Raw genomic sequence first — 72,089 nt, forward strand, 5'->3', positions numbered from 1 at the left:
CTCGAGGTAAGTCTTTTTCCCCTCATCTGTCTCTCCCACGTACCCACATAACACGCAAACACGCGGGCGCTTATCTCCTGGATGCACGTTACAACTTTGGCTTGGTATCTACAAGGGAAATACATCTGCACCGTACATCTCTCTACTGTGGTTTGATATTTACAAAGATTAGATTACTGAATCTTCAGCAACTTCTCATTGAATAATTGGTTGAAATGTCACATGGTTTCTTCTTTGCATGTTAGGGTTAAGGTTTCATACTCTTTAATCAGTCATTCTTTCAAAATCAATGAAGATAAATGTTTTTTGTGTTTTCCCCTTTTTTATCTAGATTGTAAGACATTATTCATATCCTGGTAAGGAGGTTAGACACGAGTTCAGGTATAGTTTTAGGAAACTAGCACACTAGGATAAGCACACTTCTGTCTACAAAAAATATCTGAACATTAGCATTCGCTAGTAGAGGCACTTCAGGCAATTGGCAATAAACCAACCTCTTCTCAGAAAGAAATTAAAGCTGAGAGGGTGTGCCACAATCATAGATAAAGATTTATATTCTCTTGTGAAGAGATGTCCCTGCAAAGTGATTTGGCTACACACTGACCAATCAGCTTGCAGGGCGCATTTATTTCATTTGTCTTTTGAAAAACTACTTCAGCCCCTTCAGGACTGAAAGTCGGTTAGAAGAGAACCTTGGAAGCAATAAGAAAATGATGTCTCCTTGCTTTCTCTCCTGTCCCTCTCCACTAAACACTCAAGTATCGACTATCTTCGCACAAAAGAAAATTGCTGACAGACTTTCTGAGGCCCCAAAGAATTTTCTACCTTTCCTTTTATCTTTGCTTGAACACTGTCCAACTTTCTTCCGCCTATACCGAAAAGTGTAGGTAATTAAATAAGTCATTTTGTTGTTGTTATAAAGGAGGCTTTTTTTTCCCCCCTTTTCACACGATGGTTTTCGTTACACATTACTAATACATAGAATGCGTCTCATTTCTAAAGGTGAACATCCTAAAACTGAAGTTAACAGCAGTCCAACATCAACAAAGCTACTGGTGGCTTGATTTGCACGAGGCGTAGATAGCAATGTAAGTGTAGATATCATACCAAAAGAGATCTGTAGTATGTTTTTTTTTCTTTTTAAGAAAGAAGTCACCTCTTAAGAAAGGTGGGCTCTCTCTACCGTGCTAGAAAACTACTAACACCCGACAGTATCCTGTACCTCTATAAGGCCACCATTCGCCCATGTATGGTGTATTGCTGCCACATCTGGGCTGGTGCATCTGCTACTAGTCTCTCGCTCCTTGACAAGGTTCAAAAGAGAGTCGCAAACCTGATAGGCCCTGAACTGGCATCTAAGCTTCAGCCTCTGTCCCATCGACGAAATGTTGCATCCCTCTGCCTTTTCTACAAGTATTTTAGTGGTGAATGCTCTGACGAACTGCAATCACTTGTGCCTCCACGACGTGAGCACCCTCGACAAACCCGATAGGCTGCTAAATCCCACCCCCACACTGTAGAGATCCCTAGATGTAAAAGATCTTTTTACTCCAATAGTTTCTTCCCCAGAACCGCTAGACTCTGGAATTCTATTCCAGGTCCCTGCTCCCCAACAGTACTGAGGTGCAGAAGTTCAAGTGTAACGTGAACCGACATCTTGCTGCCCAAATCCCCACATAGTACCCCAGTAGTTGTTGCCCCTGATAGTAGCCCCCTACACCAAAGTGGCAATTTGCCTTGTTTGGGGTGAAAATGTAAAAAAAAAAAAAAAAAGGCCTGGAGGCCACTTGAGGATAAGGGTTAATGAGTGTATGGTAGTCATTAGGACAATAGTGTAGTGATCGTTAATAATGAAAATTTGGTTTGGATTACTTAAGAGGATGGCTCATCAAGAACTTGTTTACATTAAACTTGAATACGACCATATTGCATTCAGCTGGAAAGTAGGCAAACTGAGCAGAGTTCCACAAGTAGGCAGTTCTAAGAAAGAACATTTGTTCATGGAATCTACTGTGGAAGTCTCTTCCATTTACCTGCTTTCTAGCTGACTACGATATGGTCGTCTTCAAGTCCAATGTAAACAAGTTCTTGATGAGCCGTTCCCCTTAAGTAATCCAATTTACCAAATTTACACTTCTAATGATTACTATGATATTGTCCCTTTGACTACTGTATACTCATTGACCCTTATCCTCGAGTGGCCTCTGAGCCTTGATAAGTGGTGATTCCTTTTATAAAAAAAAAAACAGTGGTAACACTCTGCTGTCTTAATAGACTCCATCCACTCCTAACTCTTGAAATCATACTTACACCAGGCCCTCTCTGTGCTCCAAGTAACAAGATAAACAAAAGGAACAGATTTTGGTCAATATTGGTTTGACCTTGACCTTCGCACACACATACACATGCACATGGCCTCTGCAAACAAATATAAAACAACCAACTGTAGAGACATGTTGTTGTGAATATACTATGCAGCCTTATTTCACATGCCCAACGCTTTCAGTTTGAGATGCACATGTTATCACCCCTTATTTCCAGCAGTTGCATATTTCAACCCATAGATGGCGATATCAACTTCTTCCATCTCTCTCTCTCGCTCTCTCTTTTCCCCGTTGCCAATCCAGCCTAACAGAGGTAAGCTGAACTTTGCAAAATCATGAACAAAATCTTAATCCATGAATTAACTCTGTAAGAATATTAAACAAAACATGTTAATCTCAGTCCACTCATGACCGCAGATCAACAAAAGCGCACGTAAATAAAACAACTCAGTATCTATTTTCATTAACTTATGTTGTTGAACGCACGAATGCTACTGTAACATGAGTTGTTTGAATTCCACAGATTAACAAAACTTCCTAACAACCTCAAAAGTTTTGTCTACATCTGAATTCTCATCTGTATTCATTGTTTTACATTTCTTCCACACAAATTATATATTGTGTCTTGTAATTCCACTGCACTTGTGTGTTCAATGCTTATACATACTATAAATAATTCAGTTGCTCCCAGTTGCTTGACTCAGTTTATGGAAAGTTGCTTGGCTCAGTTTATGGAAATAAACTGATGGCTCAGTTTATGAAAATAAACTGAGCCAAGCGACTTTCCTCTTTCTTGCGGCTTTCCAACACTACAACTAGTGATCATCACTTTATGTCATAAATAAGAAAAAAATGGGATTTTAAAAAATTTATTTATAAGTAAAGTAAAAACAAAGAGTTCGTTTGGAGGATCATTATGACACCACGTGGTCCCTGCCTGACATTGTCACAGACTTCACCGTTGTATGCTGTTGATTCATCTTTTTTTTTTATGATCACGTTATTGTCTCTCACATTGGTCGATGTCGAGGGGTCTATACGGGATCACAAGTATAAAAATGAAATAAAACAACTCCAAAACTTTCTGTAAATATTAGTTGTTTGCTGGGTGTGTGTGTGTGACACCTTTTAGACGCTAACGTCTATATCTTAGGTTTTATGTCGAGGTCAAGTTCGTTCGTGAATGTCAGCTCATCTCAATCTTCCAAATCTCTCTCAACCTGGTCCAAGCCACGATCTGCCTTTGAGTATGTCCATCTTGCAACTGTTCGATCTCTCTCGGGGAACTGGCAACTATCATGAAACCCAGTTGCTCCTAAAACTAATCCTAAAAATATATCAGTTTTTTATTCCCGTCATTTGCCACATCTTGATTACAGCACCACCTCAGCTCCCCTTTGTGTGTATTGGTGAACAAATTACTATCCATTGTTTTTCTACTAACCCCATTTTCAACACTTTTATTTTTCCATAAACCTATTTCCTCTTCTTTTGTTATATTTCTCTTTTCTTTTTTCCCCTACTTCCTACCACTTTGGTGTGTGTGTGGGGGGGGGAGGGGGCATACACAATTTTGTATGTTAGTTGGGTTCATATATGCTTTCTGCAGATAGTCGCATCTTTGTGTGCTTTGCAGACTCATGTGACTTATTTTTTGCCATTCCTTCTAATCCAGGGCAAGTTGGTTGATGGACGCCCAACTGTTGAGAGATGTCCAATCAAAAACATTTTCTCTCTCTGCCTCTTTTGCCTTCTAACATATCCTCAAAGCATAACTTTGACAGGCCAGTAGTTGATTGTTTGACATAACCAAAATGTTTAAGGGTTTTACTTTTGAATTTATCAAATAGAGAGAGTAGGGAAGTAGTTTGACGGAGGGTGGATATTTTTTTTTTTTCAATCAGGTGAAGTCCCATAATGAAATGCATCATGTGATTGTGAAATACCTCAATGTGATTGGCTAGTTGTTTAGTCCATGCGATACAATCAAGGTCATATAAAACTACTGGGAGGACATAAATTAAATAAACTTTTACTTTAAGAGTTACCGGCACCCTTTTTGATTTTAGGATGGTGCTGTGTAGTAGCCTACAATGCGTAAATATTTAGCTAAGAGAAAAAAAACATCTTTGAAATAGTAAAGTCTAGATTCCATGCTTATGAGCCATTTGAGATTGTGCAAAAGTAATGTTTATAATTTGATGGGCCACATGCACAGCCAATTTTATGTCCATAGATTAACAGCGGATAAATCTCAAGTTGTTTTATGGTGTGATTCAAGTGATATTCATATATATATATATATATATATATATATATATATATATATATATATATAATATGGTAGGATGATCAAAAGACGGGGAGTAGTCGGTTCGGTCTTAAAAATAGATGAGTTTGTGAGTCTTAAGTTAAGATAGACTGTATTTATTTGAAAGATGTGTTTGTTTTGATTTGCAAGCCTGTTATTCAGTAAAAGTGTGTATGAGCTTTTCTTGTTTTCGTAGTCTCCTGCTTCTTCCCCCTCTCCTTCTTCTGAAACAAACGATATGCATGAATCTGTCTGACTGTGAAACAAACGACTGCTTATGCATGAAAATTCACCATCTTTTATGCTACCTAAGGCTTACATGCATGCAAATTGAATAAGAGCCTCGCTTTCGGTCCAGTCACGCAAGCGCAGTGTAATATCTGGATTGGCGGCATGACATTCACCTCGTCACACATTGTCTACTATTGTAATTTCTTAAAATGAAACATCACTTGTTTTAAATTGGAGTTGTTGTTTTGAGTGAGATGTTAACTTTTGCTGTCTGCATGTTTAGTGGGATGCATAGCTGCATGCTATGTATGGAAAACTTACAATGGAAGAAATGACACACTGACCAATTAGCTGGCAAGGCGCCTGATTCATCTGTCCCCTAAGGAACTTCTTTAACCCATTTTGAGAAGGGTGGTCAGCTAGCAAAGAGAAGTTAACCAGCAGCGAATTAAGACATCTCTCTCCTTTCTCTCTCGTCCTTGTCCACGTGAGATCACAGCAGTGATGGTTTTCACAGAAGACAACTGCTACGAACCCGGAACTCCACAGAGAACAGCTTCCTAACTGATACAACCAAAGAACTTCCTTCCTTTTTTTCTCCAACCTGAATACTGTCCAACTTTCTGCTGTTTAAATAAATGCTTCTGTTATTTTGCTGTTAAAATAGTTTTGTTATTCCTTCTGTCCTCTGTGTTCGAAAACTACTGATTATTTTAATTAGCAGTAAAAATCAACAACCAATACCCCTAAAAAATGGTGACCCCCCCCCCTGCGCCCGACGAGATAGATGAATAAATAGAATATTTATTGAATAAAAATTAAGGGAAAACCGAAACGAGTTTTTAAAATTTCTATTTATAAAATCTTGTCACCATGACTAGCTTTTTTCATTTAAGCTGCAATTTTGAATGAGACTTTCAATAAATGTTTCATCTCTTTATTAGTAAAACTGTTAAAATTTTTTTCGTATACTTGTATGTTTCTCGTCTATATGTAACACTGAATTTTTTTTTAATTCGCCATTGTACTGACCAAAGATTTAGGCCACACATGCAAAATTAATACTACCATTCCCTTTTGCATTATATTAAACCTTCCTTTCCCTACAATGAAAAAGAGACACTTCTGATTCTTTGGCCTTCCTCTCGCCGGGTGGTCCTGCTTGCTGACTCGTCCCCCACCGCCTGATATCGTCCAGAGAGACGAGGGTAGGTGTGGGTATCCTTTATAACTACTACAGTCAGAGAGTTCATGCGACTAAGTCCAGTACGCACGCGTTTATAAAAACTGCTACAAAATGTATCTTACCAATGTTTCGCAGTGTTAACTGAAAAATAAAATAATCATTCAAGTTAGTATTTGTGTTGTGTCTTATTCATATGAGATAACAGCAACTATTTACACCATTAATTGCACAGTTAATAAAATAAAATAAATGCAGTAATAGAAAACTAAAACAAACATTTAAAAATTTTGTATAATAGGACATTTAGAATTATATATTGGCCTTTTATTAAGCGATATGTCTCTACAAACAATATCGAGTAAATATAGCGAACAGATGAATAAAACGGAAACAACTTTCTTAAAAATAAAATAAAAATAGACAATATCGTAGTAACATTATATTGGAAGAATGCCAAGCGTCTAATGAGATGAACATACAAATTGTAAAGAGAATGTGGGTGTACTCGAGCTAAACGTTTGTTTTGAGAAAATAAAATTGTAGATTGTTAGAGAGAAGAAATATTGTGAAGAAAACAGAGAAAACATTCAAAGTCCTTAACTGAGGAGAAGAAAACTGCCATTCTGACAGAAATATCTTCTTAGCTTTAGTTATGGCAGCAAAACCCTTTTAAACCTATTAAGTCAGTATTTATTATATATATATATATATATATATATATATATATATATATATATATATATATATATATCACTGTCTGTCTGACGTAATGAACATTTAAATTAAAATGTTTAAAATTCAACGCTATTTCACACGGTCAATGGTAGTCGAATGGATACGGCCTCCGCTAATCGAGCCAGAGATGTCTCGTGTCGCGGGGTTCGAATCGTTCGACTGGTAGTAATCGTGACACCCTGCACTGAAGAATCCCGAAAGGATGAAACACTAGTGTCTGTAGGTATTTAATTATTATAGTAAAAAAATAATTATATATATATATATATATATATATATATATATATATATAATATAAAGCTGAATGTGTGTTTATGTGTGTGTGTGTGTGTGTGTGTGTGTGTGTGGCTAGTCACGAATAGGCTCCTATATGGTTGACTATTTTAAAAAACTGTTTACATATAATGATAGAAGATGTATCGAGACACAGGAATGGGTATGTTTGATCTAGCAAAACGATGGTTCATTAAAATTGTGGGGTCTGCGTTCGCGCCTGGTCCACAAAGTATGGAAATAAAAAATTTAAACATTAAAAAAAAAAAAAACGTTTACAAGTGTTTTTGATATAGATGTACATAATAATACTTTGATAAGTATGTCTTAACTTAAATAGGGATGGTGTAATAAAATTGTGGGTTCTGCGTTCGCGCCTGGCCTCCATTGAATGGAAATAGGCACAAACTTTAATAAAGACTTTTCATATCTATCTGCGTAAGTATACTTTGATAATTATGTTTCAGTTTGAAGAAAAATGGTATAATAAAATTATGGAGTGTTCGTTCGCACCTGACTTCCATAGAATGGAAATATGTCACAAAGTTTAACAAGGTTTTTTAATATAGATCCACAGAATATTGTGATAAGTGTTTCAGTGTGAACAGGTATGGTATAATAGATTATGGTGTTTATGTATTTTATTTTTACTTTCATCATATTTTGCTTTGGGTTTGATACCCCCAAATTCGAAGCTATCTCTTTACAACCCTTTCTTTTCATAACTTATCATACTTTCATAAAACAGAGTTCATTTTTTGTAGGCTGTTTTTGAACCCAGTCAACGACGGGTACTTTTGCTAGTATATATATATATATATATATATATATATATATATATATATATATATATATATATATATATATATAAGGGAAAAGAAATTAAAACTGCAAGGTTGAAATTTACAATCAAATTTATTGTTCGACTAAATACTCCAAAAAACAATTTACAAAGTCCTTATTCTGCGGAGTTTCCAAGAATGCTATTCTTGCTATTATTTTCATCAAAGGACAGACAGAAATCAGCAATACTAGAATTTGCTGGTTACGGCATTAAATAAAACTGCAATTTATTATAGTCATAAATTATATATATATATATATATATATATATATATATATATATATATATATATATATATACTAGCATGGAGACCCAACGTTGCCCGGGATTGAACGATGATCAATGAATATTTCACACTCCTATATTTTTTATTGTCATTGAAATCTGTAAAATCGCCTGGAAGGAAGCTTCACGTGTCTCCATGCAATAACTTAGTCAAAAATATGTGTTATTGTACATTGCACTCTAGAGAACCTACTGTTTCGTTTATAAAATTATTTCATATAAACTTTTTTCCAGTTAACCAAAAAAAAAAACATTAAGAAATTTATGTGCTGTGTTTGAACCTACAGACCACGTCATGCAAAAAAAAATAAAAAAAACATTATGTATATATCTTCTCTTCTCTATATGAATAAAATGAATTAATTTTTTCCTGTGTGAGTTTGACCTTAATAGGATTAAAAATCATGACGTTACATTCAAATGTAATGTCCCAGTACAGGATCTGAGGTGTGCTATAGGCCTACTACCCTTACAGTTCCATGATATTCGTACATTTCTATATTTTTTTTTCTGGTGAGAGTTCACTGCCACAATCGGTTAGAATCAATAGAAGTTGTAAAATCTTTTCTCTCTATTCGATTCATACTCCGCCCGCGACCACTTAACACCGCTGCGGATACGTCCACAGGGGAATATACGTTGAACACCGGTTTCAGTTCTTAGTTGCTTAAAATATATGAATTGGCATTTTTCCGTCAGGGGAAACTCGACTTTATATTCCAGTTATTCTGTGGGTTACTTGTGCCATTTTATAAATTTCTTCTTCTTTTTTTCCCTCCCTTTATATTTTTTCTCTTTTTGTAGGGGGTTGGGGGTTGCAATTCGAAGGATTACTTAAACGAAACGAACTAACATTAGATTCCAGTTTTTACAAGAAACTTTAACAGTCAGCCGCCATCGTTCTTCAAATCTTGTACTGATTAGTCGCTTTAATATTTTATTTACTGTCATTATACTTCTATTATGTTTGCACTGATTTCATACTAGGGGGAGAGCTGACTTCTTATTTTCGGATTAGTTACTTATTCATTATTTATTTCTATACATTGCATTTCTGAGAGTTTCATTAGCACAATTGCTACTACGCTATCGATATTGGAATCAGACGACATTCAAATTGGCTAACAGCGACAACAAAGCAAACAATATGAAAAAAGAAACCAAAAGAAACCAACATTACAAAAAAATAAAAAATACGGTCAGTTTTTTGGTTTTATTTATTAATTTTTTTGTTTCTTTTTCATTGAAACAAAGAAAAATAAATAAATAAAATCTAATAAACATATTTTCATCATACACGGTAAGTTTTATTTTTTATAATGTTGTTTTTCCATTAAAAAAAACAAAAATATTAGATTTAAATAAACATATTTGCATTTTACGCAGTAACTTTTGGAGGTTTTTCATTTTTTTTTCTTTTGTATTCTTTCACGTTCATTTTGTTTTTCATTCTTTTCAATTTTACGCGTCATATATAAACTAGGGCAGGGGGCATCTATAAATATAAAAGCTAATGTGTGTGTGTGTGTGCATGTGCGTGTGTTCCTTTACCCTAAACTCGGCTTCCTTCTGCTACTACGACAATGACGTCATGCTTGACCTAGAAAACGTTGACGTTAGTTTCAACCACCTGCAAGTGTTTTTAAAGGGTTAATTTTATCTGTTCTCAATTGTGTGTCTCTTTGGCGTAGAGGTAACATGTCAGGCATTTTTTTCCCGCCTTAGCCCTGATGCTTCGGGTTCGGGCCTGTCTTCCTACCTAAACCTTTTTAATCATTTAATTTCAACCATTTTCAATTCCGCTGTCCTCATAGCATTGCGGTAAGTTATCAGACTATTCGCTTCAAGGATTTGGGTTCAAGCCTACCTTCCTACCAAAACTTTCTTTTTCTTTTATGCCTCCAAACACCCGGGTAACGCTGGGCACCCACACTAGTGAAATATAAAAAGGTATTCTTATGTAAAATTTACCGGGAATGACAGTGGAAGTGTTCTCTAAAATTTAAGTTAAAAACATACTTATCAAAGTATTATTATGTACATCTATATCAAAAACATTTGTAAACGTTTTTTTTTTAATTTTTTAATTTTTTATTTCCATACTTTGTGGACCAGGCGTGTACCCAGACCCCACAATTTTAATGAACCACCGTTCTGCCAGATCAAACATACCCATTCCTGTGTCTCGATACATCTTCTATCATTATATGTAATCAGTTTTTTAAAATAGTCAACCATATAGGAGCCTATTCGTGACCAGACACGGTATTTATTTGCTCCCCCACCGAGCAAATTAGGCACAAGGCCGATTTTTAATGTGAGGAGTGAAGGGGAAATGGGGACCAGCTCCCCGGGGAGTAGGGGAGCTGGATAGTGACAATTGGTATAAAGGGTTGCCCCTACATTGACCAAGGTCTTATATGTGGGGTTGCCCCCACATATGGTCTTTGCTAGCAGTATCTGCCGGAACAGATACTACACTTTGATCTTGGCCCGAAGGCCACGGAGGTGGTCTATTCGTGACCAGACACACGCACACACACACACAGCTTTATATATATATATATATATATATATATATATATATATATATATATACACACACACAACTCTAAAAAATACCCCCCAAAAGGAGGCTATAAAGTGGGTGCTCATTTTACATTAAATTAATACAGCAAAATAATCCCCCCCTTTTTAAAACTATAATTTCTTCATATCTTGGAAACTATTCGTTTCCTGGGATTTTAACTGTTATTTTCACTTTCCACGCCTCCGAAAAAGTAGTAGTTTTAAAAGATATTTTGCATGTAGAAAGATACTGCATCTTTACCAATGTTTCAATCATAGTCATTTGTTTTCCTAGTTTTATGAAGAACAAAATATCTATTTCCCCAAAACCTCTGGCCTTGATGGAGAGGAGACTAAAATTTGCTGCTCTGGTTTCAAATGATCTGAAATAACATATACAGAATCAGCATAAATTAAAATATCATGTTTAAGCGTATTTTACAATCGGGCGTCCATTCTAGTTCGTATTATTTAGATTATTTGGGCTACTGTTCTCAGGTTGAGTTTTATTTGCATAACGTTTTGGCGAATGTAACTTCCAAAATTCATGTTAGAATTGTCTGCAAGAACATCTGGCATAACAGATAAACTACACTTAAATCGTGGAAAAAAGTTAATATAATGTTTCAGAATTTTGCTTTAATTGTTATTTAAATTATTCAAATTACTTGTTACGTGTTATTTTCACAACGAGCTTCTTCAGGTATATATTATCGAAATTGGAAATGATGATGATGATGATGATGATGATGATGATGATGTCGATGATGTTGTTGATGATAATGTTTATGTTGATCATGATGTTGTTGATGATAATGCTGTTTATGTTGATCATGATGATGTTGTTTTTGATGATGATGTTGATGATCATGATGTAGATGATAAAAAGGAGCATCATTCATTCATTTCATTTAAATCATTTTATTGTTTGCGCAGTATTTCGAAGTAAGCACCCATGGCATAACGGATACAGTAATAAGCAAAATTCAGTTGTAAGTGGTTGGTACAGTACACATCTAGAGGTTAAAGGTTCAATCCTCAGTGTGGACGATACTAAGAACACAAGTGTGAATTACTTAAGACGTCTACCCGATCATGGCTGGCTGAACAAGAGCATGCTACCCTCGTGAACTAAATATAGGGTTCTGTTCAAAATTCTGTGCAGAGTCTTGAGTTTTACAGAAAGATTCCCGAGTTCAGCAAGATACACTTGAAGAAGGTCGGAGATCACATTGTTGTGAGAATAACACTCGATATGAGGGCAGTAGTCGGAATTTTCCGTTCAGTCGCATATTTTTGATAGCATATATGACGAACGAAACTTGTATTATCCTGTCCCCCCCCCAAGGAGGAGTTAATGCCTTGGGGAATGGTCTGAACGGAACAGATACTACACTATCTCCCATCCAAAAAAAAAGAAAAGGGAATCTCTTGGAGCATGATCTTATAACTGCAGAACAAATACTACACTCCCCTTCCTCTAAAAAAAAAAAAAAAAAAAAAAGGAGAGGGTAATATTTGGGAGGGTAATATCATGTTAAGAGGAAAGATGTAACATTCTTTCACCTCGAATTAATTAGTAAAAGAGCTTCGGCTTCAGACAGATACCAAATTCTCATTCATAGTAGCACAGGAAAATCTTATTTAAGGAAAAAGTCATTTTCAACAACTACCAAAATATTTTTTCTCCTCTCCATTTTCTCTGCAAAAATTTGCTTCCAAATAAAAAACGTTTATGACGGATCAAAAAGTTATAATGTCTTTAAACAAGAATAAGTGTATTTCGTTTGTCTTTTGTGGCGTATGTACGCCCCCTCTCCACTTTTACTATTTTCTTACCTTGATAAATATTGAGGACGGAGAGAGAAGGAGGGGGGGGGGGCATCCACCCCTTTTCGTGAAGAATAGACCCAACCACCCGGGTATAAAAACGCGTGTATGCCTTCTCCTCTTCGCAGATATCACGATCTTTTATTTATTCCCAGAACGGTAAGTAGCAAATGATAGTAATTCTGATGATTCTTGAAGATTAAGAGTTTCTCCCACAAAAGATATTTTTACCAGTTTTTGTTTTTGTTTTTGTTTTGTTCCTTTTTGTTTTTGTTATGATTGAATTTTTTAGGAACACTGGAAATGAATCCGTTTGCTTTTTTTTTTTTTTTTGAGGGGGGGGGGCAATTTATTAGAATTTCTTTAAGTATAAAATTGTAAGATCACCTCTAATCGAAGAACCCAAAAGAATGCCCCGTTATTTTGTTGTTTAGATGATAAATTACCCTTAGAATTTCTTTACTTTATAATTATCACATACATCAGTAAGAACTTTGCGCACCACCGCAGTTGCAGACTGACTGTTGGCATTTGTTACCCCCCCTATCGAGTCTGGGCACAGTAAACCTCGACCTTGAAAAATGATTTCTATCTAAATTTCCCAAAAATCATGTTTACAATTAGAAAAAAAAAAAGTTAAACATAATTTTAATACTCTCTTAATATCTCTCCTTTCAAGCCAAAATGGAAGTCTGTGAAACTTAAAAAAAAAATTCTTTGACTAATGAATTATCCTATAAAATATTGCATCGAAAAGCACTTTTTTAAAATTAAATCTGCCCCCCCCCCCCCACAAGCTTGCTCGTCTTTCCGTCTTCTGATTGGGATCATTAACATGTTAATGTCTTGTTCTAGAGATATACTCCCAAGCTTTGCTTTCTGTCAGGGTGGGAGGATAGATGTGATGTCTATTGAGGTACATGTCAATCTTATGTGTGACGCTTGAGGAGCCCCTACTAGGGAATGATGAAAGATGACCGTTTTTGTACTTCTCCAATATCCCCCCCCTCCATCTTTTTTTCTTTGGTCGGGGGGGGGGGGCTCTACTTTAAATGATCTTGTGTTGTATCGTAAATTGATGAGGATGCTAGCAAATCAAACTTTGCGGTTCAATTTTTTTTTTTTTTTTTTTTTTAGAAAAAAAACGCACTTGCACAGGAGTTTTCACTAGTGCGAAACTTTCTTTATAAGAGCCGCACATACACCTTTTCTTTGACAAAGTGAAATTCCTTGAACGACTTAAAGTTGAATGCAAAATTAAACCATTATCCAGAAATGTAAAAATGTTTTTTCCACATTTCTTCGGATTTAAAAAAACAAAAAAAAGGGGGGGGCATATGTGCGTCAGTGCGTCACTCCTAAAAGTTTCACGCGAGTGATATCACACTGCGCAACGCAAGTGCGTGATTTTGAGGAACGACCTTCAGCATTTGAGGTGAAGGTCGTTAATAAAAACTTGCAGAAAAGTTGGTTTTCCCCTCCCCCTCTTATCGTTGCAAATATCTCGGAATTCAATTTTTTTTTTTTCTCTCGGATTTAAACTTTGTAACTGGATATTTTAAAATGCAGTTTATGACCCTGTCAAATTTTGTGACCCTGACGCCTGTTATTAGAAATTGATTGACAAAACCTAATATAAATCCAACAAAAAATTGGTTACATTTGGCTTTTTAAATTTATTTTGAAAAATTCAGATAACTAAATTTTTTGGTAAATTTAAGACTGTCAACTTATCACTAAAGCACTTCATGGATAAGAAATATATTTATTACCCCCCCTCCCCTCTTAGCATAAATTGTTTTTTTTTTTTTTTTTTTAGAAATTTTAAACTCTTTGCTCCATTTATTTGCGTGTTTTGTGGAATCAACTTTAAAAATGCTAAATATTGATTTACAAAATTATTTGAAACTCATTAATTTTCTTTAATTGAATATGTACAGAGCTTTTTCCATGTAAAGCTGTTTCTTACAAGTGCAAAAGTAGGCATAATTTTGCTGGGTATATTCCATTCACACTAAATTAGTTCTCTAGATGTGAGAACTCAAACTATACTAGTTGAGAAGGATTTCCCCTCTGACCTAGGACAGAACATTCAAATACACTTTGATTTTTTTTTTTTTTTTTTTTTTTTTTTTTTTAACCTGAGGTAAAGTTTTTAACTAGAAATCATTTTTATTCGTACAGAACTTTAAATAAGTTACTTACAGGAGCAATTTCATTCGAAGGTTCTTGTGTTCTAAAAGATGCACTAGAAGGCTGGAGGTTACATCGGCCAAAACGTTATGAATACAGATGAGATTAATCAGAATAATACTAATAAATTCTAATCTCCAATTTTGAAATATTGGTCTAGGAATTCCAATATTTTTCATACAATAAAGCAGATTATATTTCTCCCCCTTTTTTTCCTTTTCTTTCCTAATCCTGCCTTTAATGCAAAAAATCTACTCCCTCTCCCACCACCACTAAAATGTTATCGCTCAATAGTCGAATGATGGACAGAAAAGAGCACGAACTAGACCTCTACTGGACGAATGTGAAGAGTATTGGGACCTTGAGGGGAACTTATTGCCACTCAAATTTTAGTGAATACTAAGTCGCCTACCAATAAGAAATCAATGGTGAGCGATTCTTGCGATAATACAAATTCAATTGCAAACGTTAAGGGAGGTGAAGAGCAAATTTAGAAAATGAATTTTTGGAAACTTCATAATTTTTCTAATGACTTGCTTCTGAGTGATTTTTAAACATTTTAATTCTTTGAGATTAAATCTAGATATCCTTAGAAGCATAAATGCCTGCAGTCGTTTCTATAAACAAGTTATGGTTGTGAGGTGAGCCAAAAACTAATTTACTGATCAATATGAATCTTGGAACATAGCTTCTAATCGTAAGGTTGGGTAATGTTGGCTAGGAGTTTAAGTTTTATGCAAAGAGGTAAAAGGAACTGAAAACCCTCCTAAAATAATTAGGAAGATGTGATGCAGTCGGAAAGCTGGATTTAAAAAGCCAGCACTCTAGAAGAGCATCCATATTTACAAAAAATGCCTGGGCAGCCCCATCGGCATACCCTGAGGATATGCTGATGAGGCTTCTCAGGCGATTATCAAAACTTTTTTTTTTTTTTTTTTTTTTTTAATGAGTAAAAAGACAAATCCGCCTCCCCCACCACCTTCTCGGCCTCTAATGAAATATTAACCTTGGGTATTGGACATAAATTAATAACTATTTCCCAAATTTCAGTTTGAAGTGTTAGACAAGAGGAACACGTAATATGGTAGAGGTAGTTTTATGAGCGAGTGCACAAAACCCCTATTAAAAGATATACAAAAGCCACAAACATTTTATAACGAAACCTAAGGTTTATTTCGCATTAAGGACTGTCTGAAAAAAAGAAACCAAGTTCTGTTCTACCGTCTAGAAGCAGAAAACTTAGTGTCCTCAGGCTGTCCAGTGGAAGTCTTCAGTGGACAGAGCAAGAGGAGAGAGGTCCATGTTCTTTGGTCAGGGCTCTTCTGACAGCTGCTGCATCGTTTCAGACTGGAGTAAATAGTCCATTAAGGGACACATAGGATTAATGTGCCTTAGTAGCTGACTGGTCAGTGTGGCAAAATCCGGGCATTAATCCATGAGAAAATAATCTGTTATGGTAATTGCTACAATCGAAAATAAAATGTTTCAATCTGCATGCAATTTGATCCATAGTTATTAGACACTAATCAAACGATTTCTTTAAATTTTTTTTCCCCCTATCTGGTTTTGTGATCATGATATATTAGGAATTGATAAAATCTAGTCTGACAACTACAAAGATAGTTGCACTAAACACTTTATTTGTTTTAAATACGATTTAACTCCATCTTATAAATTTGGCTTGTCGTAACTCTGGATTAACCCATAAAAATAACTCCAACTTAAGTCATAAAGTTGAATTTTGTAGAATCGAAATCATTTAATGAACTTTCTCAAAATGGGAAAGTGACGGAAAATCATGAAAGTAAAAGCAATTCAATTGCTTACACCGTTTGATTATAGGTGGAATTACACTGGACAATGTTCAAGTAAAAAGATGGTTAGAAAATTCCCCCCCCCCCCAACCTTTTCCCGAAAAGTCTGTCAGACTTCTTCAGGTGAAGATCTTCAATGCTTGAAGACTGCTTTCCGTGTTAGTTCTGGGGTTCTCTCTGCTGACTACCTATGATTCCCAAAGAGACTGAAGTAGTTCGGTGGGGGGGGGGCAGTTGAAATTAATGTGCCCTGCTAGCTGATTGGTCAATGTTTTGGTAAAACACCTCGTAGACAGTTCTGAGAAAATGAGCTTTTTATGAATACCACATCCTAGACTTTGTTTAGTAGCATATATCACGATTTTAAATTTTTGTCACAGGACATAAGTAGTGCAAAACAGTTAATTTTACCCTCCTTCCCCCCCCCCCGACAATTTTTCACAAACTCTTCTAGCCAAAATCACTAATTTCCCCTATATTCTATTGGTACCTAAACGTGGACTTCATGAACAAAGCTTTCCTAGAAACTGCCAGCCTGTAGAACTGTTCTGCTTTCCAGCTGACTACAATACCGTCTTTAAGTTCAATAGTCAAGTTCTTATTGAACCGTCCTCAAATCTAATTATACCAAATTTCCATCAAATAGTTACTACACTACTGTCCCAATGACTACACATTAACCTTTATCCTCCAGTGACCACACTGGGCTTTCATATGCAGTGATCCCCTTTGTATAGAAAAAATCTGTTCTTGGTCGGGCATTCTAGTAGTTTGTCATAGATCAACTGTGTGCATGTCTAGTTGTGATGTAGACGGTGTATCAGATTTACAAAACCAACTTTTTATGTGAAGTCTGCAAATCTATTTTGGCAGGTGATTCCTACGGTAACACATAAAAATGGCTTAGAAGCAAAAACTAGCTCTCCTGATTTCTTTTCTTTCTCTTCTCGTATCCATTGCATATCTTCAAATAACTTCAGCAGGTAAGCAGTTGCCGGTTATGGGAAGTTAAGCAGTTAGTGGCTGTGGAAAGTGAGTTTGGCACAAAACCTGAAAATATAAGTGATATAAATACAAGAATTTTGGACAACTTTCAACCCACTGATTATTTGAAATCGGCAATGTAGAGTTTGTAGCAGGTTAAACATTTATTCACTAATTTAGACGCCTATATTTAATACAGTTTCCTTAGCCTTTTGGAGAAATGTACCAAATTTTTTAAACTTCGTGTTTTTTACTCTAATGAAATAATTTAAAAAATTTTGAATGATTTGGCGAATCTTAACAGACCCTGGAGTAAATGTGTTATTTATTTAAAAGTATGGTATTTTCTAGGTAGGCCAACAGGATAATACCCATTTTCCCACAATTTTGAATGGCCTTGTGCCTTTTTGTTAAATGTAATTTTTGCAAAGTGTATGTTCTCATAACTAGGGCTGTGACAGCAGTATATTTTCCTTGTTTTGACTCTTGAGCATATATACGACTCAGTTAATCAACCAAGAACCACATCACTCTATATAAAAGTATATAAGATATCAACGGCTACACACTTGAGTCAAAACAATGAAAAGAATATGCTGTTGTCATAGCCCTACTCATAACCTTTGACTTTTTCTTCAGTCAGCAAAGTTGGAGTCTTTCCAGACTAAACAAATTTTTATTTGTTACAATCCATAGCGTTTCATTTGTGAAGCTGGATTTTTCTCTAGATTAAAAAGCCAACCGTTGGATCTGACTGACCCTGTGGGGAGGCAAATAATTTTTTTTTTTTTTTTTTTTTTTTTTTTAGCATGACATATGTAAGAATTAATAAAAACAGCAAAGCTCTAATTCAACATTTAATTTTATGAAGTCTGTCTGTTCACCCCCCCCTTCTGCCTTTACATGAGTGATGGCTTCCATAACGGAAGCCACGTATATATGTGCCTCTTTGTCAGGTTAAACAGTCAAATGTGGTGTTGCAGCCAGCTAACTAGAACAAGGTACCCTCTAGCTTACATAAATGCATGAGCAGCCCTGTCAGCATTCTAAATTGGGATGGCTTAGGCGATTAGCAATAAACTAACTTCTCAAATAGTATAGCTTGGGAAGATGGAAGGGCAACACTCTGCATTTCAAGACTTGCCAGGTCTGTAGGTGGACACTTTGGTAATCGTTTTTTGTCAGTAGGCTTCTCACTCCTTGGATCATAGGGTTCTCTGATCTCAAACATGGAGATCAAGACGATCTCCAGACTAGGATCATCACGGCCAAGAGAAGAAAGGATTGTAAATTTCATGACTGTTTTTTTTTTTTTCATTTGAGTACAGGGAGGGGAGTGTACTTTGTTTACCAACATTTTCTGAAAGTTGGTATTTTGCTCTGCTAGGTTTTAAATAGGGAGTAACTTGAAATTCCCAGAGATCACCGAGTACAATATTGACAGGTCAGTACAGCAAAAAAAAATTTTTCCAAGCTCACTTGTAAATTACAATTTTTTTTTTTTTTTTTTTTTTTTTTCTTGTAAAAACTTTTACAGATCTGTCTGCATTTGAATTAAAAAAACAAACTTTATTCTCCAATTTTAGTTTCAATTGGTTTTGTGAATTGAAAGTTTTGCCTTTTTAGTTATTTCTTTTGCCTTTTTTGTTTTTACGTCTTTATTTATTTTTACTTTATTTTTTTTTTTTTTTTGTGAAATTTTAAAATGAATAATGGTTTTATACTAAAGTGATTTAACAATTATACGTTTGCCCTCTGCAATTTCTTACGACTGCTGCATTAACGATTACTAACTGAAAAATTGTATTCCTTAATCTTGTGCCTTTTTCTCTGCTGCTTTACGTTTAACCTAATGAACAAATGATTAACTCATGACTATTTCATGTCTATAGGTCAAATAACGGACCATAACTATCGTTAGTTTACCGTTAAATCTCTTTAGTAGTTCAATCAAGGTATTAACGTTTAGCATTGAAAGCTATAGTGGCCATTGCATTACCGTCTCAAAATATTGAGTTATCGTTGGCTCCTTTATGTTCAACGCCCTCCTTGTCAAATAGAAATTTTTTCAAACTATGGTAAAAATAGAAAACCTGATTGAAATTATTAGCTTAATGTTTAATTTTGAAATTATGTGCCCTATTAAGGGAGTCACTTCACTTCTGTGCAAATTTATTCTCTGAAGAAAACCTTAAAAATATACAAGGGTCATTTCAAACGTAATGCCTCTTATTTTTATTCCCAAATGGATCAGAAAGGATTACAAATTACATTGTTATAACTGAACTTATGCATTCATGACCTGAATACTTCATCTGTTGCAGATATTGACGGTGTGAGACTTTAAGAATGCAATCCCTGTCATGGACGTGCGTCAGATGCACAAAGATGTAATTGAATTCCTGGCAAAAATGAATGGTGACTACGTAGAAAAATCTGAAGCACTAAAGGTCACTCATTTTAATGGTATTATCTTATTTTTGAGGTAAATAAGCTTTACTTCTGTAACTTCTCAGATGGCTATTTCTTTACAAGAGCTCTAATCCAGAGCCATATTGTTATCCAGACTTTTGTAGCTATTCAGTGTGGCTATACAAGCAAATGCCTCAGGTCTGTATCTAAACTTGAGTGACGATATATATGAATATTTAAATAGGTACAAACTGGATATCACAAACCGTAGGTTCTTTAAAAGATTATTAAGAAATTAAACTGAAAGATCCACTCATCTAGCTAGAATTGTTTTTACAAATAAAAACAACACCAGAAACGGTGTATTCCCATTCATGTTCTAACCAAAAATACTTAAGTGAGGACCATTTAAATTTTAGACTAAGCTGTTCCTTTAGTGACTTGCTCCAGTAATTAAGCACTTTCATTAATTTTTGTGTGCATGTGCCGATACAAAATATGTAGAACCAACAGGGGGGGGGGCACCAGGCCTTGCTGGTTGAAAAATACACTTAAATATATTAATTCATGCAAATGTCAATTTTTTTTTTTTTTTTTTTTTTTTAAATGACTTGTACCATCAGCTAGAACCAGCACATTTAGTGCTCCAACTGCATTCCCGGTCCTGGATATGACCTTAAACTATATTTGAGGCCCCAGCTTGTGGGCTTTGGGTATGGAGCCACCCTTTAATTGTCATTGCTCCCAGGTCCACTGACCCAGAGTGGTAGTACCTGTTAGGGTCCCAACTATGGGTTAAATAGATGCTGACTTGAAAAAAAAAACACTAAAAAATTTCGAATCCATGGATTCGACATTAAATCACCTGAGAAGGGTTGATATGCCGTAAAACCAACTGCATTCCCTACCATTTGAGCTAACCTGACAGATTGATAAGATTTAAAATTAAACCAATTGTAGCTATGATTGAATTTGCATGTTTAAAACTAAAAAAATATGCCAGCAAGTTGAAATGAACAGCTTGTAATGTAACTCGCCAACATGTTTCTGTATGCATGGTACATGCTGATTTCAATATTTAGTTCCATTTATGAAACTGTCAGAAAAAGCATTTTATTGACCAGTAAGTGTAATGAAGGAAAAGCAACATGGCTGAAGTGTGGTTACAGTTTGTGGAAGGATTTTCTTGAAAGCAATTGAAATGAAGGATGAGTACTCTTGCCACATCTGGGGTAGGAGCCACTGGAAAGACGTTTTTCTACCTTGTCGGAGTTCAAAATAGACTTCGTAGCCTAGTGGGATACCCTTTTCTCTCAAATCTTTCCCACAGATGTTGTGAGCCTCTCTACTTTATCGCTATTTTCATGGCAAGTGCTCATCTTAGCTCCAATCTAAAGTCCCCCCCCCTCCATCCTGACTTTCACTCTTCTAGCTGAAACTGATCAATAATTACCTCCATTCTTTACCTCTACCTAAATGTAGATTCCATGAACAAAGCTTAGAACTGCACGCCTGTGGAACTGTTCCATTTTCCTGCTTTCCAACTGACTGCAATATGGGTATCTTCAAGTCCAATGTGAACAAATTCTTTGAGCCATCCCCTCTTAAGTAATCCAATTTACTAAATTTCCACCAATGGCTGACATGTTCCTTTTGACCACTGTACACTCATTAACTCTCATCCTCGAATGGCCTCCGGGCCTTGATAAGTGGTGACTCCTTTGTAAAAGTCAAGTCCAATGTGAGCAAGTTCTTGACGAGTTGTCTCCTTAAGTAATCCAATTTACGAAATTTCCACTAACCATAACTACGATATTTTCCCATTGACTACTGTACTAATTAACCCTTATCCTCGAGTGGCCTCCAAGCCTTAAGTGGTGATTCCTTTGTTAAAAAAAATCGTTATGGAAGAGGATTACAATAGATGTATAAATGTATGTTAAATGAAGTTGAAGAAATAGATGATTAGCCAATATCATATACCTGCTAGGATGTTATTACAGGCGAATTCGTTTTTTCTTGTTTTTTTTTTTTGTTTTTTTAAATTGTGGTAGACTATAACATGTTATTAGTAGCATATGGTCATAACCAAAACCAGCACAGTTGTACTTAAGTGTATCAGAAAAAGTGTTACAGGCTGCTAGACTTTGAAATTCCTCCCTACTTCCTTGACTGTATTAATATGAAATTATGTGAATGGACATCTTGCAGCTTGACGTAGTGTTCCTGTAGGTGTGGTCTTTAATTCAGTAGCCTCTTGCTTTGAGGTGAATATGTGTAAAAAAAAAAGAATAAAATGAACCATATTTATAGATAACAATAAGCCAATTCTAATCAAATTGATGCAATGAATAAAAAAAAACCTTCCATCAATGTTTTTCATATTGATACAAAGAATTACTTTAGTAGAATATACCTGATAAATATTTGTTTGGTTTTATAGATTACAAATATTGAACTTCTCCAACCAAAAAATTTAGATAAAATTGTGCATGTAAGTTATGCACTTGTAATTACAATTTTAATTTAGTTTTGTATTTAACTCTAAATACAAAATACTTTGATCATGGAACTATACTAAATTTATATATAGTACAATATATTTACTAGCAAGGCAGCCCAGCATGGCCTGGTTAAAAGATATACTTAAATGATATTTTAATCTATGCAAACTTTGTATTTAAAGCCAATTCTCTACTGATTATATTATACTAATATATAATAGTGGCTACCCGGCATGGCCTGGTTGTAAAATATGCTTAAATATACTGTCATTTATGCAGATTTTCTATTATAGAGCAAATTCTCTTTACTCAATATATAGTAATTTCAAAAGTTAAAAAAAAAATGACTTGGGTACTATCAGTTGTACTCGCTACCAAAACGTGTTCTCGCGCCTTATTTGTTAATGTCGGAGCTAAGTCCATCTGCATCTAAAAAGCTAAAAAGCTTAGATATAAATCTGAGCATGTGTAGAAATGTTTAGTTGACTTGGACCTGCCAAGATCCATTTGTTTTAATTTTGACCCCCCCCCTTATTTTTACTGGCTAAAAACCAAATCTAATTTGTTTCACAAGTCCGAATCAACTGTATAGTTTTAAATTTTCAGTTTAGTAATCGTTCTGTATACGGAGACAAGATCACTCCTCTTGTATACCTGTTTCATTTTGTTTGCTAACCTTAATTTAGTTTTCATAATCCAATTACATTTTACATTGCTTCTAGAAATGTATTTTCTAACAATATTTTAATCTCAATATTCATCTTTCACTCCTGTTAAGACAACCTGAGTTAACCCCCTTTGGGAGAAGTATTAGTCTCTCGTTATCTCTTGATAAGTTGATTCTTGATAATAAAAATGCTCAGATCTTGCTGCTAACACTAGATCTGGTAGAAACTTCCATAACACAATCAATGAAAGAGCCTAAATCGTTCTCAGTTTGTTTTTGAGAACTTATTACATCTTTATCTCCAGCACACAAGTATTAGGCACTTTAAAATCGGTTGTATTGTGCAAAAAATATTAAAACTAAAATTAGATCTTACTCGGCATTTATTAATGAATGAAAATGCTTAGAAATATGATTCAATTTATACTCTATGCTGTTGCAATGAATTCTCAAATACAAATACTTTCTAAGAGTTGATCAAATGGGAGATAATCATTGAAATTCAGTTTTTCAAATTAATGTTCATTCTTTGTATAGAATGTTTTAAAACTAAAAATTACAAAATTACAGTTGTCAATAACAGTATTTTTTTAATTATGAAAAGTTAATTTTTACCTGAATTGTCATCAGTAAATTATATTTCGAAACAACTTTGTAAAAATAAATATATATTAACCATAACGATATTCTTTTGAAATTAAACAAAGGCATAAGCGTTATACAAGACCTGTCTAGTGATCGAGTGACTAAAGTGTCAATCTCGTTCTCACATGCAGGCCCAACAACCAACATTTCGAGCTCGACTGTTAAACTTAAAGGGGTGGAAACATTAAATTATAAATACAGATCCTATAGTTTCATCCTTCAGGAAGTTATGATTGCTGTAGGTCAAAATCTTGAAGGTTAAACCACTTAAGTTTTTAATTCAAGTATCTCTTAATTTTTCAAAACCTTGTCAAATGATTCAACTTTGTAAAGAATTTCTTGTCTTCATTCTCTATTTCTGTTGTATTTGCCATATCAGTCTAAAGTCTAGTCTGGTTTTCAGTACTGGGATCAAAACAAATTCAGCAAGACTTATGAATCAGTTTTCTATGCGTCTTTAGTATTCATACATTTTAGCTAGTCATGTTAATACACTGGTTCTCATTACATCACCAATGTTAAGTTATGTTGAGTATGGTTAGTACCAGATGGTACTCCATTTAGGAATACCAGGTGCTCTCTGCAAAAAAAACCAAAACAAATTGCAAAAACATCAATTATCTCCCCTGATTGGGATATACATACTGAGTACTGCTTATGAATGTATATTCTAGAAACTTCTTCCTTGGAAAGAGCCTTGGTTAACCTACCATGGGTAAATGCCACACCAAGCAGTCAAATTACTGCAATTGCTGATGATACTAGTCAGGTTTATCAGTTTGAGGTTAGTTTTCATTAACGAATTGAGGACTTAAATTCTTGGTAAATGCAGTATATGATCATAAATTTATGAATTGCAAACTCTTGTGTGTAGAAAAGTTGTATTTTTACTGAAAATGAACTCCATTTACTTGACAAAACAATCATGCTTAAATTGCCATACAGGGAAAAGGTGTAAAAAGGAAAAGATACAGTAGTCCAGCATCTGTTCAAATTCATCCTGAATTGTTGCATTGTTAGTGAATTTATTACTTTTGAAGTGTATTCCAGTCTAGAAATCTTAAGAAAGCGTTTATCTTCTGGCGATCAGCAAATAGTTTCTTGTAATGTCCACAGATCTTTCTGGTGCAGGAGTAAATAATAGGCTCCAATGTATATAAATAATGGCCATTGAGATTTTGGACCAAAACGAGAGCATCACATTGGAATTCAAGGGAGAAACCGTTAAGCTTTTTGAGTCTGCTTTTATAGAGCAGATCTTTAGCCCCTGCACCATTTGAAGTAGCAAATCTGAACTCTCCAGATCTATGTATTACGTGCTAAATATAGAGCAATGGTCAGGACACTAAAAAGTTTTTTAAAGATTTTTCAAATTCTAAAACCTCTCGATTGGTAAATGGCTATTTACATGAAGCAAAGTATAACTTATTAATTAGTAAGAAATAACTAAACTAAAATCATAAATTAGTCCAATCGTTATCTTCACTTGCAGTTTAATTTATTTTGGAATATTAGCTTGCTACCAGTCTGCATGATATAAAATTAGAATCGTATGTGCAGAACTTTAAAAGAATTGTAATCTCAAACACTACAAATGGTCTTTCAGATGTAAAGATTATCTGCATTCTAATCGGTTAATGTAAGTTTTATAATGCTTAAATATACAAATTAGTTTTTTGCATGCCTTATACAATCTATATTTAGATGTAACATGATTAATGTTTAACTGTTTTAGTCTAATTAAAAGTTCAGCCTGACTGTAAATAGTTACTTACCCAATTTAGAAGGCAATAATGGCATGTTGACCCTTAAAGAACTTAAAAATTAAAATGCATCCATCTTTAATGTTTATCAATTGTTCAAAATTCTTTTAATCTTTGATTTTCTTACAACCTTCAGATTAACTGCAAATAAATGAAAGTTTATCAAAGAACATTTTGCCAATTGGTGTATTGAGATAAAAAACTGCAGTTTGTGTAATGGTAAACTTGTGTCCAATTGGAAGATTTTTATTCAGATTTTATTCTTTGCAACAAAAACAATAAAACAAATATGCAATAAAAAAAATTGTAAAACTTGATGCTTCTTGATCTAATAATTCTTGGCAACTATTGTAAATGTCTTTTCTGTTGTGTAAAATTTAAATTATTTTGAAATTTACAAAAATCAAGATCGATAATTTGTATGATTTGAACATTACATAATGGATAAAGGCAATTAACAATCAGTTCTAGATTCAATTTTGAAGGTTCAATCCTTACTATAGTTATAACTAGAAATAACATGAAAGTAGATCTTTACTTCAAGTTGCTACAAAACTTCTGATTTTATCCTTTATTTTCACCTTCCATAAGCTATATTTCTGACAATGACAAAAATTGCTGTTTTCCATATTGGTTGCTGTTTTGAGTGGGTGTTATTATGGAGTTTCAATCCTCATATTTATCATTCAACTCTATTAACCCTTACCTGGATGTTTTTTGTTTTTATCTGGATGTGTTGACTCTGTAGTAAAAATAAAATAAAGAATTCTTTTATTTGGTCATGACTGACGGAACAATTAGCCTCATGGATTTACTAAATATTCCTTAAAATGTAATATAGGATATTGAGATTCCTGACTTGAAAAAATGCACCTGAAAAGTTAGTTATATTGTCTGAAACAGGAAAATAACCAAGATAAGAATATAAATAATTCTTAGTTATATTAAGACTTTCAAATTTTTTTTTGTTTCTCTTCAAAAGACTGTAAATGGCTGCCATTTTTGAATGTCTATATGAAACTGTCAATGTAGTAATTAACAAGTAAAGATAACTGGGATCAAACAAACTGGAGTTAATGTTTAAAATGGCTGTTTGACTCTTTCCCTTCAAACTTGTGTAAAATTCTAAAACTTTTAAAATAGGTAATTTAGTCGTCTATGGCTACCTATTTACAAAGAAATAGGTTTTGGCATAACTCTAAATTTTTGCTTAAAATTTTTTTCATAAAAAATTAACATAAAAAAAAAAATAGCTAGATGTCTTACCCTAACATTTAAAACGAGATTTATCTCCATGGTTATATATTATGATTTTAGATTAGTTGCCGTTTTGATAAATCCTAAGAATCCAATTTTTTTTTTAAAGATTTTTAATAAATTAATGTTTGGGAGTAGTGTCGACCCCATTTCATTCAAAATAATTTGACTCTAAACTTGTAAATGATTAAACTAATCTTTTTTCACTAAAACTTATCTTTCAATGTAATAACAGATCTACATTACATAAAATTAAAATCGTATTTACTGTAGTTACTGTGGATTATCTCAAGAAGCATCTTAATCTTGAATAAACAAACAAATCGCATCAATGTACAAAACCTTTACACAAGCTGTAATTTTAATCTGAAATGTCCAAATACGTCGCCTCATTAGTTATCTCCCTTTGATAAATGATCTTACCTTGTTTGTAGTGGCTTCTTTCTCTCCCCTTCCCGAATCTGTTAGTTTCTGTGTTAATATATCTCAATTTTTCTAATATCTGGAGTCAACTTCTGTATCCTTGTCTTCCCCTCTGTCGGCAGGGGTGATAATACTTCTACAAAAAAAGGCTTGCCATCCAGTTACTCAGTTGAACCATGGCTGCTCTTGATCCAGCTCTCGTCCAAGCGATCAAAAAGGTCGTATCAGAAGAGGTTAACAATGCCATTTCTCCACTCAAGAAAGAGCTTAATCTGCTGAGAACCCAGGTAATCATTTCTGTAAATCTTGCCATTTTCTTATGTTACCCGCATTTCTTTGATATTGGAAATCTTCTTCAAATTAAATGTTTGATCCTGGAAGATTTCCACTTCAATCAAATTTAATGTGGCCCAAAAAATTGAATATTTTTCATTTCAGTTTAAAAGTATATAAATATTATGATTCTCTTGTTTCTTACACAAAAACAAGATAAACAAACTTGTAATTAAGAGTTGGCCTTTTCTTAAAAAGGGAGTTAACATTGGGATAAGGACAAGCACTTTTACATTTTAAATTGGCTTTATTGTTAGTTTCCCCAAACAAACCAGTAACCATGAAAAAGTGACATAGCCAGAAACGCAAAAGTATGCAGAGTCAACGGACATGCATACATCTGTACCTTGATTTGAGCTTGCACATAAGTTTGTTTGCAGCAAAACAGAAGCATAACTGTCTGTTCAGGTTGACATCAAAACCTCCAACTGGTGAAAAAGTGGGAGTAATGTACAAAGCAGATCATGAGTGCCTCCCAGGCAAAGTGTTCTGATTGGATAATGCACCACTTTGACATGGAAAAATAAGCTTGTTTCAACGGAAATAGATTGTAAAGATACAACTGCTACAAATTAAAACCTTATAAAAATATAATGGATTTATTTGCCATTTCTGCCCAAATGGCAATCTTGTTAATGAAAATGCAGATTTGCTAAGATGTATATGGGTACATTCAGAACTACTTCAGTTGAGTGAAGACTGGTGTGGACAAAATAGGGTCAGAGGGTAAATGTTTGATTAAACCAAAAGGAGGAAATAAGGAGGTATTTTTTTTAATGTTGCTTACTACTCAACCAAAAGTGAGAAAATAAAAATTTGGAGTTTCATTTTACTCCAATTGAATTTCTTAGAAATCGGGGAGGGAGGGGGTGCTTTCCTGCAACTAACACGATTTCTATTTAAGATGCATTATATCCGAGTTCATCAAAATCCTTTACTTCTCAAATACTGAATTGAAGTCAATTTTCGCAATTGACCAGTTAAATATTTTGTATCTTTTATGTGAGCCTTTAGTCTTATTGGATTTCAAGGCAAAAATTAATCTGATCTGGTGGAATATCCAGCTTAGTGCCATTACTAGAGGCAACATTATTTGAAGGTGCACAATTTATGTAAGTTAGTGTGAGGTAGCCATACAGATGTTGTTTGGGCTGCAAATGCTATATTCTTTTGAAAATTTAGTTAGGGTTTACGTATAGGGGAAGTACCCTCATCAATCTGTCCTGACAAAACCTTTAAAGAGACCTTGGATAAACAAGGACAGTATATAGTAGACATTCAGATTCTCTCCAGTATCTTTTACATAGATTACATTCTTCTCCATAATAGACTGCAGTGAAACTTCACAAGATAACTTTATATGGATAACAATGTGACAAGATAAATTACAAGTTGTCCACATTGTGACGTGAACTAGGATTGTGTGTATTATAAAAAAAAAAATAAACTCCAATAAGTAGGTTTTATTTAATAAATGCTTGCAACTTGTTTTGCTAAAAAACATTAGAATATACAGGACATTCGTAGATTGGTTAGTGTTATGTACCAATGAGTCACCACTTCTCAAGGTCACTCCAAGATTAAGGTTAATAAGTTTGTTGGATGGTGAAACGCTGCTGTGAGGACAGGAATTTAATTAAGAGGCTCAACAAGAATTAACATGCAAACTGCCAGAGTCCGGCAGTATTGTTCCACAAATGGGTAGTTCTTGGAAAGAAATTTTGTTTGTGGAAGTTTTTATTTTTAGTACATTCAATTCCTGGTTTTATATATCGCATGAGCTATAACGTACTTGGGAATCTTGCCTTTTTTTTTTTTTTTTTTTTTTTTTTTTTCTCCCACAACTACAGTTGACATCAATTGACTTGGATGTCGGTCATAAGCTAAGCCTTCTTTCTATGACTGAAAAGTCAAACATTAGTGCTAAAGCACTCACATCTGTCATGCAGAACTTGTTAAAAGTTATGTGCATGTTTGCAAACTCTTTTTGAATAACCAGTTGTTTCGTACATTCTTTATTGCACACAAGTGTTCAGTTAACATACACAGTTGTTTTCAAAGGCTGTCACTTCATTTCCAACTTCATGTACTAAAAGCACAATACATTTCTTGTCTTTGAAAAATTTCTTTCAGGAATAGAAATCCACATAACATCAAGTTTTTTTTTGTTTTTTTTTTAAATCTCTGAAAATGGAAACTAAAGTATAACACAAGACTATAAATATAATAGGTACATGAATCCCTTAGAGGCCTAATGTTTTAAAGTCACAATCAATTAAAATACATGAACACTTATAACACCTTGCTGACATTTCTTTTCACATGACTCCCTTGCAATAAACTTGCCCGACAGATGAACTGCTACCTGCAAGCAAGCTTGTTCATACTTTGAATATAATATAGATGAAACGAAAGCTTGAAAACAAGAACTGGTTTGTTCGCTTTGTTCTAAACCACTGACCAGTGAGGAGACAGGTCGATAATTACTGCTAAATAATTTAGACCAACGCCTGAAACAAGTTTCCAAGCTGATAATTCACGACTGTGACGCCACATTTGTTTCTAGCTCAACCTACTGAGCTAACATTAGAGTACACGAAGCTGCCTCAACTGAATCTTGATTTCTATAATTTTCAGGTAACAAAATTATACTTGCCTAATTAACATTTGTTTAGACCTTAAAAAAAATCTAAATTTAATAAATTAGCAATTTTTGCCATTAAATTTTTCCCTAAAAGTTTGTATCAAGTATTAAACTTTTAAGATGTTCTGACCTTGAGTTATTTGCACAATGCTCAGGTTAATGTAACCTCCAACCTTCTAATTCAGAAATATCATCCCCCCCCACCATGTTTTGCTTGATATTTTTGACTTTATAATTTTTTTGTAAATGGACTTCCACTTATATATATATGAAATCTCGAGTGTAGAGCAACCTCCCCCTCCCTTTTTATCAAAGATTGCAACTTGTCAACCTGAAAAAGGTTGGTTACAGTGAATGAAACGTGCACATAACGATCAAGATGAGAACCTAATGAGAGATCCTAGAAGGGCGCTATGACATTAAAATTTGAGATGTTGATTAATTCAGACTATTAATAAAATAAGTGATTCCCAAAGTTAAAAATAAAGGTGCCATGGATGGCATCGGCTAGAATCGATACCAAAACTTAGTATTCCATTAAACTGGAAACGTTTGAGATGGTGACATTCAGGGTTATATGTATGTGTGAGTTAAAAGAATAAGATATTCTTTAAGAGGAGACTTATCAGGATAATGCAAAGCTATATCACTTTAGTTCTCCCCTTTCCTCCCTAAACAGTCTATTTTCTCTCCCTGCACAATTATTTCACTCCTAAAGTAATTCTTAGCTGTCACATCCCTATTTTCTTCAGAAGCATTAGGTTTCGAAATACCATGGTATAGTTTTACTTATCCTACACCACTAATTGATCATCCTTATTGACATATTTGATTTTTATCGCCACTTATCAAGCCCCAGAGGCTACTCGAGAAGGGTTAGTGTATAGTCGATGGGACAATATCGTAATCATTAGTGGAAATTTGGTAAATTGAATTAAGGGAAACGGCTCCTCCAGAACTTGTTTGCATTACACTTGCTGACGACCATATTGTAGTCGGCTGGAAAGCAGACACACGAGTTCCACAGGTGTGCAGTTTTAAGAGGTTTAGGCACAGATGAAGAATGGGAAAATATCAATGTTTCCAGCTAAATGACTTTCTTGTGAAAGTTTGGCAGGGAGGGGCCATTGATTGGAGCTCAGACGAGAACTTGCCATGAAAATATAGCAAATAGGCTCGCAACATCTCTTCTGTGAAAGCGGGATAAGGTCTTTCTAGTAGCTCCTGCCCAGATGTGGCAACAGTACTACATCCTTGAATGTATCTGGCTCTTATATAGGTAGAGAATTGCATGTGCACTGATCTACTGGATCGATAGGATCCCCCCCCCCCCCAGTGACTATGCCAAGATTTGATATACATGTTCAATTTCAGATCAGGAGTAAGTCAAGCCTGGAAGCTTGTCAAAATATGGAGCCTCCACAAGATGAGTGCCATTCATTTCAGTTGATGCCAGATGGGGATTAGTGATGTAAAGATAGAAGCTTGGTTTTAAATACATTAAAAGTAACCAGCCATCTCTTCTCCATTCTACCATGTGCTCAAGATCGGAGGAGAATCAGAACTTAGTCGTTTACGGCCTTGGATGTGCTGCCATAGATGGTAGTTATCAGCATAAATGTCTACAAATGATCTAAGGATGTGATTTGGAAGAGTTGAGCCCAGGATGGACTTCCTGAGGAACTCCAGCATTAATACTGTGAGCTTCTGATTTCTGCCCATCAACCACTACTCGTATGAAACTTTCAGACATAATTTAATTATCAGACATTTTCAGCTATAACATAGCTGGAGATTTTGTGGAGTAAACTCTTATCATACCATATCAAAGGCCTTTTATGTCGAGCAATTGCCCTAGAAAAGAAGCCTCCAAGATTCCCTAATCATGAGATATAATCGTAAGCAGATCTGCTGTAGATCTAGCAGAATGGAAACCATATTGCATGTCACTAAGGTAATTTTTGCTGAGGTGACTATTTCTCCAGATTCCAGCAACCGTCTCGTGATGCACAGACTTATTGGTCTGTATTGAGGGTGATGATCGATCACCTGAATTAAATACAGGGCATACTGATGAGATTTTCCAGGGTGTTGGGAAGCAATTCTTAAGACGATGCTTAAACAGCTTTGCAAGTATGAGATACTTCTGGTTGAAGCTTTGAGCACTATAAGAAATCCGTCAGGGCCAGTTGCTTTACTGGAATTAAGGTTTTTGATTAGCTTGGCAACATCATGCAGATATTTGTATGTCGCATAATGTGTTTTCCGATATAGGAGCAAATGCTGGGGGTTGGCGGCCTCAATTGCATAAGATAGAATTAACTGCAAAGAGTTTTGTTTTGTCTGATGCTGGCAAGATTACCTTGGGTCCTTTGATAGATGGTATAGAGCACACGCGTCTGTTCAGGATTCTGTTTACTATTTGCCAAAACTGGTGGGAACCCAGCCGCTGCTCAGTTACTTTGGACTCAATGACCTGAGCATACAACTCGCGTTCTTTATTACACTTTTACAGTGGTTGCTGAGTCTTGAAAGTGGCTTTAGTTTCGGTACATCTATTATGTTGGAAGCAATGGAAAAAGTTGTGTGCCTATCGATAATAGAAAGCGCAATAGAGCAATTAACAAATAAGAAAATGGATAAAAATTCAATAGATTATAAGTCCTTAATCTATCAAATATTTAAACAAAGAATAATTTTTAGTTCATGGATTTACAAAGATAGGCCCTTTTAATCAAAGGATAACTGAGCATAATTTCGAAAACAGTAAAAACCAAATGTGTTAGCTGTACCTACTCTGTATTGTCAAAGAGAAAATAACAAAAAAATAACTACAAATAAAAAGCATTGAATTTCATTCAATAAAGCTTTTAAAAAATATATTTGATATTCCAACTTTGTTTCACTGCAAACCTGTGTAAAATATAGGGTTATTCTCTGCACTTGTGAGCATTATACATAGATGTATTAATATATACTTGTATCTTTATTGTTATAGAACACATGGATAGAATAATGGAGAAAAAGTTGCATCATAATTTAAGTTTTCCGGTAACAAATATTAAACAATGAAGAGACCTTTGATACACGAAGGTTACACCAGGAAATGAATCCTCAAAGAATACCATGTTCCTTTTTACAATAAAAAAAAAAACATACACAGGCAATAATTAGAGCAATGCGCACGAAATATGCAAATTTCACTGCCATTGAAATTCAATGACAAATTACTCACCACTTGAAAAAAATCTAAAACGTCAGTCTTGGCGTTAGTTGACTCTAGACAATAACCTAATAGCTGCTAGCTTTTATAAAAGCTACTCCAATTTAAAGTGTTGGACGTGACAAAGCTTTGAAAGTCTAGCCAAAGTGGTATGATTTTTTTTTAATCCTCCCTTCTATTAATAAAACTAAATTACAAACTCATGACAGAAACTCTACTGTTAAAACAGTTCTTTAAGGGAGATAACTCTGACCCAACACTTCAAGTTTTTGCCACTTCGTTTCACCTATCATTGTTGGGAATGAAGCAATAATCTGAACTGAAATATAGAAAATCAAAAACTTTTACATAATTTGACTTAAATCTTGTTTTTTAAAACCCGTTTATTTTCTCCCTTGTTTTTCTTTTTGCATTTGTTTTTTCTTAGTTTTTTGTTTCTTACCTTTGTTTTTAGTTTTAGTTTTTTCATTTTTTTTTTTTTTTAATATTTAGTATTTTTCACTGCATTTTTCGATTTTCTTAGTTTTAGTTTGTTAAAATCTGCATTTTAATATGAACTTCCAAATACAATTTTAATTCTTGGTCTTTCTAATTTTCCGTTCTAATATGGAATTCTCAAATGTTACAACAATTTCTCTAAACGATTAAATGTCTTTATCTAATTAGTGTAATTATAAAATATTCTATAAAACTGCAATCTCCAAAGATATTTTTCCTAAAGGAAAATATACTGACGTTCTTTATTTTATCACCAACTTGAGTAATGATAGAGGATATAGACATTTTTATTTTGTAGCCTTCTATATTACATGTACAGGCAGAACTTCATTTCTTTTAAACCGTAACTAAATATATTATAGTGCCAATAACGTAGTTCAACAATAACAAATGAACATTTGTTAGTCAGAATCACTGACATGTCAGCAAACAGAAATTTTGGATTTGAAAGTATTTACTTTAAGATTTTCAGAATTTCCAGAAAGGACTAAATATTTTAACTGTTTCATTTTAATTCAGTTGAAGTTCTCAAATCAAAGGGTCTACTTTCTGAAGCTGACACTGTGAGATACATATAGTTGTATATACCATTGATCTGTTTTATTTTTCAAACGGTAAAGAATCTGAAAACATAATTTTCTTAATTGACCATTTAAATAGGTGTTATCTATGGTGTTAGTTTTACTGGATACAGGAAGAGAATTAATTCTAGAGTATCCAGCTTAGTACTATTATTTGAGGTATTATCTCTTGAAGGTGCACCATTCCTTGTAAAAACTAGTGAGTTAGCCCAATTAAGATCTCAGTATGGCTGCAAATACCATGTGATTTTGAATATTTAGTCAAGGTTTACTTATAGGGAAAATATTCTTGTGCCAGATTATCCTGATGAACCCCTGCACAGAGGGACCTTAGACACCCAAGGACATTGTCTAGTAGGCATTCAAGCTCTTTCCATAATAGACTGCAGTGAATGTTATTACCACTGCCAATATTATTTTTCTTTTACATAAGCATCACTTATCAAGGCCGAGGCCACTCGAGGATAAGGGGTTAAAGAGTGTACAGTAGTCAATTGGACAATATAGTAATCATTAGTAATGGAAATTTGGTAAATTTAACAAGTTTAACAGCTCATGAAGAACTTGTTTATGTTGGACTTGCTGACAACCATATTGTCAGCTGGAAAGCAAGCAAATGAAAGATGGTTCCACAGGCGTGCAGTTCTAAGAAAACTTTGTTCATGGAATCTACATTTAGATTTAGGCACAGATGGTGGTGGAAAATTAAGTCTTCAGCTAGACAAGTTTCTCGTGAAAGTTTGGTGGGGAGGGCATAGATTGAAGCTCAGACGAGCACTTGCCATGAAAATAAAGCAAAATCTCAACATCTCTTGTGAGAAAGAGGTTGCAGGGAAGAGAAAAGGGCACAACAAATGAAAATTGACTTGTCAGCTTAAATGCCGTTTAAGTTGAACATTTTAAAATTTCACAAGATAACTTTGTTAGATTTACAATTGTTAGAAAGTTTTACCCTTTCAAAGAATATCCTCTTCAAACAAAGATGAGAAAATGTTAACTGACTGAATGAAGATATTTTAACTTTTATTGACAAAAATATATTTTCAACTTATTTTAAACTGCACTTAACATTATTAGGCAAACTTATTCAAATTTGCATTTAAATTTTACTATATACATAGTCAAATTATAATGAAAATTAATTTCAATCTTTAAATCTTGTATCGAAATCTTTTTGTATTTCTAAACCAATTTTGGATTAGATTTTTTTTTTTTTTTAAACCAAGTCTAAAAACTTTTCTTTTATAAAACAGGTTTCTGGTTCCGTCAGTAGTTCTTCTGTTCATAGGTTAAACCTGGTAGGTATTTTCATTTATTTTTTTAAAATCTTTAATTCCATTTCTCTCGTTTTCTGCATGTCTTCAATTCTTCAAACGTAAGAGGAATACAAAACATTAAAAAAATATATACAAAACATGTATTCAATAATATACAAAGGAGTAAAACCAGACACAATTGAAGAGAAAAAATATGAATGTATTAATACAATAGGGAATATGCATGTTGATGAGATTAAATGTGAGAGCAATGTATGAATATTTAGTTGTTGGGCTGTTCTGTAAGTTTAGGTGACTGCTACCAGAAGGGAATCTATACATCTATTAGGTAGACCATGTAAAGATGGCCAGACTTTCAGACCATGTCTGATGACTTTGAAAATCGGTCTAGGAAAGAGAGGGCCCCCATTTTGTATATGTTAGTGTGGTCAACATGTACTTCATTTGGAGGAAAGAACAGAAGAATCAGTTGGAGATATACACACACATGTTTATATTAACGTTTGGTCAAAGAGTATAAAAGGAAGAGGCAAAATGTAAGGTGCTACTTGACTTTATATTGCTAATGAGTTTGTATGATTATGTAATTTTTACAAAATAAAATCTGTCTCAAAGTAACTTAAAATAAAATCAGCCTCGACTGTCACACCAATGCTTTCTCGGTGCAACAGTTTCTTATTTTACCAAAAATTTCATTAGTCTGTCCATTTTCACTTTTTCTTGAAAACCACTTGGCCTATTTACTTGAAATTTGACTTGTTATAAGGTGCACTGAATTGAGTATTATGGTATTCGTTCAGTTGTTTGATATGTAGTGAGAATTAATAGACTAGCCACCACAATACCACATTTACTCTAGAAATTTTCTTAAATTACTGGGCTTATCTGGATGAAATTTTGTATGCATCTTTTATAAGATGCAGCAAACTAAGTATTATAGTATTCTTTTGATGCATAGTTAGGGGTTAAAAGATAAGCATTTAATACGAAAATTAGCGCAAATTTAACCATATTCAACCTTTAATTGGGCATAAAGCACTTAGTCAATGGACTATAACTTTTATTGATTGTCATGGGAAAACTAACATTATAAAATACGAAGAGGACTACAGACATTAGTACAAAGAACACATTAATATTTCAAATTAAAAAAACGCATGTGACAGAGGTCGAAGATGGAGAAATGAATGAAAACAAATTATAGGCAAATAAACTAAAGTTCATGGAGGTTTAATTCAAAGGAGATAGGAGTATTCCAAAATAAAGTGACACAAAAGTAAAAATACAATTGTGGGCAAAATGAGTTTTTAATGTCAAAGATGTAATCCAGTTCTGGGTTCTTGATTAGATCCTCACAAAAACATTGCATATCGGTTAATTTTTTTTCTCATTTCCTTTCTTTTACTTTTGAACTTTCATCTTTCCTTTTCTCATTGTCATCCCCGCCAAATTCTTCCACTTTTCCATTTCTAGTCTAATTGCATGTGCAGTCTGTATTGTCTTTTGCCCTACTTTTGTATAACGCCAGCTATTTTTTCTCTAGCGAAAAGCATTTGGCTTCGAAATGCCATGGTCTAAAGGAGCTATCTCCTCTCATCTTTCCCTTTAACTATTGAATTGATAATGTACTAAATTTCCTATATAACTTTACTCCTTATAACTTCTATAATTTGCTCCTCCTAGTCAGGTAGAACTTTTTCTATCTGGAAAAGTGTGATTCGTTTTTTCTTACCTGAAAATAAGATTTAATTTTCAGATTTTCAAGATTTGAAAATCTCGCCAATAATTTTAAATAAAAACATTTATTTCTTTATTTTTCAGTCTGGTGGAATGTCTCCTAAAATTGGTATCAACGGGTAAGATACAATTTTTTGTATAACTCAACCTTTCTTCAATTTAACTTTATCTTTTTGCTCTTTCCAAAATCTCATTGATTCTTTAAATAAAATAATTTTCTTCATACAAATTCCCAATTTTAATTAAAAAAAATTCCTTGAAATAATTGGAAGAGTAATGCAAAATATCTAAAGTAGTTGGCCTTATTTCTTTGTCTTCAACAGCACCGTCTGTTTTTATTGATTTTTTTTTTTTTTTTTTTTTTTTTTTTAACAATCAATATTTGATTCTGGTTTGTCAGTTTTTCTTGTGAACCGTTGCTATACGTTAGGATTTGTTTCCTTTCAGAAAACTTTGTCTAAATCATTCTTTTTTTTATATAGCCCCCATCTTAAAAGGATGTAAATAAATATTCGTCTGTAAAAACTTTTGGATTGAAAAAATATTTTGGAAGTAAAAATGGTATAGCTTAAAGGTACAAAAAATGCAAGTAAATACAACACCAGACAGTGTCGGGTAGGGACGGCTAGTATTTAAATCGATTACATATTGCATGTAGTTAGACAAACAAGTAAATAAAACTCTTATCTGCTCCTTACAATCGCACATAAACGTAAAGTTGAAGTCTGTTTACTTTGTACGAACAGCTTTTTTCTTTATCCTTATTTTCATGGTAGATTTTTGATTGAACTGATTCCCACTTTAAAAAATCTGAACTGAACAGGCGATTTTTGACAGATTAACACCTTACACAACCCAACATCACATTTGTTTTTGCCACAAGCCAAAAGGCCTGACATAAAATTAACAATGCTTAAAAAAGGAATGTTTAAACCACAATTGAAGCATGATACCTGATTTTTTGTATTTTAAAATTTAAGTGATAAAATAGTTTTATAAAATCAACAGTTCTCTACAGTGCAATATGGACTGCGGGTAGCCATGGTAAGCTTCCTCCTGGTGCAGCATGATGGTTCCCCCAACCAGAGAATCAAATCAATCGATTTGATTGAAAAGATGGCAGATTTCAATGACAATAAAAATATGGGTGAGAAATATTTGATCATTCAATTCCATGCAACATTGGGTTTCCTTGTTAGAGAATATGCATGGCACTTAAGATAAGAGTCAGTTGACAATTTTTGCACATATCTAGGTCTGCTTATTAAGCAGATAAAATGAATGTTTAACATAACTGAAAATTTAGAGACTAGTAGGGTATTCAGTTTATTTGTAAATAATATATATAGTTGGATTGTATAAAGAATTGTTTCCATGATGGTCAATTTTGTTGGGTTAACCTGTACATAAATGCAATCATAATGTACGTGTGAATTCTTATTACATCTTAAAATGTAAATTTGTAACCATCTTGAAATATTAATATTTTTTCTTCAGCTTTGGCCGCATTGGAAGGCTGGTCCTCAGATGTGCCCTGATGAAGGGTGCCTCTGTCGTAGCTGTCAATGATCCATTTGTAGACTTGAACTACATGGTATGTATCCTTTATTGTATCTTACCAAAGTTAATTCAAAAGAAAAACAAACTTTTAATCACATCAGGTGTTCTTATCATTAAGCAGATAAGATTAATGTTTTAATATTCATGACTCCCAACTTTAGACAAGTTGGGAATAGACAGAAATTTATTTTTGGATTGTAATAAAGGATTATGAATTTTAACGTTTCCGTGGGTGATAACTTGTGTTAACCTGCACATAAATCCAATCATTGTACATGTGAATTCTTGTTACATCTTGATGTTAACTTGTAAAAATTTTGAAATATTATTTTATCTTGAATTTTTTATTTATCCTTTATTTTATTTTACCAAAGTTAATTTAAAAGAATCAAAAACACTTTTAATCTCTTGATGAACTTAGAATTGGAGAGAAGAGTAGAAAATGGACCTTCGTTTCCTTTTTGTCTTTTATGAATTGCATTCCAGGAGATGTTTCTGACAAAGGGATCAAGAATTGCTGTTTTGAGTCTGAATCTAGTGCTTGTCATTCGCTAGTTTTTTTTTTTTAATTTTTTTTTAATTTTTTTTTTTTTTTTTTTTTGAGAATTGCTTTTTTCTGAAGCTATTTTCATTAAAAACTCGTCTCCTTACAATGTTTTTTTTTCCATGATAGGAATTTATAGAACACTGATTCTATATATTTTTTCTCCCTCCCAGTCCTGGATATGACCTTAAATTATATCCTATGGTGAAGCTCCGGCTTGGAGAGGGTGGAGCCACCCTTTAATTGCCATTGCTCCCAGGTCTACTCTTACCCTGAGTGGTAGTACCTGTTAGGGTCCCAACTATGGGTTAAATAGAAACCGACTTGAAAAAACAAATATTCTAAAAAATTGTTCCGAATCACTGGATTCGGCATTAAATAACTTGAAAAGGGTTGATATGCCATAAAACAACCAACCCTCCCTCCCTCTCTCCCTTTTTCTTATTCCTATTTTCTCTCTTCCTTTCTCTCCATTGCGTTTTGTCTTACCTTGGCTACTATTTGGGTTCGTGTCTAAAAGACTGGAGTTGAGTTGCAGAGGTGACGGACACACAAACTAAAGCAAGTGAAGCCATGATGGTGGAATGAGTTATGCAAGTTCACTTTTATCAATTCAATATTTTTTTTATATTTTATACTTGCATATATATATTTTATACTTGCATTGTCGTTATCGTGTCAACATTCATTTAATTGGCAAAGAATAAATGCACAGACGATTGTCATTTACACGGAGAAAATCTGTGAGAATTTCGGGCGATGAACAAAAACTACATGGGAAGAAAACCGTGGAGGTCTGACCAGCGTCTGCCCAAGGTCGCTTTGAAGCCCTGTAGTGTGGGCTGGATTACGGCCTTATTGGGTAGCTGGTTTCAAAAATGCCACTTGAACCGAGAACGCTGCTTGGCATTAAAGCCTTGAAAGAAACTTATAAAGGAAAATAACCGAAAAGCAAAGTTATCTCCCCTGGATCGGAAGTGAGGGGGAGACTTTTCAAGATGGCAGACGCAGCATTTCACATAATCTGTTGCTCTAACGTTTTACTATTTTTCTATTTAAATAATTTGGTGCCAAAACGATGTCTTGTAATTCCCACATTTAACAACCAGTGTTATTCCGTGACAACATAACAAACATTGAAGGTAGACCATTTTCGTGTGCCTATGGAGCTCAGGGGCAGGGCTAAAGAACAGGTCCTGGTCCTGGTCCAGGCCATACCATCCATGGAAGATGTTGTGAGGATGAGGTAGCCTCAAAGCCTCCTGCACTCAAGGGAGAAAGATTTAGAGCACTTAAATTTTGCTTATAGGATAGACAAGAGCAGATGGATGTTCTATATTGTATATTTTGGAAAAACTCCCTTCGTTAGATGTTTGATTTCAGTTCATCCTGGGGCTATTGTAAACATGAGCAGTTTTACAGAAATTTAAAATGTTGTTTGCTTTAAAAAAATCTATTCTTTAAACTAATGTAGGGCTTATTATTCAATATTTTATTGGTTTAATTTTTATATTACTTAGTTATATATATAACTAATTTGCATTTTTCTTTTTAGTACTGATTTTGTTCTGATCAAATTGATGTTTAAAGTTAACTATTTAAAGGGAGACAACTTTGTCAAGATGATTGAAAGACAATTTGAAATAAGCATTTTGGATTTTTCAACCAAAACAAGGCATACTGCCATTTGGAATGTGAAGGCTATTTGGATTAGTGTCCAACAGTGGACTGTGGGGAATTGAGCAGTGAGATATCTATTCACATTGCATTTCAATTTCTGCAGGAAATGAAAACTAAGGTTTAGCAGTTTGATGGAAGAAACTATTAGAGTACTGTTTTTGGCATCTAGGTACCTCAACGGTGAAGAGTTATGATTTTACTGCTTGTCGGGTTAGTTGGGAGTGTACGTTGATGGGCACAAGTGCTAGGAGTTCATTAGAACAAATTTCATTAAAGTACTTGTAAAACTGGCATAAGGATGATATTGCTGCAATGGGACGGATTGGAGCTTGGTTGACAGTCTGAGACCTATTAGATTTGAAACTCCAAAATTTTATTTTGGATCTTGTCTAAGAGTGAGATTAGTATTAGACGCACCTGTCCAAATGTGGCAAATTTCACTGCAGAATTTAGTCATTACAATTTATAAAGATTAATTTCTCGCTTTTTAGTGGAATTCTGTAAAAGATGAGTTTCAGCTAGTTTTCATATGAAACTAGCAAGACTACCCTGGTGTCTAGGGCAAGTGTTTAGTTTCTATTAAAACCTGTCTTTTCTTTCCCTCTCCTAACCCTCTTTCTCTTCTGCCCACACAGCCCTTTTATATAATAGATTCCTTAGTAAATAAAATGGCTGAAAAAACCGACCCTACTAACTCTTCTGAATGTTAGATATTCATCCAAGGCAATGCCAATCAAAAATAAGAGCAAACAGATAATGAAACATGTTAAACACTTTAAATATGTTTTTAACTCTTTTTCAATCTGAAAAGGAAACGCTTGATAAGTGGATAGTTAATCTGTGGAGTTTCGAAGAAATACTTTCCTTCTCATCAGAGGGTAGGAATTAGCAAAATGTGGGATCGGATTTTGCATACAAAAGTATTTGAAACTACAAGTCAAAGATCTTACTTGATAACAAAAAGTGAAGCAGAGGGAAAATGGTGATTACACGTGAATGGAACGTCTGGATTTATATATATATATATATATATATATATATATATTATTATTATTATTATAATTATTATTATAATTATTATTATTATTATTTGGTTTTTAGCTGGACATATAAACTTTGCATCTTTACCTTTTGTAATTTGGCATGATTGTTTTTTTTTCTTTCTCCCTCTCTCACTTTATCTTCTATTTTCTCTTCCTCTCTCCATAAAGTTCGTTTTACCATACAGTGAACAATTCATGAGTAGAGGTAAATGACTTAGGAAAATCGCTACAAAGCATGAAACCACTTTTTATAAGGAGCTTACAAAAGCGAAAGATGATTATCATAAAGACAGATGTCTGAAGACCTTAATCTTGAAAAGACCAAAGCTATAGGAAGAAGTCAGCAGGAAGACTTCCACAAGCTTGAGCTCCTTGAAAAGAAGTTACTAGAAAAGGAAGCTGTTACAATGATGTATTAAAACAGCAAATTGGAGACCGCTAGACAAACTGGAACAAAAATGAGATCAGACTAGCCTTAACATGTCATAGTAATGCTTATAAAAAGACTTAAAAATTCAGAAAGATAAGTAAATATCAGGCAACAAGGTGAAGCTTTTAATTCCAGCTTTTTCTGTTGGATGAGAAATCATTCCGTAAAACTTTCTGTTTAAAGGGTAATAACTCTTTTTGGGCCCCCCTCCCCTGACAAAAGGAGGGTGACCTGTAAATTCACTCTTGTCTGCACTTTCTCAATAACTACGCTTCCAAATTTTAAATTTGGCACACTCATTAAACAGGAGTAAAATAACAGAACGGATTTTCCAGGAAAACTCTGGTTGCCCAAAGGATTAAAATGGCTCAAATGACACTTTTGTGCTTATCAAAACAATTGATGCCTTGGATTTCTTTATAAAACTGTCTGAAAATTTGTAACTGATTTCTATATAATTTTGTCTATAGTATGCGATAACTCTTGGGTAAGTCCCAGGGGCTCTTTTAGGGCTAATAGAACACTTCATTTTTGGGACTATTTTACCAGTTTTCCATGGTGCTGAACTCTAATTTAAATGTTAAGGTGTTGGACTTGGAGCTAAATGGGGTGGGGGTGGGGGCAAATGCTGAACTTGTTGTACTTTGAAATTAGTTTCTAAACACATGGCATTATGGGATGGAACCCCCAAAATACACTGATCAGACTAGGAGCACATATCAAATCCACTATCATAGTTTACTTTTTCATTGTACAATATTTTTAAATGAATTAAAATTGCCTAAAAATCATTTTCATCTGTTTATTTTTATGGTGTATTGTTTCACAACTCGTTTACCAACATAACATTTTTCAAAATATTTTTGTTTTAATCAAAGTGGACCTAAATTTATTTCTCTGGTTTTAACGTTTTTGTTTTAGGTTTACATGTTCAAGTATGACAGCACCCACGGTTTGTTCAAGGGTGAAGTTACCCACAATGCTGGTAAACTGATTGTTAATGGTGTTCAAATTGCTGTTTTCAATGAGTGAGTTTAAGCTTTTTGATTTTGCAGTCATGTCTCGGTAACTTTTTTTTTTTTTTTTTCCTACAGTACCTTGCAGTAATCCCTTTTTTTTTTTTTGTGGAGGGTACTTTGCAGTAATCCGGGTTTTTTTTGTGGAGGGTACTTTGCAGTAATCCGGTTTTTTTTTTTGTGGAGGGTACTTTGCAGTAATCCGGGGTTTTTATTTTACAAATTCTTAGATTCGTAATTCTATGGGTATTTGATCACTTCCCATTTTAGCCACTTTTCCTCAGTGTCGCCTAAATTCCTTTTATCTCTGAATTCATACTTAATCTTTATTGTTCATGCTATTAGTTTTGATTCTAATCTGAACTTGTGTATCGTATGTTTCTACCAATATTATTTTTTGAGAAATTATGGAGACTTCAGATGATCTAATGTCAACTATTTTTTTTCTTGTTTTAACTAACTTTAAACAAATCTTATCCAATAGAAGAGTAACTTATTTTGCCTTTTGGTAACACTTATTTAATTTTGTTGATTATACTGCAAAATGCCAAAATCAATTAGACGGATATTTCTAAAATGTTCCTTACCAATAACCTTTTAAAGCAATGAGGGGAAAAGAACTAGATTTTAAATCATTTTGGAAATATCGATTAAGATCCCGTTTTTCCTTATAAACTCTTTCCCCATCTTTTCCTGCAACTAATCCTTCATAATTTTTATTAGAATATAATTCTTTGTAAACATTCCGATTTCCATGAAATGAAAATTAGCTAGTCAGAATCAAAGTTTGATATGTCAGCTTAAATGCTATTTGGGTCTAACTTTTAAAATCTCTTATCTTTATAGATAAGAAAAAAATGTTCCTAAATGCAAAATATTAGTCCTAAGCTAGAATTTTTCTTTTTCCTTCTCAGGAAGGATCCAAGCAACATTCCTTGGGGAAGTGTTGGCGCCGAATACGTTTTGGAATCAACTGGTGTCTTCACCACCACCGAAAAGGCATCGGTAAGTTTAATGTTTGGGAAAGGGAAAGTTGTAATTTATAGACTAGCTATAATATAAACTAAATTTGTATTTATCATTTGTATGTCCAGGCTAATCTTGGAAAATACATGGGGATACTTAAAAAAAAAAAAAAAAAAAAAATTGTGAGCAAGGGCCTTTTCAAATTAAATATTAAGTTATAATAAAACTTAAAATAAAGAGACCATTTTTTTTTTTTTTTTTTTTTTTTTTTTTTTTTTACAGCACATGGATGATAATTTTGGATTTCATAAGTATACTAAACCGTGAATGTTATGCAGAGGAATCACTTCTGTTAATTTAGCATAGATAAAATCCTCTCGATATCTTGACATATAATCCGATAAATTAGGGTTTAATTTATAGTATTCTGAAGGAATGTTTGACTTGCATTCAGTAACCATTTTAATGGTGTGGTGGGATGAGCAGTTTATTTTATCATTGCTAGGGCAACAGCGTATTTTTTTTATTCGAGTATGTATCCATTGATATTTTATATGCTTTTATAGTGATGTGATTCTGATTAACTGTTAGATATATACTAGAGTCAAAGCAATGAAAGAATATTCTGTTGTCATAGCCTTAATCATTACATCAAAATAAACGAATGAATGAGGACTTTATTTTCTCATTAGGCTCACTTGAAGGGTGGAGCCAAGAAGGTTGTGATCTCTGCCCCATCTGCTGATGCCCCAATGTTTGTTGTCGGTGTAAACCACCAGAACTACACAAAGGATCTCAAAGTTGTCAGGTTAGTTTTTTTTTTTTTTTTTTTTTTTTTTTTTTTTTTTTTTTTTTTGTCACCTTGTTTTGACAAAACTACGAAAACATTTTATGCTCCTTCCTCAATATTTCTCATGATCAATCCCCAAATTGACTTATTTTAGGCTAGCTGGCTTACCCAGCATCGTTCAGGGCAAATGTTTAACATTTCTATTAAAACTTTTACTTCTCTTGTCTTCCTCGTCCTCTTCTGCGCCTAGCCTATTCCTATCTTTTGAGGCAGTTTTTAAAATTTTTTCTTATTAGGAATAAATTGGCAGAAGGAAAGAATTTTTTAGGTAGTACATTTTTTTAGCCATAAAACTGAGCTGATGAAATCTGCATCAAAGAATATTTTTTCTAAACTTGAAACCTTATTCATCTCGAGTAACAAAGACCAAGAAAATACCAACTTTGAGAGTTTTGTATATTTGTTTTTAGCCGGATATACAAACATATGCATATGATAACTGCAAATTGTAATATTTATTGTAAAAGAAACTCTAAATATGGAAAGATTTTTCAGACGCTAACTTAGATTCAAGTTTTTTGCTCTTAATAAATTATATTGTCTGATTAATTCTTTGACTTGAAAAAGTATTTCCATAAAATTCCAAAAATTTTCTCCTTAAATGAAATAAATCAATTTCGATAACTTAATTTTTATTTTATTTTGTAATCAGCAATGCATCCTGCACAACAAACTGCTTGGCTCCAGTAGCCAAAGTTGTTCATGAGAAATTTGGTATTTTGGAAGGCCTTATGACCACTGTCCATGCCTACACCGCAACCCAAAAGTGCGTCGATGGTATCAGTGCCAAGGTAAGATATTTCTGTCAATACATTAGTTACCTCCCTTGTTTTTCTCCCAAATCCTTTCGATGCACAGGTTACCTCCCCTTTGGTCTTACGACTCGCACAAGAGTGCATTAATGATATACAATAACGACAGTATCTTTTTTTTTTTTTTTTTTTTTAAATGTAATTTAAAAAATCGTATACCATTTTTAAATGTACCCATGCACAAGGCAACATTTGATGGGGTGCATAGTTGCAATTAATGTTACATTTCGATGTACAGCCATTGAGGACAACCTGGATTTTTCTTGTCTACTTAACATTAAAATGAAAGATATTTTTAATAAAAAAAATTTTTAAGGAATAAAATTTATTACTTATTTTAGGACTGGCGTGGTGGTAGGACAGCCGGAACAAACATCATCCCTTCATCTACTGGTGCTGCTAAGGCTGTTGGAAAAGTTATTCCTGAGCTCAATGGGTAAGGAACTAGTTGACAGATGACGTCACACTGGATACAATAATTTTCCGGATTAAAATACAAATATTGAAATTTTTTTAAATGATTATCTATTCCTTAACTTTGCTTTGAGTCTCTGAAAATACTAATAAATACAACCTGCTAAAGAAACGGTGACCCAGATGATTGTATAAAATATATAATTTATTAAGGAGATTAAGAAATATCTTTAAATTTTCACCTGAAAATAAAAATCAACAAGACGACTCCTTTTAAATTTAAAAATATAAGTTGTCTACTTTGTTTAAAAATGTGTAAATAAGTAAAAAATCATAAACTGAAAATTTCACGGCTTCCCCAGTAATGCTGGGTATTTACAGTTAGTAAATATATAAACACTGCATATCCTTTTTTCATGAAATCCTAAGTTTTTGTTTTCCTATCTATTGCAGTAAACTGACTGGCATGGCTTTCAGAGTTCCCACACCAGATGTTTCTGTTGTGGATTTAACTGTCAGACTGCAAAAAGAAGTAAGTTCCAACCATTTTGTTTGCACCTTCATGTTTTTTAAATAGCTATGTACCAAACATGTATCCAAAACATATCAGAAAAAATAAGACCACTAAAACCAAGTACACGTCAACCTAACCAGTTTTAAATTTCTATGGAAATTTTCCATTTATCTAAATTTTAAGTTTACATTGAAATTTCTGATTTGAACATAATTTTATGCACCCAAATATAAATATTTCTAGAGGATAGAGAAAAATATTTTAACTTTGCTTCTCTCTCATATATGTCATATGCTACTGGTACCATGTAACCCAGTACTACCTACCTCATGGTCGGGTCACCGGCGACTAAACTGGTTCCCCCACCAAACTTGTTTGGTGAGGAGGGCGGCTAGTCTCCCTGAAGGATTAAAAACAAGACCTTCCAAAGGGCGAATGAACTTTTTTTCTGTGTGTGTGTGTGTGGGGGGGGGCAACCAACCTTTCTAGAAGCAAATCTCTGATTTAAAAAAAAAAAAAAAAAAAACCATAAAGTGGAAGACCAGTACCCGCATTAAGCTGGTCTGCAGTTTAATTTGTTGCTGGATCTCAACATTTTGAACCGAGAGACTTAGCTGTCGTACAAAGATACTCCCTCAGACATTTGGGCTCATGGATTTTAAATGTCTGAGGGAGTAGCACTCGTCTGACAAGACGTTGCAATCATATATATATGATTTCAGGGTCTTAATTTTTTTTTATACTCTGTATTTGTTTGGATTATTGATTTGATGTTATAACACTACTTATCTTAAATTGAACTAGCAGGGAGACCTGATGTTGTTCAGGACTGAATGAGTATCACAGCTACATACTTTTTCACTAAGCTCATAACGGTATATTTCATTTGACTCTACTGGCCACATCCTTCCTTGCCATCTAATATAATTGAAGAAAGAGTTGAGAAACTCTGAATCAATATCTTGTACATATGGCTTCAAATTTCATTAAAATCTAACATGTACTAAGTTTTAAAGGGGTTCTATCCTGATGTTTTAGAGATGACTTGAATGTGATCCTTACAATACTTTATTTTTCAGACTACTTATGAAGACATCAAGAATGCTGTGAAACATGCATCTGAGAATGAAATGAAGGGTGTACTCGGTTATACTGAGGATGCTGTTGTCTCCACAGATTTCATTGGTGATGAGAGAAGCAGCATCTTTGATGCCACCGCTGGCATTCAGATCAGCTCTACATTTGTTAAACTCGTGTCTTGGTAAGTTTACTATTGAGAAAAGAGTAAACTGAGAATTCTGTTGGGTTGTGTAATTAACACCATATTCGCAGATAACAGAAATTGTTGAAAAACTTAAATTGGAGAGGGATTGTAGAGCTAAAGGTTAAAATGCTGGGCTTGCAAAAGTTTTTTTTTTTTTTTTTTTTTCATTGATAAATAAAAGCTTCAGTCATGAATCTTTGTATGATAAATATTTAACTTCAATGTAATGTTATAATTGAACATTTGTCATTCACTTTCTTTTGCACAGAATAAAATCTTTTTCTGGGATTCTTTCTCTTTATTCTTCCCTCCTCTTAATTTTGTATGACTATCCAGCCTTAGAGGGTTGAAAAGGGCCTTTCCATTAATAAGCATATAACGTATCCCTTCAAACATGGTTGGGTTCATTGCATACTGCATAGCGATGGCAATCTAGTTAATACACTTTTGATCTGTAGATCCCTTCCAGTTCAGACCTGACGGAGGTTAGCAAGGTTTTTAACAATTTTTATCAGAAAAAACTGTCTTTTGTCCAGATTTTAGGCAGGCATTGTATGTGATCAAACCATCAGTGTCTCTTCCGTAGATAAATAAAATAAAAACTTAATTGATGAAGCCTGCCCATCTTATTTGCATGATTATAGTTTAATGAAGACATTTTTGATCAAATATACTGTGGTGGTATGGACGCCATCCCCCCCCCCCCCTTACAAAACCAGGACCACAAGGAGTAATTGGAAATGATTTGTAAAGTTGTCAAGTAAAAAAAAAAAAAAAAAAAAAGAAAAAGTTAAATGATTCAACAATGTGCACAAAATAGTAGGACGAGTCAGGGAGTGGCAGTAAGATGAAAGATCCGGACATAGGATTTCTGATCCTGAATTCAATATATTTAGTTACAGCAGTTTTCAGTTTTGGACAGTTGAAGATGATTTACAGCTCAAAGCAGATTGTTGGTCGATTGATCAGTTAATCTCCTCTGCTTAAATTGCCCAAAGATGCCATGAGCAAGAGTTATCTACAATTTTTGGAAGTCCTTTATTACACACTCTATGCATAACTGATTCATACACAATATATTTTTCTCTTAACCTTACCCAACCTGAGCTACTGAACCTAATTTGCCTCTGTGCCTGGACAAAATTGTGAAAACAATTCCGCCTTCATGTGCCAGTCCACCTAACAGGTGGAGTCCTCCTTAATGCACAGGCCCACTTGCATCACCAGAATTCTCATCACTTTCTCCTTCACCGATATATTCATCACTAACGTTACTTGATTCAGAAACAAACTCCTGATCAAATCGCCTTTGTCTGAATCAGAATTTGTCACTTTATTCAACACTTGTTGCACCGAGAAACTACTTGGTCTCTTTCACCTGTCAAAGTGCTTGGTTTGTCACTAGCTTGCTTCATAGTTACTTTAGTCTACAAAACAACTTGCAACTTTGCCAAAACAAAGGAAGCCATTTGCAGAATGTTAGGTTCGCACTAAATCGAGGCTAAGCAGCAATTGGGTAGCTATTTTTAGCTCTTTGACAACACAAAAACATGTGGTTGGAAAAATACCAGTTAAGCGGTAACTATAGCATTTTCAGAAATTACTGGTATATCGGTAAATTGGTCTAGTAGGGGTTAAGAGCTTTTTATACCTGTAAATAAATGCTCTCACTCTCTCAGATGAAGAAAACCATAGCAAACAGTTAGGGTCAGCAGTAGTTGGGGACATCTTGGTTCCACGGTGTATCTCTCTAGATTTCATAACCGTAGGATTATTTGATGTGTACAATTTATCTGAAATGGCTTTTGAGATTTACTTTTTTTTTTTCCTCTCCAGGTACGACAATGAATATGGTTACAGCTGCAGAGTTGTTGACCTCATTAACCATATGGCCAACGTCGATGCTTCTTAAGCCAGTCATATCCTCCAGCCAACGTTGACACTTATGAAACCAGCCAAAATCCTCCTTGGTAGATTCTTAATGATAGACTTATTTATTTTCCAACTCTTTCAAAGTCTTCCATTATTACACATAACCCAGAAAAGATGCTGCTCACTCTGTCGATGTTTCTTCAATTTGTAAAAACATTTTGAAATGAAAAATAAATGATTTTTAAAAAATTTGAAACGTTTTGTTCTATATCTTTTGTATGACATTAGCTTGTTGAATTATTAAAGACAATTAAAAAGGATGTACTTTGACTTTCGTTTCTTAAAGTTGATGATGAAAAGATAAAATGCATGTTTTTCATTCATTTATATATATATATATATATATATATATATATATATATATATATATAGCAATATAATCTCTTAGGACAACGAAAAATAAAGGTTCTTATGTCATCAAAAAATAGATGTCGAAATTATTTCTCTTTGCCTAAAGAGCATTTCCCGTGGTTCAAGGGAGACTAATTTAAACGATTATTTACAACGTTGTAGATATACACCATATATTGCATGTACCAAAATTAACCCTATAACGAACCTGTAAAGCTCACCAAAATCTGTAGAAAAAAGCCAATATCGAAGAATGTCATATCTGGTTTAACGTCCATTGTACACGCTGGCATTCATCGGACGTCTTTAAGAAATTGACTTCAAATTAACCGATCTCTGGCCAGGTCTTTATTTTCTCAGGTCTATGCTTACCATGTCCTGCTTCCTTTAGCCTTCTATAAACTGAACAAGCTATCTCAACTGTCGAGTCTCATCTTCTGCTTGGTGTAGATTGAGAACCTATGTGACTTATTTTCACCATTTTCTTCCAATCCTGAGTAAATTGGTTGATAAACGGCAAAGTCTGAAGTTCACTTTTAAACTGTATTTTGACTTCCAAAAATGTCCCCTTTTGGCGAACCTGAAAAGTTCTAGTAACAGTTCAGGTAAGAGAATAGAATTAAAAGATTAAGAGGCAAAATTTACTTTGAGATAATTGTTTTTTTTTTTTTTTTTTTTTTTTTTTTTGTAGCAAAGATAATTTATATGGAATTTTAGAGAGAATTGTCATTCCTGCTTGAGATAGCATAAAAATAAATGTCTAGTTGGATTTTCTTATCAAATATATCTGCATCTTCAACTTTCTTTTGCTCATTTGTCAGCTTTTACTTGGTGGGGAAAAAACATTACGTGACCTGTTGTAGCTTCGAGAGCTTAGTTGAACAAAAACTTTATCTTATTAGAGAAGGCTCTTTCTTCTTGCTGCACCATTGACGATTATGCGCTTTAAATTTTCACTTCAAATATTTCTTGAGGAACAAGCAAATTGTTTGCACCATCACTTTTTCACCTGTTTAACATTTGCACTAATTTCTTTTCCTCCAGACAAGACTTTTGACTTGATTTTTTTTTTTTTTTTTTTTTTTTAAAGACTTTTTTTTAAACACCTAAACGAAAATTTAACTGACGAAATAGGACTTTCATCTAGAGCCTCCTTATGTCTCGCCACGATAGGTTACTACATCCAGGTCCGACATTTTCGAACAGCCTTATACTTCTAAAGGCCAAAGCAGCAACTGCCTTTTTTCACTTTCCTTTTTGCTTAAATCGGCAAGCAAAAAATCTCTCCATCAATCGTCAACAAAGAAAGTCACATGCTATCAGAAGCATTCTACAACTACTTGCAGAGGTGGGTTAAAGAAAGGAAACAAAGAAAGTTAAATTCTGACAATACATCATGACACAATTTCTCTAAATATTGAAAATAGAATCTAAAACTAAACTCTTGAAAATAGGCAAAATCTGACGGATCCAAGCACATACGAATGTCCAATTTTTGCAATGTCAAATTTGTCTTAATTTAATGTTGAAATCACAGAAATTCAACCAAAAATACACAAATACATAATCCTATTATTCTGAAGTAAATATTGGAAATAGCATCTAAACCAATGTCAAATTCGTCTCAATTAAATGTTAAACTGATAGAAATTCAGCCAAACATACATAAGAAACACATGACACTATTTCTAAAGTAAATATTTGAAATAGCATCTACACAAAAACCCTATAAAATAGGCAGAATCTGACAGGTCCGCATTCATGAGAATTTAAAATTTTTGATATATGCAAATTTTCTTAATTTAATCTTGAAACCATAGAGATTCAGCCAATATATACATAAATACTTGGTACGGGAAATTCTAATGGCTGCTTAGGAATGGGACCTGGTTTTGAATGCCGGCTAATCATATTTTAAAAATTTTCGGTTACATTTTGATTGTTTAAAAGATTACTGCTTGAAGTTAATTCCTCAAAGAAAAAAATACATGGAATAATTTTATCTCAAATTTTAAAAACCGTACATTTCACGTAAAAATTCATTCGTGTTTACATTTTTTGGGGGCAAGAGAAATATAAATTTTCTGGAATTATTTCCAAGTGAAGTATTAAGTTAGTCTTAAAATAATCAATTAATACAATAAACGTACTTAACTTTTACTAAAAAGGGTAATAATTATTAAAAAATGTGGCCATGGTAGCAACAAGATTGTGTTAAAAAAAAAAAAAAAAAAAAAGGCAGCAAAATTCGAAGCACATTAATGACATAATGTCATTATTTAACAATGTTCCGTCATATCGAGCATATTTTTCCTTTTCTTTTAAAGAATGTGCATCCGTACTTACCGACATGGAAGGTTTGCATAATTCTTTCCATTTTTTTTAATTGAATAATTTTTGTATGTTCCTGTTTTTCAATTTAATTATTTGCTTTATTTTCCGAGATTATATGAAAATGATCTTACATTGATTATACGTACTTGTGGGCAATATGAATATTAGAATCTTACATACGTTACGTTAAAAATGAAACCATAAATAAATTAAAAAAAAAAAATATTTTTGCAACGAAATTTTTTTTTTTTTTTTAAAGAAAACCATAACTTTAATGAAGGTGTTTTTTGTTATAAAATATACAATACATTTCCACTCGGATTCAAATAAAAATGTGCTCATTATATTCCAGGATCATAATTCGATAAATGCTGAAAATTTAAAATTGGTTAATTTCCTAATTCTTGAATTATTAAGTAAAAGATGGGGGTCAAAATGTTTATACATTTAGAGTACCGGCATTCATTGTACCCGTACCTAATAAATACAACACAACACTAGAGTTATATCATAAATATTGAAAATAGCAACTAAACCAACGCCCTAAACATAAGAAATACATCGTAACACTAGTATTCTACAGTAAAGAACGAGAAGGGCATCTAAACGAAAATCCTAAATTGTAGGAAAAATCTGACTTCTTTTTTTTTTTTTCGATACTGGATTTTTTTATATTTAATGTTAAAATAATACAAGTTCGGACAAAAAACATAAATAAATCATGACACTAGTATGCTAAAGTAAGAAAAAAGCATCGGAACCTAACGCCTAAAATGAAAGCAAAATCATACAAGTCCACCTCATGAGAATGTACAATTATTTCAATTTCTAATATTTAACAATTTTATGAGGAAAAATTCGACATTTTCCATACTTGAAAATACTCATGAGCACAGACCTGTCAGATTTTGATTATTTTGTTGGGATTTGGTCTAGATGTTACTTTCAATATTTATTGTAGAATAACAGGGTAATGATGTATTCCTTATGTATTTTTGGCTGAATTTCTATGGTTTTAACATTGAATTAAGACAAATTTGACATATTGTAAAAATTGAAAATTCTCATGAGCGCGGACCTGTAAGATTTTGCCTATTTTCTAGGGATTTGGTTTAGATGCTACTTTCAATATTTACTGTAGAATAACAGGGTTTAATTTATTCCTTATGTATTTTTGGCTGAATTTCTACCGTTTTAACATTAAATTCAGACAAATTTGACATATTGCAAAAATTGAAAATTCTCATGAGTGCGGATCTGTCAGATTTTCCCTATTTTCTAGGGATTGTCTTTAGATGCTATTTTCCAGGGTTGCGGAGTTGGAGGTTTTAGCTGCAGTCGGATTTCTAAATGTACTAGGAGTTGGAGTCGGAATTTTTTATCCGACTCCTTAAGTCCCCCTCCCCCAAATTTTTTTTTAAATGGTTTTCCTGTTTGGTTTTACCAGTTGTACAATTTAGCAGTTTTTATAATGTCTTGTTCTTATTTTTTTAATTTTTTTTTTTTTTTAGATATATCATATTTTGTACTGTCCTGCAATGCTTCTACTTCATCAAGCTATTTTGGTTCATCGGATCACTGCAAATCTTGTCTGAACAGCTTTTTTCGCTTTGGTTGTGACGTCACACATGATCAATGAAAAGTCTGTCTTTGAGTGAGATCACTGTGGATAACAATCAGATTGTAATCCGAAAGTTATCCAGTTTCTGAATGGAATTTGGCAATTTGATTAGTCCAGGATCGATCCGGAATTACAATCTTATCCAAAAAAAAAAAAAATGGGTATAAATCAATTTGTGTTGCCACCATGTGACAACATTGTATATGACTAACTAATCTAAATAAAAATAGCTGATCATGGCTGAAACAGTGTATCCCAGTGATTTTTCTTTTCCTTCATTTTCGGTAGTTTATCACATTTTTCGTTAATAGAAATATGCTAGATTTTTGTTTTTGTTTTTCTTACAAATAAGTTTTAACATTTAAACATTTCCGTTCTCTTATTCTTTATTCTGCATCATGTACGCTGTTTTTTTTTTGTTTTGTTTGTTTTTCCAATTTTAAAAAAGTTATATTTAAACAGGGTTATTACGTTCGCATATTCTTTATTTTCCATTTTGTTTTGATTTACTCCCCCCACACCTAAACACCTGGGAAGCGCTGGGTACCCTCGCTAGTTAAACATAATTCTATGTTATTTATTAGTAAAAATGAATGGCTGAAAATTTTCTGACTTCAATAAATAGCTGATGTTTATAACCTCAGCGCAGTCAACATAAAAGATCAGAATTTAAATATTTTATTTTTTTGTAGTTTAGGGTGTTGTTTAGAAAAACATAACAATGTTAGAAAATATCGGATTCAAAATTCTTTAATTTTGGACCACTTTCCATGGATGAGTCAAATATACAACTTTCCCGAGTCTAGGCAAGTTGATTTAAAATCTACCCTAATACTGGTATGTGGAAGAATCTAAAAAACCCTATATATGTATTTATTTACGTTTTTATAGGTTTACAGAAATTGATTACTGAAATAAAGCAAACAATTTTTACATTTTGAATCAAACATTTTTTTTTTTTTTTTTTTTTTTTTTCTTTTTGACAGATTTACAAAAATACATAATTTTGAAAATTAGTTACAAAACTTGATGCACCCACAAGATGGCTTCAAAACGTAAATCTGCCGTATTTGACCATTTTAACTTAACCAGTGATTTCAAGCATTATGTATGTCAGTGCATAACAACTCGAGACGATGAAGAAACAACTTGTGGTGTTGAAATAAGTGCTTCTGGTGGTGGTACTATCAAAGACCATGCTCCTACTCGTGCTTCTAACTTAAGACATTTGGAGCGCTGCCATCCTAGCATCTTTAAACTTGTTCAACAGAAAGACAACGGCTCATCTAATACACCAACCACATCAAAATCTAAAACTTTGATTACTGAAAAGAACCCTACCACAGCATCTCTTAACAAGTTTTTTTGTTAGTGATAAAGTGACAATCTCAACAACTCCAGCTGAATTCAAAAGGAACATCGTTAAGATTATTGTTCTCACCAGCATTCCCTTGAGATTCTTTTCTCGGCCTGAAGTGTTAGCACTGATTGAAGTGGCACGAAAATTAGGAGTGGCTCTAAACAAAGATTCCATAAAGAAATTAATAATTGGTGAATATGAGAGCCCAAAAAAAAAAACAGCTAAAGAGAAAACTAAGCAATAAGTGTGTATACTTGAAAATGGATGCATGCACACACCATCGTGTTAATTATTTTGCTGTTTATGTTAGGTATGTGGATTAAGGGAAAAATATGACTAAAACTTTGGCCATTAAAGACACTGAAGCCCAACATTCCAGTAACTTCTTAAAGCAATTGGTAAAAGAAGTGTTGCAAGACTTTGGCATTCAGAAAGACCATGTATTATGCATTGTCACAGATAATGCGTCTAACATGCTGAGTATGGTAAAAAAAACTGAATGACAGAGAAGATTCTAGTGTTACAGAAGAATGTGCAGCAGAAATTCAGGAAGGACAGCCAATTGACTGGGATGACTTAACAGAGAAGCAAGAGGATTTTTAATTTCTTTGAAGGGTTTGAGGAGGCACCAAATTCATTGGATGCATTTGGTGATGTAGCAGCCTGCATTTCAGAAATTGAACACCAGCGTTGCTGTGTTTATACACACCAACTTGCAGTAAACGATGCTCTTAAAAAGTATCATTCCAGTTATCTGATAGCAAAAGTCAGAAGAGTTGCTATTTCAGCAAGAACTCCGAAGATTGATGCCATTCTTAAAAGAAGAGCTGGAAAAGGAGCAAGTAACTCGCTGGGGTAGTACTTACAGCATGGTAAAACGGCTTGTTGAATTGAAGCCTATTCTTATCGATATGGCAAACCCAGATGTCAGTTTTTCAGAAGCACAATGGATTTAACTTGAAGAACTGGAAGACCTTCTTAAGCTTCCTTTTCAAGTGACAAAAAAGCTTCAAGAAGAGGACCTCACTCCAGGAATGTTCTTGAAAGAATAGAAAATGTTAGAACATTCCTTATCCAGGCGTGGTGGTTTGCTAGCAAGAATAATGTGCGAGTCAATGCGTCAAAGAGAAATACAACTGCTTCATAATAAAATTCTACTGGCTGGAGTATATGTAGACCCAATGAATAGAGTGTTGTTATCTCACACTCAGAAAGATAAAGCGAAATCGGCACTTTGTGATCTTGCTGTGAGGATTTCGGGCTTAAATTCAAAGGCATCTACTGAAGATCCAGGCACTATTTCAACCACAGACTCAGAGGGAACCTGTGATGAAGAGGATTTTGAAAAGCTTTTGGATCAAGAAGATCATAATGCAAGGTCAAAGTGGCGTAAGTTACAGGAAAGAGCTAAAACGCTATCTTCAGTGAATAAAGCCTTAGCAAGTTTCAAGCTAGACTTTCATGCTGCATTACAGCAAGTAGAACAACTAGATAGAATGTCTAAGTTAAATGTTCATGAAGCTATAAAGCAGTACCCTGCGATAGTGAAGGAATCTGCAATTTTGGCAGCAGCACTTCCTCCAACACAAGTGAGTGTTGAACGTTTGTTTTCAGCGCTAAGGCTAATCAGGACAGACCAAAGGACTGCAATGAAAGAGAAGCTCACTGAAGCCATCTTGTTTTTGAGAGTAAATTATTAAATTCTTATTTGCAACTTTCAATTCTATAATTATAAATAAAGCCTATTTTTTATGTTTACAAATAAGACATTTTTATAGATTTATTTTTTTCTCCTAATATTGTGATAGAAGATTTATGAGAATGGACAAATGCAATAACATATGAGTTTTTTTGGGAGAGGATACAAAGGAACAAGAAAATATATAGCTTGAAGTGCAACTCTGCTATTATAGATTTGAATATGCTGATAGGCTGGTAAATGATCATGAGCATAAAAAATACCATTGTGTATTATATATATATATATATATATATATATATATATATATATATATATTTATATATTTATATATATATGTATATGATATTTCAACAATACTCAATCTATGCTAATATCCCCCTTTATGGCTTTTTCCTGTTTTACCTTTGATCCTCATTCCATCAAGCCAATATTATCTTTTAAAATATTATTCTCTGTATAATGTCTTAATCCCCCTCTTCTGATGAAAAGCGTTTTGCTTCGAAATGCCATAGCCTAAAGAGGTTTCCCTATCCCTAAATATTGCATTCTATTTTGAACTGATAGCATCATAAAATTTAATTGTAAACGTTTTATCCCTTTGTTATCTAAACTTATTCTATAAAGCTGGTTGAGTTTATATGTGAGTATATTTATCATGCAAGTGAATGTTAAACGTCGAAAATGATATACATGAACAGTAATTATACAATGCATGCCGAATCGATGTAGGAGGCTGGCATATGGATCTGCAAAATAGATTTTCACATAGGGTCAAGGAGTCGGGAGTCGGAGTCGGAGTCGGAGTTGAAGATATTAAAGGAGTCGGAGTCGGCATCCTAGTTTTTCTAGAAGTCGGAGTCGGAGTCGGACATTTACAATCCGACTCAGCCTACCTGCTATTTTCAATATTTAATGTAGAATAACAGGGTTATGATGTATTCCTTATGTATTTTTGGCTGAATTTCTACCATTTTAACATTAAATTAAGACAAATTTGACATATTGCAACAATTGAAAACTCTCATGAGCGCGGACCTGTCAGATTTTGCCTATTTTGTAGGACTTTGCTTTAGATGCTATTTTCACTATTTATTGTCGAATAACAGGGTTATGATGTATTCCTGATGTATTTTTGGCTGAATTTCTACCGTTTTAACATTAAATTAAGACAAATTTGACATATGGCAAAAATTGAACATTCTCATGAGCACGGACCTGTCAGATTTTGCCTATATCCAAGGGATTTGGTTTAGATGCTATTTTAACTATTTACTGTATCATAAACTTCCTTATGATGCATTCCTTATGTATTTTTGGCTAAATTTCTACCGTTTTAACATTAAATTAAGGAAAATTTGACATATTGCAAAAATTGAAAATTCTCATGAGCGCGGACCTGTCGGATTTTGCCTATTTTCTAGAGATTTGGTTTAGATAGTATTTTTAATATTTATTGAAGAATAACAGGGTTATGATGTATTCCTTATGTATTTTTGGCTGAATTTCTACCGTTTTTACATTCAATTAAGACAAATTTGACATGGTGCAAAAATAGAAAATTCTCATGAGCGCGGACCTGTAAGATTTTGCCTATTTTCTTAGGATACAGATTAAATGCTATTTTCACTATTTATTGTAGAATAACAGGGTTATGAGGTATTCCTGATGTATTTTTGGCTGAATTTCTACCGTTTTTACATTAGATTAAGACAAATTTGACATATTGCAAAAATTGAAAATTCTCATGAGCGCGGACCTGTAAGATTTTGCCTATTTTCTAGGGATTAGGCTTGTATGCTATTTTGAATATTTATTGTAGAATCACAGGGTTATGATGTATTCCTGATTTATTTTTGGCTGAATTTCTACCGTTTTAACATTAAATTAAGACAAATTTGACATATTGCAAAAATTGTAAATTCTCATGAGCGTGGACCTGTAAGATTTTGCCTATTTTCTAGGGATTTGGTTTAGATGATTTTTTCACTATTTATTGTAGAATAACAGGGTTATGATGTATTCCTGATGTATTTTTGGCTGAATTTCTACCATTTTAACATTAAATTAAGACAAATTTGACATATTGCAAAAATTGAAAATTCGCCTGAGCGCGGACCTGTAAGATTTTGCCTATTTTCTAGGGATTTGGTTTAGATGATTTTTTCACTATTTATTGTAGAATAACAGAGTTATGATGTATTCCTGATGTATGTTTTGCTGAATTTCTACCATTTTAACATTAAATTAAGACAAATTTGACATATTGCAAAAATTGAAAATTCTCATGAGCGCGGACCTGTAAGATTTTGCCTATTTTCATGGGATTTGGTTTAGATTATTTTTTCACTATTTATTGTAGAATAACAGGGTTATGATGTATTCCTGATGTATTTTTGGCTGAATTTCGACCATTTTAACATTAAATTAAGACAAATTTGACATATTGCAAAAATTGAAAATTCTCATGAGCGCGGACCTGTAAGATTTTGCCTATTTTCTAGGGATTTGGTTTAGATGATTTTTTCACTATTTATTGTAGAATAACAGGGTTATGATGTATTCCTGATGTATTTTTGGCTGAATTTCTACCATTTTAACATTAAATTAAGACAAATTTGACATATTGCAAAAATTGAAAATTCTCATGAGCGCGGACCTGTAAGATTTTGCCTATTTTCTAGGGATTTGGTTTAGATGCTATTTTGACTATTTATTGTAGAATAACAGGGTTATGATGTATTCCTGATGTATTTTTGGCTGAATTTCTACCATTTTAACATTAAATTAAGACAAATTTGACATATTGCAAAAATTGAAAATTCTCATGAGCGCGGACCTGTAAGATTTTGCCTATTTTCTAGGGATTTGGTTTAGATGCTATTTTGACTATATATTGTAGAAAAACAGGGTTATGATGTATTCCTGATGTATTTTTGGCTGAATTTCTACCATTTTAACATTAAATTAAGACAAATTTGACATATTGCAAAAATGTAAAATTCTCATGAGCGCGGACCTGTAAGATTTTGCCTATTTTCTAGGGATTTGGTTTAGATTCTATTATGAATATTTATTGTAGAATAACAGGGTTATGATGTATTCCTGATGTATTTTTGGCTGAATTTCTACCATTTTAACATTAAATTAAGACAAATTTGACATATTGCAAAAATTGAAAATTCTCATGAGCGCGGACCTGTAAGATTTTGCCTATTTTCTAGGGATCAGGCTTGTATGCTATTTTGAATATTTATTGTAGAATCACAGGGTTATGATGTATTCCTGATTTATTTTTGGCTGAATTTCTACCGTTTTAACATTAAATTAAGACAAATTTGACATATTGCAAAAATTGTAAATTCTCATGAGCGTGGACCTGTAAGATTTTGCCTATTTTCATGGGATTTGGTTTAGATGATTTTTTCACTATTTATTGTAGAATAACAGGGTTATGATGTATTCCTGATGTATTTTTGGCTGAATTTCTACCATTTTAACATTAAATTAAGACAAATTTGACATATTGCAAAAATTGAAAATTCGCCTGAGCGCGGACCTGTAAGATTTTGCCTATTTTCTAGGGATTTGGTTTAGATGATTTTTTCACTATTTATTGTAGAATAACAGGGTTATGATGTATTCCTGATGTATGTTTTGCTGAATTTCTACCATTTTAACATTAAATTAAGACAAATTTGACATATTGCAAAAATTGAAAATTCTCATGAGCGCGGACCTGTAAGATTTTGCCTATTTTCATGGGATTTGGTTTAGATTATTTTTTCACTATTTATTGTAGAATAACAGGGTTATGATGTATTCCTGATGTATTTTTGGCTGAATTTCGACCATTTTAACATTAAATTAAGACAAATTTGACATATTGCAAAAATTGAAAATTCTCATGAGCGCGGACCTGTAAGATTTTGCCTATTTTCTAGGGATTTGGTTTAGATGATTTTTTCACTATTTATTGTAGAATAACAGGGTTATGATGTATTCCTGATGTATTTTTGGCTGAATTTCTACCATTTTAACATTAAATTAAGACAAATTTGACATATTGCAAAAATTGAAAATTCTCATGAGCGCGGACCTGTAAGATTTTGCCTATTTTCTAGGGATTTGGTTTAGATGCTATTTTGACTATTTATTGTAGAATAACAGGGTTATGATGTATTCCTGATGTATTTTTGGCTGAATTTCTACCATTTTAACATTAAATTAAGACAAATTTGACATATTGCAAAAATTGAAAATTCTCATGAGCGCGGACCTGTAAGATTTTGCCTATTTTCTAGGGATTTGGTTTAGATTCTATTATGAATATTTATTGTAGAATAACAGGGTTATGATGTATTCCTGATGTATTTTTGGCTGAATTTCTACCATTTTAACATTAAATTAAGACAAATTTGACATATTGCAAAAATGTAAAATTCTCATGAGCGCGGACCTGTAAGATTTTGCCTATTTTCTAGGGATTTGGTTTAGATTCTATTATGAATATTTATTGTAGAATAACAGGGTTATGATGTATTCCTGATGTATTTTTGGCTGAATTTCTACCATTTTAACATTAAATTAAGACAAATTTGACATATTGCAAAAATTGAACATTCTCATGAGCGCGGACCTGTAAGATTTTGCCTATTTTCATGGGATTTGGTTTAGATGATTTTTTCACTATACACTGGGGAATAACAGGGTTATGATGTATTCCTGATGTATTTTTGGCTGAATTTCTACCATTTTAACATTAAATTAAGACAAATTTGACATATTGCAAAAATTGAAAATTCTCATGAGCGCGGACCTGTAAGATTTTGCCTATTTTCTAGGGATTTGGTTTAGATTCTATTATGAATATTTATTGTAGAATAACAGGGTTATGATGTATTCCTGATGTATTTTTGGCTGAATTTCTACCATTTTAACATTAAATTAAGACAAATTTGACATATTGCAAAAATTGAAAATTCTCATGAGCGCGGACCTGTAAGATTTTGCCTATTTTCTAGGGATTTGGTTTAGATGATTTTTTCACTATTTATTGTAGAATAACAGGGTTATGATGTATTCCTGATGTATTTTTGGCTGAATTTCTACCATTTTAACATTAAATTAAGACAAATTTGACATATTGCAAAAATTGAAAATTCTCATGAGCGCGGACCTGTAAGATTTTGCCTATTTTCTAGGGATTTGGTTTAGATGATTTTTTCACTATTTATTGTAGAATAACAGGGTTATGATGTATTCCTGATGTATTTTTGGCTGAATTTCTACCATTTTAACATTAAATTAAGACAAATTTGACATATTGCAAAAATTGAAAATTCTCATGAGCGCGGACCTGTAAGATTTTGCCTATTTTCTAGGGATTTGGTTTAGATGATTTTTTCACTATTTATTGTAGAATAACAGGGTTATGATGTATTCCTGATGTATTTTTGGCTGAATTTCTACCATTTTAACATTAAATTAAGACAAATTTGACATATTGCAAAAATTGAAAATTCTCATGAGCGCGGACCTGTAAGATTTTGCCTATTTTCTAGGGATTTGGTTTAGATTCTATTATGAATATTTATTGTAGAATAACAGGGTTATGATGTATTCCTGATGTATTTTTGGCTGAATTTCTACCATTTTAACATTAAATTAAGACAAATTTGACATATTGCAAAAATTGAAAATTCTCATGAGCGCGGACCTGTAAGATTTTGCCTATTTTCTAGGGATTTGGTTTAGATTCTATTATGAATATTTATTGTAGAATAACAGGGTTATGATGTATTCCTGATGTATTTTTGGCTGAATTTCTACCATTTTAACATTAAATTAAGACAAATTTGACATATTGCAAAAATTGAACATTCTCATGAGCGCGGACCTGTAAGATTTTGCCTATTTTCTAGGGATTTGGTTTAGATGATTTTTTCACTATTTATTGTAGAATAACAGGGTTATGATGTATTCCTGATGTATTTTTGGCTGAATTTCTACCATTTTAACATTAAATTAAGACAAATTTGACATATTGCAAAAATTGAAAATTCTCATGAGCGCGGACCTGTAAGATTTTGCCTATTTTCTAGGGATTTGGTTTAGATGATTTTTTCACTATTTATTGTAGAATAACAGGGTTATGATGTATTCCTGATGTATTTTTGGCTGAATTTCTACCATTTTAACATTAAATTAAGACAAATTTGACATATTGCAAAAATTGAAAATTCTCATGAGCGCGGACCTGTAAGATTTTGCCTATTTTCATGGGATTTGGTTTAGATGATTTTTTCACTATTAACTGGGGAATAACAGGGTTATGATGTATTCCTGATGTATTTTTGGCTGAATTTCTACCATTTTAACATTAAATTAAGACAAATTTGACATATTGCAAAAATTGAACATTCTCATGAGCGCGGACCTGTAAGATTTTGCCTATTTTCTAGGGATTTGGTTTAGATTCTATTATGAATATTTATTGTAGAATAACAGGGTTATGATGTATTCCTGATGTATTTTTGGCTGAATTTCTACCATTTTAACATTAAATTAAGACAAATTTGACATTGCAAAAATTGAAAACTCTCATGAGCGCGGACCTGTAAGATTTTGCCTATTTTCTAGAGATTTGGTTTAGATGATTTTTTCACTATTTATTGTAGAATAACAGGGTTATGATGTATTCCTGATGTATTTTTGGCTGAATTTCTACCATTTTAACATTAAATTAAGACAAATTTGACATATTGCAAAAATTGAAAATTCTCATGAGTGCGGACCTGTAAGATTTTGCCTATTTTCTAGGGATTTGGTTTAGATGATTTTTTCACTATTTATTGTAGAATAACAGGGTTATGATGTATTCCTGATGTATTTTTGGCTGAATTTCTACCATTTTAACATTAAATTAAGACAAATTTGACATATTGCAAAAATTGAAAATTCTCATGAGCGCGGACCTGTAAGATTTTGCCTATTTTCTAGGGATTTGGTTTAGATTCTATTATGAATATTTATTGTAGAATAACAGGGTTATGATGTATTCCTGATGTATTTTTGGCTGAATTTCTACCATTTTAACATTAAATTAAGACAAATTTGACATATTGCAAAAATTGAACATTCTCATGAGCGCGGACCTGTAAGATTTTGCCTATTTTCATGGGATTTGGTTTAGATGATTTTTTCACTATAAACTGGGGAATAACAGGGTTATGATGTATTCCTGATGTATTTTTGGCTGAATTTCTACCATTTTAACATTAAATTAAGACAAATTTGACATATTGCAAAAATTGAAAATTCTCATGAGCGCGGACCTGTAAGATTTTGCCTATTTTCTAGGGATTTGGTTTAGATTCTATTATGAATATTTATTGTAGAATAACAGGGTTATGATGTATTCCTGATGTATTTTTGGCTGAATTTCTACCATTTTAACATTAAATTAAGACAAATTTGACATATTGCAAAAATTGAAAATTCTCATGAGCGCGGACCTGTAAGATTTTGCCTATTTTCTAGGGATTTGGTTTAGATGATTTTTTCACTATTTATTGTAGAATAACAGGGTTATGATGTATTCCTGATGTATTTTTGGCTGAATTTCTACCATTTTAACATTAAATTAAGACAAATTTGACATATTGCAAAAATTGAAAATTCTCATGAGCGCGGACCTGTAAGATTTTGCCTATTTTCTAGGGATTTGGTTTAGATGATTTTTTCACTATTTATTGTAGAATAACAGGGTTATGATGTATTCCTGATGTATTTTTGGCTGAATTTCTACCATTTTAACATTAAATTAAGACAAATTTGACATATTGCAAAAATTGAAAATTCTCATGAGCGCGGACCTGTAAGATTTTGCCTATTTTCTAGGGATTTGGTTTAGATTCTATTATGAATATTTATTGTAGAATAACAGGGTTATGATGTATTCCTGATGTATTTTTGGCTGAATTTCTACCATTTTAACATTAAATTAAGACAAATTTGACATATTGCAAAAATTGAAAATTCTCATGAGCGCGGACCTGTAAGATTTTGCCTATTTTCTAGGGATTTGGTTTAGATTCTATTATGAATATTTATTGTAGAATAACAGGGTTATGATGTATTCCTGATGTATTTTTGGCTGAATTTCTACCATTTTAACATTAAATTAAGACAAATTTGACATATTGCAAAAATTGAACATTCTCATGAGCGCGGACCTGTAAGATTTTGCCTATTTTCTAGGGATTTGGTTTAGATGATTTTTTCACTATTTATTGTAGAATAACAGGGTTATGATGTATTCCTGATGTATTTTTGGCTGAATTTCTACCATTTTAACATTAAATTAAGACAAATTTGACATATTGCAAAAATTGAAAATTCTCATGAGCGCGGACCTGTAAGATTTTGCCTATTTTCTAGGGATTTGGTTTAGATGATTTTTTCACTATTTATTGTAGAATAACAGGGTTATGATGTATTCCTGATGTATTTTTGGCTGAATTTCTACCATTTTAACATTAAATTAAGACAAATTTGACATATTGCAAAAATGTAAAATTCTCATGAGCGCGGACCTGTAAGATTTTGCCTATTTTCATGGGATTTGGTTTAGATGATTTTTTCACTATTAACTGGGGAATAACAGGGTTATGATGTATTCCTGATGTATTTTTGGCTGAATTTCTACCATTTTAACATTAAATTAAGAAAAATTTGACATATTGCAAAAATTGAAAATTCGCATGAGCGCGGACCTGTAAGATTTTGCCTATTTTCTAGGGATTTGGTTTAGATTCTATTATGAATATTTATTGTAGAATAACAGGGTTATGATGTATTCCTGATGTATTTTTGGCTGAATTTCTACCATTTTAACATTAAATTAAGACAAATTTGACATATTGCAAAAATTGAAAACTCTCATGAGCGCGGACCTGTAAGATTTTGCCTATTTTCTAGAGATTTGGTTTAGATGATTTTTTCACTATTTATTGTAGAATAACAGGGTTATGATGTATTCCTGATGTATTTTTGGCTGAATTTCTACCATTTTAACATTAAATTAAGACAAATTTGACATATTGCAAAAATTGAAAATTCTCATGAGTGCGGACCTGTAAGATTTTGCCTATTTTCTAGGGATTTGGTTTAGATGATTTTTTCACTATTTATTGTAGAATAACAGGGTTATGATGTATTCCTGATGTATTTTTGGCTGAATTTCTACCATTTTAACATTAAATTAAGACAAATTTGACATATTGCAAAAATTGAAAAGTCTTATGAGCGCGGACCTGTAAGATTTTGCCTATTTTCTAGGGATTTGGTTTAGATTCTATTATGAATATTTATTGTAGAATAACAGGGTTATGATGTATTCCTGATGTATTTTTGGCTGAATTTCTACCATTTTAACATTAAATTAAGACAAATTTGACATATTGCAAAAATTGAAAATTCTCATGAGCGCGGACCTGTAAGATTTTGCCTATTTTCTAGGGATTTGGTTTAGATTCTATTATGAATATTTATTGTAGAATAACAGGGTTATGATGTATTCCTGATGTATTTTTGGCTGAATTTCTACCATTTTAACATTAAATTAAGACAAATTTGACATATTGCAAAAATTGAAAATTCTCATGAGCGTGGACCTGTAAGATTTTGCCTATTTTCTAGGGATTTGGTTTAGATGATTTTTTCACTATTTATTGTAGAATAACAGGGTTATGATGTATTCCTGATGTATTTTTGGCTAAATTTCTACCATTTTAACATTAAATTAAGACAAATTTGACATATTGCAAAAATTGTAAATTCTCATGAGCGCGGACCTGTAAGATTTTGCCTATTTTCTAGGGATTTGGTTTAGATGATTTTTTCACTATTAACTGGGGAATAACAGGGTTATGATGTATTCCTGATGTATTTTTGGCTGAATTTCTACCATTTTAACATTAAATTAAGACAAATTTGACATATTGCAAAAATGTAAAATTCTCATGAGCGCGGACCTGTAAGATTTTGCCTATTTTCATGGGATTTGGTTTAGATGATTTTTTCACTATTAACTGGGGAATAACAGGGTTATGATGTATTCCTGATGTATTTTTGGCTGAATTTCTACCATTTTAACATTAAATTAAGAAAAATTTGACATATTGCAAAAATTGAAAATTCTCATGAGCGCGGACCTGTAAGATTTTGCCTATTTTCTAGGGATTTGGTTTAGATGATTTTTTCACTATTTATTGTAGAATAACAGGGTTATGATGTATTCCTGATGTATTTTTGGCTGAATTTCTACCATTTTAACATTAAATTAAGACAAATTTGACATATTGCAAAAATTGAAAATTCTCATGAGCGCGGACCTGTAAGATTTTGTCTATTTTCTAGGGATTTGGTTTAGATGCTATTTTGACTATTTATTGTAGAATAACAGGGTTATGATGTATTCCTGATGTATTTTTGGCTGAATTTCTACCATTTTAACATTAAATTAAGACAAATTTGACATATTGAAAAAATTGAAAATTCTCATGAGCGCGGACCTGTAAGATTTTGCCTATTTTTTAGGGATTTGGTTTAGATTATTTTTTCACTATTTATTGTAGAATAACAGGGTTATGATGTATTCCTGATGTATTTTTGGCTGAATTTCTACCATTTTAACATTAAATTAAGACAAATTTGACATATTGCAAAAATTGAAAATTCTCATGAGCGCGAACCTGTAAGATTTTGCCGATTTTCTAGGGATTTGGTTCAGATTCTATTATGAATATTTATTGTAGAATAACAGGGTTATGATGTATTCCTGATGTATTTTTGGCTGAATTTCTACCATTTTAACATTAAATTAAGACAAATTTGACATATTGCAAAAATGTAAAATTCTCATGAGCGCGGACCTGTAAGATTTTGCCTATTTTCTAGGGATTGGGTTTAGATGATTTTTTCACTATTTATTGTAGAATAACAGGGTTATGATGTATTCCTGATGTATGTTTGGCTGAATTTCTACCATTTTAACATTAAATTAAGACAAATTTGACATATTGCAAAAATTGTAAATTCTCATGAGTGCGGACATGTAAGATTTTGCCTATTTTCATGGGATTTGGTTTAGATGATTTTTTCACTATTTATTGTAGAATAACAGGGTTATGATGTATTCCTGATGTATTTTTGGCTGAATTTCTACCATTTTAACATTAAATTAAGACAAATTTGACATATTGCAAAAATTGTAAATTCTCATGAGCGTGGACCTGTAAGATTTTGTCCTATTTTCTAGGGATTTGGTTTAGATGATTTTTTCACTATTTATTGTAGAATAACAGGGTTATGATGTATTCCTGATGTATTTTTGGCTGAATTTCTACCATTTTAACATTAAATTAAGACAAATTTGACATATTGCAAAAATTGAAAATTCTCATGAGCGCGGACCTGTAAGATTTTGCCTATTTTCTAGGGATTTGGTTTAAATTCTATTATGATTATTTATTGTAGAATAACAGGGTTATGATGTATTCCTGATGTATTTTTGGCTGAATTTCTACCATTTTAACATTAAATTAAGACAAATTTGACATATTGCAAAAATTGAAAATTCTCATGAGCGCGGACCTGTAAGATTTTGCCTATTTTCTAGGGATTTGGTTTAGATGCTATTTTGATTATTTATTGTAGAATAACAGGGTTATGATGTATTCCTGATGTATTTTTGGCTGAATTTCTACCATTTTAACATTAAATTAAGACAAATTTGACATATTGAAAAAATTGAAAAGTCTTATGAGCGCGGACCTGTAAGATTTTGCCTATTTTCTAGGGATTTGGTTTAGATGATTTTTTCACTATTTATTGTAGAATAACAGGGTTATGATGTATTCCTGATGTATTTTTGGCTGAATTTCTACCATTTTAACATTAAATTAAGACAAATTTGACATATTGCAAAAATTGAAAATTCTCATGAGCGCGGACCTGTAAGATTTTGCCTATTTTCTAGGGATTTGGTTTAGATGATTTTTTCACTATTTATTGTAGAATAACAGGGTTATGATGTATTCCTGATGTATTTTTGGCTGAATTTCTACCATTTTAACATTAAATTAAGACAAATTTGACATATTGCAAAAATTGTAAATTCTCATGAGTGCGGACCTGTAAGATTTTGCCTATTTTCATGGGATTTGGTTTAGATGATTTTTTCACTATTTATTGTAGAATAACAGGGTTATGATGTATTCCTGATGTATTTTTGGCTGAATTTCTACCATTTTAACATTAAATTAAGACAAATTTGACATATTGCAAAAATGTAAATTTCTCATGAGCGCGGACCTGTAAGATTTTGCCTATTTTCTAGGGATTTGGTTTAGATGATTTTTTCACTATTTATTGTAGAATAACAGGGTTATGATGTATTCCTGATGTATTTTTGGCTGAATTTCTACCATTTTAACATTAAATTAAGACAAATTTGACATATTGCAAAAATGTAAAATTCTCATGAGCGCGGACCTGTAAGATTTTGCCTATTTTCTAGGGATTTGGTTTAGATGATTTTTTCACTATTTATTGTAGAATAACAGGGTTATGATGTATTCCTGATGTATTTTTGGCTGCATTTCTACCGTTTTAACATTAAATTAAGACAAATTTGACATATTGCAAAAATTGAAAATTCTCATGAGCGCGGACCTGTAAGATTTTGCCTATTTTCTAGGGATTTGGTTTAGATGATTTTTTCACTATTTATTGTAGAATAACAGGGTTATGATGTATTCCTGATGTATTTTTGGCTGAATTTCTACTATTTTAACATTAAATTAAGACAAATTTGACATATTGCAAAAATGTAAAATTCTCATGAGCGCGGACCTGTAAGATTTTGCCTATTTTCTAGGGATTTGGTTTTGATGCTATTTTGACTATTTATTGTAGAATAACAGGGTTATGATGTATTCCTGATGTATTTTTGGCTGAATTTCTACCATTTTAACATTAAATTAAGACAAATTTGACATATTGCAAAAATTGAAAATTCTCATGAGCGCGGACCTGTAAGATTTTGCCTATTTTCTAGGGATTTGGTTTAGATGATATTTTGACTATTTATTGTAGAATAACAGGGTTATGATGTATTCCTGATGTATTTTTGGCTGAATTTCTACCATTTTAACATTAAATTAAGACAAATTTGACATATTGCAAAAATTGAAAATTCTCATGAGCGCGGACCTGTAAGATAACAGGGTTATGATGTATTCCTGATGTATTTTTGGCTGAATTTCTACCATTTTAACATTAAATTAAGACAAATTTGACATATTGCAAAAATTGAAAATTCGCATGAGCGCGGACCTGTAAGATTTTGCCTATTTTCATGGGATTTGGTTTAGATTCTATTATGAATATTTATTGTAGAATAACAGGGTTATGATGTATTCCTGATGTATTTTTGGCTGAATTTCTACCATTTTAACATTAAATTAAGACAAATTTGACATATTGCAAAAATGTAAAATTCTCATGAGCGCGGACCTGTAAGATTTTGCCTATTTTCTAGGGATTTGGTTTAGATGATTTTTTCACTATTTATTGTAGAATAACAGGGTTATGATGTATTCCTGATGTATTTTTGGCTGAATTTCTACCATTTTAACATTAAATTAAGACAAATTTGACATATTGCAAAAATTGAAAATTCTCATGAGCGCGGACCTGTAAGATTTTGCCTATTTTCTAGGGATTTGGTTTAGATGATTTTTTCACTATTTATTGTAGAATAACAGGGTTATGATGTATTCCTGATGTATTTTTGGCTGAATTTCTACCATTTTAACATTAAATTAAGACAAATTTGACATATTGCAAAAATTGAAAATTCGCATGAGCGCGGACCTGTAAGATTTTGCCTATTTTCTAGGGATTTGGTTTAGATGATTTTTTCACTATTTATTGTAGAATAACAGGGTTATGATGTATTCCTGATGTATTTTTGGCTGAATTTCTACCATTTTAACATTAAATTAAGACAAATTTGACATATTGCAAAAATTGAAAATTCGCATGAGCGCGGACCTGTAAGATTTTGCCTGTTTTCTAGGGATTTGGTTT

At 33.0% G+C, this 72,089-nt stretch overlaps 1 protein-coding gene across 4 annotated transcripts; it reads left to right on the forward strand.

The window, feature by feature from the left end:
• The first annotated feature begins 11,949 nt into the window (after positions 1-11,949).
• Positions 11,950-50,827, forward strand: LOC145267505 (glyceraldehyde-3-phosphate dehydrogenase-like). Of its 4 annotated transcripts, none has more exons than XM_080123308.1 (13): positions 11,950-12,746; positions 27,372-27,536; positions 35,782-35,826; positions 37,627-37,661; positions 39,040-39,136; positions 43,721-43,827; positions 44,730-44,820; positions 45,474-45,589; positions 46,284-46,422; positions 46,785-46,879; positions 47,311-47,389; positions 48,451-48,632; positions 50,472-50,827. In XM_080123308.1, the coding sequence occupies exons 2-13, from the start codon at positions 27,426-27,428 to the stop codon at positions 50,545-50,547; spliced, it is 1,173 nt and encodes a 390-aa protein (XP_079979434.1). In that variant the 5' UTR covers positions 11,950-12,746; positions 27,372-27,425; the 3' UTR covers positions 50,548-50,827. The 4 variants fall into 4 exon arrangements, with proteins under 4 accessions (XP_079979434.1, XP_079979436.1, XP_079979435.1 ...); XM_080123309.1 differs by having other exon boundaries at positions 12,646-12,746; positions 27,398-27,536; XM_080123310.1 differs by lacking the exon at positions 27,372-27,536 and having other exon boundaries at positions 12,511-12,746.
• The last annotated feature ends 21,262 nt before the right edge of the window (positions 50,828-72,089 follow it).

The sequence above is a fragment of the Euprymna scolopes genome, chromosome 4 (genome assembly GCF_053919585.1).
Source record: "Euprymna scolopes isolate OS-2025 chromosome 4, ASM5391958v1, whole genome shotgun sequence".
In the NCBI taxonomy this organism is placed as follows: Eukaryota; Metazoa; Mollusca; class Cephalopoda; order Sepiida; family Sepiolidae; genus Euprymna; species Euprymna scolopes.

Bases quoted from the DNA above. Each gene is read 5' to 3' on its own strand.
- LOC145267505 (XM_080123308.1), top strand. From the start codon at position 27,426: ATGGCTGCTCTTGATCCAGCTCTCGTCCAAGCGATCAAAAAGGTCGTA. The intron at 37,662-39,039 runs GTAAGATACAAT...TTTTTTCTTCAG, and splicing joins CCTAAAATTGGTATCAACGG to CTTTGGCCGCATTGGAAGGC. The intron at 44,821-45,473 runs GTAAGTTTAATG...TTTTCTCATTAG, and splicing joins CCACCACCGAAAAGGCATCG to GCTCACTTGAAGGGTGGAGC.